Raw genomic sequence first — 69,583 nt, forward strand, 5'->3', positions numbered from 1 at the left:
AATGTCTGTGAATAACCTTCTAAAAAAATAAGGTCAAGTAGTATTAGGGATAAAGTTCAGATCCCAGAGCTAGCTATAATGCGGTGGAATAAACAAGGTGCAAAGAAGAGCAGCAGCTAAGATTACTAGCTCAACACATATGTGCTGTGAAGAGCACTGAGATTAAGCCTGAAGGAGGTGTGGACGCTTCCTGTTTTAGAAGCAGCTTTGGAGAAGAAGATAAAGGTCTGTCTCTTCCCCGGCCCAGGATAGATGATTCAAAGGATGACTGGCTTTTGGGATAAAACTTCCTAGCATGATCAGAAGCATGACAGCTCCCAAAGATCGCTGGCTATATTGCACCTCAGAAACCATATTTCATGCAACCATAAAAACTAATGCAAGTATCCCAAACATTGCGAAAGGGAACTCCAACTCATTGGGATATCCTGGTGCAGATTCAATCTCCTCAACAGCTCTATTGAAAATTAAATGCAATGGGGGCGTAGTCCTGTGGTTTGAGGACCAGCTGGCAAGATGTCAAAAGCAAAAAACCAAACATGAATGGAGATAAGAAATGCTACCTTCAAACCATGAATGGAGGGAGATAAAGGAGCTACCTTCAAGCTCAAGTGTTACCACCTGCAGTACTGACCTGAAAACACAGTAAATAGCACAATCTGAAATGTCAAGAGAGGTCACAGAAACAGCTCTGAGATCTAGAAGCACAAGCTGAAAACAAAACAGGATTCAACCAGACAGGAAATCAGGAATGGTAGGCACAGAGACAGCACCTACAGACTGCAGAAAAAACACGTCCTTTCTATCTCCACTAGCAACAGTGAAAGTAACTTGGGCAGTAACGTGTGTAACCAGCCATGGGGGAAAGGACATGGTAAAGTCCTTGCCACGCAGGATGGGGCACTCTGTCCACACAGCTGCGTTGCTCAACTCTGACTTTCAGGCAACGCACACTACACATGTTTGATGATACCATCTAAGCCGGTGTTTTCTGTCACATGGTCTTGTGCCTTTCCAGGATAAATGAAGTGTTTGAGTCAAAGGAGCAATGCTGTGCTGGCCACCCATGCACCGTCTCCTCCATACCCACCACCCGGGCAAGAGAGCGCATGGACATGCAAGGACAGTGAATGCATGACTGTAAGGGGGGGGTTCTCCTCAGCTCCTTTAAGCCAGTCATTTTATACCTGTAGGAAGCCGCGTTTGATTCAGGAAGATTCTGAGCTGGAAATAAGTACAGGTTTGAACAATATTGAACTATATGCACTTGCCCTTGCCCTTAGTTTCTTCCCATGAATGATGCTGGAGGCAGGACAGGGAGCTGCAACATCCTTTGGTCTGAGTGCAATCATTGCCCTGTGTCACGTCTGGCTGCTCTTGAACCCCACGTCTTCCTCCAACCACCCTGTCATCCTTGACATTTCTCAGGTTAAAAGGATGGTCATGCTACTGGCTAAAGAAGCGTCTAAGCAAATAAGCCTAAAAAGGAAGTTTAAAGGCAAAGCTCCCATGCAGGACAGCGTCTGTTGAAAGAAGCTGGGCTCAGCCGCACTAGCCCAAAGCCTTGCAGCAGATCTGACTGCAAGCCCCAGCATCACCATATCACCGACTGTTCCCATAGCTACACAGGAAGACAAATTTAGTTCAAGGAACCTTGTGTTGCTACATTATTTAACAAACAAACAGACGCACTCAAGAGGAAAATGCAGGCAGGGACCCAGTTTATCTGCTGCGTGGGCTGATCAGACCTATGGACTCGAGACTGCCTCCCAGAGTGAAAGGGTGCAAATCCTGAACCTCAGCACCATGCTGTTCTAGCCCAAGCCAGTCAGCTGTGTTAGTCACAAGAAGACTCCAGCACAGCCACAAAGGAGTGCCCGGGCTGCACTCTCCTGGGATACTTCTTGCACCAGGAGCTGGGCAACCACTGCCAGGGTCTCACTGCCTCCCTGCTACTCAACCCAGACTGCTAAGGAGCACAGCAAAGAGGCCACTGGGGATGTCCGCCGGCCAGGCATAACCCAGCCTGGCTGTGCCTGGAGCTATGCCCATGCTGCAGTCCCCTCTGCTTACACTGCCTCTGGGTTTCCATTGCCTGGGGAACCCCAGCCCCCAGCAATGGAGAGCAGAAGAGCCATGCCAGTCCTGCAAAACCAGAGGAGGGTGAGGAGAACACCCTGCCCCACCAGAACAATGAGCCAGAGCACAAGAAACCAGGGTTTTATTAATGATCATGTGCAAAAGGTACAGCAGCAGGAGAGAGAGGACTACTCCAGCATGAGGTTTGTATCCTCCAGTATGTTTTGCAAGATCTCATCCACCACATCCGACTCAAAGTTAATATCCTGGAGCTCCAAGTGGGGGAGAATGAAAAAGAGAAGCCAGCTCACATTCATATGCAGGTTCTTAAGTTTCTCCATAACTCTGTAGGCAAGAGGGCAAAAGCCAAGAGGACAGTCAGTGGCAAGGACCTGGATCTGATACCTCCCATCACACACCCAGCTGCTATCCCCCTTCCCACCAGGAATACTACGTACAATGGGGTTTCTTGCTCCATCCCATTCTTATCTCCATTACAGACCCAACACTGTGCAAGGGATCCAGCAACAACGTGGCACAGTGTAGGACAGACACAGTATGGACAAAGCACCTGTCTGCAGGGCATCTTTGAAGCCAGATCGATTATTTGGATTCATCTGGTGATTCCACCTCCTCACAACAGCAGGATCCTCACTTATAACGCGGTTACCTATACAGCAGGGTGAGGGATACCAGGGAAGCAGTGTCCTATGGAAGTAGCAGCCCACAATGACTCCTGCCCTTGCCCCCCACCTTAGGGATGACAGGGACTGCCAACCAGCCAACCCACAGCTCTGACTTCTTCACATCTTCTTTCTCTGGGCCCCTGCAGGAACTCTGTGCCTCCCTCAGCACCCCTAAGTGCATCTCTGTATTCTTGAGTCTCCCCATCAGTTCAGCCTTCCCCTCTGCAGACCTCACCAGCTTTGCTTTCCGCTTCTGCCACACGGCTTGGCAGTAACACATGTATTTCTTGCTGCAGGGCAAGCCTTCCGTCTTCTGAGCTCTGAGCAGCACCAGTTCCTGCTGGCATTTCAAGAACTCTGCTTTCAGGCAACACTTCTCACGCTCAGTTTTCTCCACCTGAAATGGGAGGAGGGTGCATGCACAGGAACTATATCAATTAGTGTCACGGTTTAGCCTCAGCCAGCAACTAAGCCCCACACAGCCACTCACTCACTCCCCCCAGATGGGATGGGGGAGAGAAATCAGAAGGGTAAAAGTGAGAAAACTCATGGGTTGAAATAAAGACCGTTTAGTAGGTAAAGCAAAAGCTATGAGCACAAGCAAAGCAAAATAAGGAATTCATTCAATACTTCCCATTGGCAGGCAGGCGTTTAGAGCCCACGTGGAGTTATTGGGCATCGAAGCCAGCTCAGGTCAGGTCATTGCTGCAATTGCACTGCTTCTTGTAAGGCTTGTCTTCCATTGGTTCGGGTGGTTCCTGCTGTAGTAATCCCTGTAACATGTATCTCAGATCATGGGTTACAACAATTTAAAGGTATATCCATTACAATCTCCACCCCTGGTCCCGTTGGGTCAGGTTATAGCAATTAACATTGCAATGAACCGCTTCCCTTGCCCCTGCTCTGGCTTGGACTTATCTACGGACGGTGCAGTCCCTTGTACCTGCTCCAAGTGGAGCCTTGTCTATGAGCCACCGTCTCTCCAGGGGTATACCTGCTGTGGCATAGACTTATCCACAGCCACAGTCACTTTGAGGTGCACCTGTTCCAGCATGGCCTTCTCTGTGGGCCACAATGCCGTCAGAGCTATACCTGCTCCAGCGTGGCCTTACCCACAGCCACAGTCCCTTCAGGAGTGAACCTGGCCTTGCCCATGGCTGCAGTCCCTTCAGGGGTGTACCGGCAGTGTCATGGACTTCAAGGTGTTCCAGCATGACCTCATGCACAGCCACTGATGCTTCAAGGTGTACCTGCTGCAGCATGGACTTATCCACAGCCACAGATGCTTCAAGGTGTACCTTCTCCAGTGTGGACTTATCCTTGGGCCACAATCCCTTCAGAGGTATACTTGCTGCGACATGGACATAACCACAACCACAGATGCTTCAAGGTGTACCTTCTCCAGTGTGGACTTATCCTTGGGCCACAATCCTTTCAGAGGTACACTTGCTGCGACATGGACATAACCACAACTACAGATGCTTCAAGGTGTACCTGCTCTGGTGTGGACTTACCCACGGTCACCAACACTTCGGCATGTCCTGCTCCCATGTGGACTCATCTACAGGTCACAGTCCGTTTGACTCGAGTTCACACTCGAGTTCCAGCCTGTCCAGTACAGCAGCACAGAACCAGCAGCGATGCTGTGGCCATCTGCCAGCCCAGGCACATGGCCATTGCTGTTACCAGAATGTTCCCAGGCACAGCACAGTAAGATGATAAGCAGTACAGTGAGCAACAAAAGCAAAAAGCAGCCACTAACAAGCACTAGACTCATACAGTAAGACAAGCAAGACCCATGGCAAGCACAGGAGCCTGTCAATTAATAGCTAACAGCAATAATTAACAGCTATTAATTTCATCTAGCACATTCCAGTCAAATGTGTCATTATCTTGAACCCTTCACACCCCACGTTGGGCACCAAAAAGGACTGCTGTGGTTTAACCCCGGCCAGCAACTAAGCCCCACACAGCTGCTCACTCACTCCCCCTGGTGGGATGGGGGAGAGAATCAGAAGGGTAAAACTAAGAAACTCATGGGTTGAGATAAAGACAGTTTAATAGGTAAAGCAGAAGCCACACACACACGCGAAGCAAAATAACAATTGATTCACTCCTTCCCATCTGCAGGCAGGTGCTTAGAGCCATCTCCAGGACAGCAGGGCTCCATCATGCATAACAGTTACCTGGTGTCCTGGTTTCGGCTGGGATAGAGTTAATTTTCTTCCTAGCAGCAGGCACAGTGCTGTGTTTTGGATTTAATAGGAGAAGAATGTTGATAACATGCTGATGTTTTTAGTTGTTGCTGAGTACTGCTTATGCTAGTCAAGGACTTTTTCAGCTTCCCATGCTCTGCCAGGCGCACAAGAAACTGGGAGGGGGCACAGCCAGAATAGTTGATCCAAACTGACCAAAGGGCTATTCCATACCATATGACGTCATGCTCAGTATAGAAACTGGGGGGGGTTGGCCGGGGAGCAGCAATTGCTGCTCGGGAACTGTCTGGGTATCGGTTGTCGGGTGGTGAGCAATTGCATTGTGCATCACTTGCTTTGTATATTATTATTACTATTATTATTATATTGTTATTATTATTATTTTACTTTATTTTATTTCAATTATTAAACTGTTCTTATCTCAACCCAGGAGTGTTTCTCACTCTTACTCCTCCGATTCTCTCCCCCATCCCATCAGGGTAGGGGGAGTGAGCGAGCGGCTGCGTGGTACTGAGTTGCTGGCTGGGACTAAACCACGACACCTGGGAAGGCAAACACCATCACTCCAAATGTCCCCCCACCTTCCTTCTTCTTCCCCCAGCTTTTATTGCTGAGCACGATGTCATACGGTATGGAATATCCCTTTGGTCAGCTGGGGCAGCTGTCCCAGCCGTGCCCCCTCCCAGCTTCTTGTACCCCATCAACCTACTCACTGGTGGGGCAGTGTGAGGAGCACAAAAGGCCTTGACTCTGTGTAAGCACTGCGCAGCAATTGCTCAAACATGCATGTGTTATCAAGGCTGTTTTATTCACAACACTAAAACGTAGCACCATACAAGCTACTATGAAGAAGATGAACTCTATGCCAGCCAAAACCAGCACAAGCAGCAAGATAAAAAAGAGCTTTGCCAGGCCTGAAGAAGTTAAGAGTCAGCAGATCAAGGAAGAAGCCCACTATGTTCTTTATGGAGAAGTCCCTCCTTCTCAACCTGCTTTGGCCTGCTCTCTCCAACACCCTCCAAACCAGCAGGGATTGCTACCTTGCACTGGAGCAAATCCCAGTCTGCTGAAATAGTCTTTAAAGATATTCTCCACTGGTCTTCTCACATTCTCCCACTCCATTATATACTCCTGCTCCTGCGTGTTAAGGACCTGCAATTCTCTTCCTCCTCTGTCTCCACCGCTGAGCCATGGGGCTTTCTCCACCTTTGATCTGTCAAGTCTTGCCTTCCATCCAAAACAGAAGAGCCAAATGGGAGCTTCACCACGTGCAGCAGTCTTCAAAACACTAACAGCCACAAAGAATCCCTTGTCTATGTGTTTTGTGCTCCTGTACGAATTTACACACGTACTCAAGTCTGTAGCCTGTCTTTCTGCTATTAAGTTTGGCATTTGCTTTTCCAGCTTCCCCTAGACCACACCAGTCTCTTTCTGATCTCCTGCTGAGCTACTGTGCAATGCTGAAGTCTCTGTCTTGAGGCAGTGTGATACACTGTTAGCAGGGCTGGTGCTGCTCAGAATGCCCAGCTGCTCTTTGAGCAGATGGGTGTGCAAGCTGCCACCTACATTCATATTCTCCTGATTTATATCCAGAAGTTTTTCCCTTTCTTGGTAAGGTACTGCAAAGCAATTCTGAAGGAGAGAAGTAGGAGGGCTAGGACAAGTCAGGTCTGGGGGTGAAGCTTCCACTAGGTCCTCATGCTTTTCCAATATTTCTTCTTTATTGGTCAGCTGTGCTTGCTGGGGAAAAAAAAAAAAAAGAAAAAGAAAAAAGAAAAAGAGAGGGTGAGCAGGCTGGAGTGCCCCCAGTTCACAGCACAGCTGACCTCAGACCTCAATACCTGCTGCAGCTGCAGCAAACTACCAATCCCTTGACTGTGGGGATCAATCCTTCCCCCAGCCAGCCATTTGCTGCCCCAGCACAGAGGATTGTTGCTGAGGGAAACTCATGGCATCAGCCTCTCTCTATAGCATAATGCTCCTGACACTAGCTCTCTTTTTAGGACAAGCAGCTATCATGCTCACTTCATGCAGGGGACATGTCAGTAGCAGAGCTACAAAGCCCAAAGACCCTGGCTCCCTACCTACCCAGCCCTACGGCCAGTCTCCCATCTGAGATAGCAGTATGGTTGAACTGCAGTCCCTGAAGAAAAAAAACCCACAGAAATTTGCTAAATGTCCTGTCTGAAATACATCTTCCTGACACATTTCACTAAACATGGCAGGCAGGTATGTTTCTGAATGGGCTGCCATTCCAAGATTCTTCAGCTATAAAATCATTTGGATCGTGTTTGTCCACAAAACTAACCAGATCTTGTGCCTGTCAGAGCCCTGGATACCTGACCCCTTGTAACACGATCAAAAGCCTGACTGCAGGAAGGGAAAGACCAGTCCATCTGCTAGTCTGTGTTATGGCCCAGGCCCTCAGATGGATTCCCAACAGCACTGGGCAAACAGGACAAGGAATGTGGGCACGAGGAGGAGCATAGGAAAAAGCAGAGTGTGGGGGAGTTATAGTGATGTTGGGAGGGATGAACAGGGTTGGAGGGCAAAGATGTTGATGGAGCTTGTTGGAGGTGTTGTGGAGAGCTCATGTTTGGAAAAAGTAGTTCAGCATGGCAGCAGTGAAGAGAAACAAGAGGGGCCTGGGGAAGAGCTGAGGGACGGAAAACAGGAGCAACAGGAGGTGTTTGGCCCCACCACCATGATGAGAGAAGCAGCTTTGAGAATTACTGCTCTGAGCCAGCTAGGGATGAGCAGGACTGTTCTTATCACACAATGTTTTCAAAGCTGGCGTTACCCAGCGGCCTTCTCCCTCCCCAAAATCCTGCAAGGAGGAGCAGAAGGTCAACCAGATCGATCTGTGCTCCACCAACCGGCTGCATCATGTGCAGAGGGCCACAGAGAGAGATGCCAAGGTCCTCTGCTCTGACGACAACCCAGCAAGCCCCACTGCAGGCTTTTCCCTGGGCAACCGGTGGGCATGCCCGGGGCAGGCAGAAGGGACGAGTGCGGGACGCAGCCAGGCAAGTAGTGCCACCGTGTGGGAGCAGCCCATATTGCTCGCCCATGACACGGGAGGTAAAGGTTTCAGGAGGGTGTGAGAAAGAGAAGTTGAAATAAATAAATAAATAAATAAATTCTCACCACCCCCAAAAGTTAAAGAGAATGTGATACTTGTCCAGATAAATTTCCTCAGCCAGAAACCCGCTTCCTTGCTGGAAGCCAAAAGGTACCTTGCTTCTCTTGGGTAAAGATGTCCGCTGTACAGAGCAGTCCATAGACAGAGCTGAATGCTCCAGCAGTAGAGAGGCAATCACGTCAGCTGCCATCCAGACTGACCATGGGGCTGGAGAACTGTACACGTGGAGATGAATTTAACTTACGGGGTGCGAAGGTGCTAACTCTGATACTCATAAACCAGCAGGACTTGAAAACATCAACTTGGCAAGTATTTCTGTTACTCCCTCTGTTCTACCCTGCTCCCCTTCTCTGTCTGGACACAGGAGGATGAAGGAGCATTTGAGTCCTGCACACCCCTCTCTCAAAAAGGGAGGGAAGAGAAGACTACCCAGGACAGATCTGTTAGCTCTGGCCAGGGCTCCTTCCAGCAACCTGCGTCTCATCAAGACCTTCCACATAGCCTCAGTACAGACCCCAAACAAGGGACAGAAGACAGAACATGGTGTGGGGCAGTAGCCTGCAACCTACCCCTTACCTTGCTGTTAAGGGCCTGTTTTTCTCCTGAGATCCAACTTCTCTCTGGACTGCAGTCATCTTTTTGAGAAAAGGGGGAAAGGCAGCAGTCCCATAAGCACCTTTTTCTTCAGCCTCCAACTTCACAGTGCAGGTGAAACTGCTGGTCCAAGCAGGCCAGGGCATTGATGCAGGGCACGACACCTGGGGAAGTGAACTTTAAAAAGTGTGAACGACAGCCCTCAATATGTTAGCTGCACCACAGGAAACCAAGCCTTAGCCAAGAGGAGAGAAGTACAGTAAGACAATTGAGCCATTTCCATGCAGGTTCCACCAGCCAGGTATTAAATCAAGATTCCCCCAGCAATAACCGTCCTTGGAACTCAACTAGCAGAGATCAGCTCCCAGTCCCTCTAATACCAGTTTGGCTACCAGGGACATTATTTCCATTACAGACCCAACACTGTGCAAGGGATCCAGCAACAACGTGGCACAGTGTAGGACAGACACAGTATGGACAAAGCACCTGTCTGCAGGGCATCTTTGAAGCCAGATCGATTATTTGGATTCATCTGGTGATTCCACCTCCTCACAACAGCAGGATCCTCACTTATAACGCGGTTACCTATACAGCAGGGTGAGGGATACCAGGGAAGCAGTGTCCTATGGAAGTAGCAGCCCACAATGACTCCTGCCCTTGCCCCCCACCTTAGGGATGACAGGGACTGCCAACCAGCCAACCCACAGCTCTGACTTCTTCACATCTTCTTTCTCTGGGCCCCTGCAGGAACTCTGTGCCTCCCTCAGCACCCCTAAGTGCATCTCTGTATTCTTGAGTCTCCCCATCAGTTCAGCCTTCCCCTCTGCAGACCTCACCAGCTTTGCTTTCCGCTTCTGCCACACGGCTTGGCAGTAACACATGTATTTCTTGCTGCAGGGCAAGCCTTCCGTCTTCTGAGCTCTGAGCAGCACCAGTTCCTGCTGGCATTTCAAGAACTCTGCTTTCAGGCAACACTTCTCACGCTCAGTTTTCTCCACCTGAAATGGGAGGAGGGTGCATGCACAGGAACTATATCAATCAGGAAGATAAAAAGAGCTTTGCCAGGCCTGAAGAAGTTAAGAGTCAGCAGATCAAGGAAGCAGCCCACTACATTCTTTATGGAGAAGTCACTCCTCCTCAACCCACTTTGGCCTGCTCTCTCCAACACCCTCCAAACCAGCAGGGATGCATAGCCACAAATTCACTACCTTGCACTGGAGCACATCCTACTCCGCTGAAATAGTCTTCAGTTCCACAAAGATATTCTCCACTGGTCTTCTCACATTCTCCCACTCCATTATATCTTCGTGCTCCTGTGTGTTAAGGATCTGCAATTCTCTTCCTCCTCTGTCTCTGCTGCTGAGCCATAGGGCTTTCTCCACCTTTGATCTGTCAAGTAGAATCATAGAATATCTCGAGTTGGGACACATAAGGATCATCAAGACCAACTCCCTGCTCCTCACAGGACTACCTAAAGCTAAACCACATGACTAAGAGCATTGTCCGGATGCTCCTCGACTCTGACAGGCTTGGTGCCATGACCATTTGCCTGGGGAGCCTGTTCCAGTGACCAACCACCCTCTCAGTGAAGAACCTTTTCCTAATGTCCAATTTGAACTTCCCCTGACGCAGCTTCATTCAATTTCCTCATGTTCTATCGGTGGTCACCAGAGAGAGGAGATCAGCACCTCCCGTTCCCCTGCCTGCCTTGAGGAAGTTGTAGACTGTGATGAGGTCACTCCTCAGCCTTCTCCAAGCTGAACAAACCAAGTGACCTCAGCCGCTCCTCCTAAGTCTTGCCCAGGAGGCCTTTCACCATCTTGGTCACCCTCCTCTGGAAACACTCTAACAGTTTGATGTCCTTCTTATACTGAGGCACCCAAAATTACACACAGGACTCGAGGTGGGGCCGCACCAGCACAGTGTAGAGTGGGACAATCACCTCCCTTGACCAGCTAGTGATGCTGTGTTTGATGCACCCCAGGATACAGTTGGCCCTTTTGGCTACCAGGGCACACTGTTGACTCATATTCAGCTTGCCATCAACCCAAACCCCCAGATCTCTTTCTGTGGGGCTGCTATCCCAGTTTGTATGTATAACCAGGACTACCCCATCACAGGTGCAGAATTTGGCACTTGCTCTTGTTAAACTTCATATGGTTGGTGATTGCCCAGCTCTCTAGTCTATCCAGATCTCTCTCTAAGGCCTCTCTATCCTTGAGAGAGTCCACAGCTCCTCCTTGTTTAGTATCATCAGCAAGCTTATTTAATGTACATTCCTGCATCCAGATCATTTATGAAAACATTAAAAAGCACTTGCCCTGAAGTTGAGCCCTGGGGAACCCCATTGGTGACTGGCTGCCAGCCTGATATAACCCCATTTACCATAACCCATACCAAGCCCGACCTGTCAACCAATTGCTCATGCATTGTATTATGGACTTGTCTAGCAGTGTGCTGGATATTTTGTCCAGAAGGATACTGTGAGAGACAGTATCAAAAGCTTTCCTAAAATAAAAACACACCTACTGGCTTCCCTTGGTCAACTAACAATTAAGTTTGTTAAATAGGACTTTCCCCTTGTGAACCTATGCTGGCTGTGACCAATGACTGCATTGTCTCTCAAGTGTTTTTCAGTAACTCCCAGAATAATAATTCTCCATAATTTTACCAGGCACTGAAGTGACACTGACAGGCCTGTAATTACCAGGGTGTTCCTTCTTACCCTTCTTGAAAACTAGGACAATGTTTGCCAGCTTCCAGTCTACTGGGACCTCTCCAGCCTCCCAAGACCATTGAAAAATAATGGAGAGAGGTCCTGTGATGCCATCGACCAGCTCTTCCAGTACCCTGGGATGAATCCCATTGGGCCCCACAGACTTATGCACATCCACCTGGAGCAGCAAGTCTCAAACAAGTTCAGGTTTGGCTGCAAGGTCATCATCCCCGCAGTCACTGTCTTCCAACACAGGGCTACAGGGGTCCCAGGGCCCATCAGTGGTGTTGAAGACAGAGGCAAAGAAGGCATTAGATGTCTCCGCTTTGTCTACGTCCCTATTTGTGAGATGACCAATCTCATCAAGTAACAGACCAATGTTATCTCTGATCCTCCTTTTGCCGTTAACATATTTTAAAAAGACCTTTTTGTTGTCCTTCACAGTATTGGCCAGCTTGAAATCTAATTGAGCTTTGGCCGCATGTATTTTCTCCCTACAATGGCAAACAGCATCTCTGCAGTCCTCCTGTGTCACCCATCCTTGCTTCCATTGTCCATATGCTTTCCTTTTCCACCTAAGTTCTAGAAGATCCCTGCTCACCCAAGCCAGCCTTCTGCCCCATTTGCTTGACTTCTGACACTTTGAAATTGCCTGGTTCTATGCTCTTAAGAGATGGCTCTTAAAAAGCAACCAGCATTTAGGGACCCCAATACCTTCAAAAGCAGATTCCCAGGGGACATTACTAACTGGTTGGCATATTGGGCCTTCTGTTCCCCTCAGAAGAGAGTCTCCCACAACAATAACCTGTCTTTTTTTCTTAATGGAAGTGGTTTTGATGTGGGGCACAGGCTGACTTGACCTTAGCAACACCTCCAACCTAGATGGACCATCGTCCTCATCACTGTTTGGTTCCATTTGCAGAGCCTCGCACCTATTATGCAAGGGCACCTGGGAAGGTGGGGTAGTCACAGAGGAGATGCGCCTGCTGCGTCAGGAAGGAACTTGTTGCCATTCCCCCCTATCCCTTAAGTCACCGTGCTCAGCCAGGTGGAGAGAGGATAGGGAATCCGCCGTATCATGTGTCCTGTCTGCCTGACAGGCCTGTCCCAGGGAAGGTAGGGTGCGGTTCTCTCTCGGACTCCCTGATACTCCTCAACCTAATCACCTCCTTCCGGAGCTCTGCCACTAAGCTGAGGATTTCCTCTGCAGCCATCCAGTACTGGTGTAAGAGTAGGGCACACCCTGCAGCCTGGCACCTGGGAAGCAGCATGTTCCCATCAGAGTTCTGTCTGGGAAGCTGCATCAAGTTGAAGACATAGCCTTCTGCCCGGTAGAGACCACTGCTCCCTGATCGAGCCAGCAGAGTTACAGCACCCTTCCTGCACACCCTGCCGCACCATGCCCTGGCTGATGCTCTCCAGGGGTTTCTTTTGTAGCTGTGGGGGCTTGGCCGTGGCTGCTCCTGGCACCACCCAGCTCTCATCAGCCACTCTCACACGAGCTGCCAGCTCCTGGTGGGTGTCTCCACTCCCCTCAGGTTTCCCCAGTTCAGGAAACCCCCTGGTACGCTGTGCCAGGGTGCTCCACTGTGGGTCATGCCAGCACCACAGCTGCTCGCCTCATTTCCCCTTCCATCCAAAAGGGAAGAGCCAAACAGGAGCAGTCTTGCAGCAGTCTTTGAAACACCACCTGCCACAAAGGGTCCCTCACTGCAGTGTCACAGAGCTGCCCAGAGAACCCATCCTGGGCAGCCATGTCTGAAAGACACTTCTCCTGAAAATTCAAAACATCAGAGTCTTTAATATAACGAGTTAACCTTAAAATGGGGAAAGAGGCCACACAGGACCTGTGCTGCAACCCCAGCTTTCTGCACCCTCTTCTAGCCAGGAGAGGCAGGAAGGAACACACTAGGACTAGGCAGGACAGGGTAGGATTGAGTGCAGGGACTGGAACTGCCCTGATCCCTGTTACTGTTAAGAGTTTTAAGCACATCCAAGCTGTACACAAATAAGAATCAAATTCTCATTTTATATGATACTCCAACATCTTCACATGTTGGCACCTCTCTTGGCAGGAGGGAACACAAATAAGTGTTCCAGTGAGACAGGGCTGAGAACCAGCCAAGCCCTGCAGCATCAAGGCTTTCCTTGTGCTGGCTCCTGCAGCCTTCTCCCTCCTGCCTCACTTGCTGTTCCACGCTCTCCCCAGATGATGATAACAATCTCCTCTTCCCTTCTCCATCCAGCTCCCTAGACCAACAAAATGGAAGAAAAAGAGCAAGTTTCTCCTTGCTGTCTTACCAAGGGGTAAAACATTCTTTCACCTGGAGAACAACAGGACAACAAGAGAAAAGCAGCAGACATCTCCTGTATGCAGGACACCCAGCGCCTGCCTCTCTTTCCCCCATCCTTGCTCCAGGTAGCTGAGCTGCAAACTGGAACTGGATATACTCAGCCCTTCTGGCGTTTCTGTCTGTACCTGGTCTCTTCTCATCACTCTATTCCTGCTCCTCGGGTGCCAAACAGCTTCTGCAACAAGAGCAGTCAACCATGCCTGAATGTGTGAAAGAACAGTTTGACTCCCCTCTCCCACCAAAAATCTTCATGGTTTGGACACCTATGCAATGTCTCTAATCCTTTAGGATTTCATATAAAAGAAGATCAAGAATACAGCTGAAGAATCAAACACTGTGCTTAAAGGCTACAGGAAAAAGAGCCACTTGAATCCCAAAATAACATAGATGAAATGAAGTACAAACTATGAGACAGAGTTCATTCAGCACACCACATATTATGCCAGTCATTTATGCTTCAGTTTTGAGTTGACAGAGGAATGCATCGTAACCCATGTGAGCAGCATAGCTCATGAAAACCAGCTGCTTCAAAGGAAAGGAACTGTCCCAGTCATGAGTTACGTGGAAACAGTCTATAGGAAAAGTTCCCTCTATGCACCACTATGTATTTGCAGTGATGTCCTGAAGCACAAGATAAAAATCCTGCATATACAGGCTTAAAACAGAAATGAAACTGTTACTTTTCTGGCAGCCACAAGTACTGCACAGGTGTTTTTGGTGAACTGTCCAACACATTCTTACGTCTCTGTCCTAAGATGATACTGCTAACTTAGAAATTATCTGTACACCTAGGCAATCCTAATTACTCCTTCTACAGTACCTTACATGCTTGCTCTGGTCTGCCACCACCTTGCTGATTGCTCAGTTGAACCAGGTCAGTCTGAAGGTGCTCACAAATCCCACAGTCCATTTGTCTGGCTTGACAAAGAACTGTCTCCCATCTGTAATCTGTGTTGCTTCCTCTTCCAGATAACTGACTTTTAATGTATCAAAGAGCTTTAAATGGAGGCAGTCCTGTATCAGCTTCCTCCTCTGTTGAAAAGTGGCTTTATTATCTAGTTTCTAGGCTATGAAAACTTACTCCTCGACCCCCAGAGCCAACTGATTTCCTTAATAATTTATCATGAAGGCTCTCTTATCTATCTTTGTGCAATGCCAAACTTGAACAGATAACAGCAATTCAGCCGTATAAACTGGTTGCACCCTGGAATTTATTGATCAGATAAAAGGACTTTCCTTCAGTAACATCCAGATGGTTGGACTCAGTCCCAACTCTACCAGTTCTTTCTGCTTAGCATTTGAGGTTTTTTTATTCTCCAACAGGTCAGGAGATCTCAGCAAGAAATTGTATTTTGTTATTAGCAGTTTTGCCATTTGACTGTAATTCAATCAGCACATTTAACTAAAACCCATCCAGTCCTTCAGAAGCACTGTAATTTAAATGGCCAGATTCCTCTAGATCAACAGCTGTTCTTTTAAAGACATTGAGGAAAAAGGGGGTCAGGCAGTGATCAAAGCAAGCGTGTACTAAAACATGTTCCTTTTTTGACATCGCCTGTTTTAATGAAGATCTGTATTCACAGGTATGTGGAAGGGAAGCAGGAAGTCAAGCATTTGTATTTCAAGGATGTGAGATGGCATGGAAAAAAATCATCCAGGACTCAATTCATGAGTCTCCTACCTGTATTTGGGGAGGGTATGTGTCCTGGTTTCAGCTGGGACAGAGTTAATTTTCTTCCTAGTAGCTGGCACAGTGCTCTGTCTTGGATTTAGTATGAGAATAATGCTGATAACACACTGATGTTTTTAGTTGTTGCTAAGTACTGCTTATGCTAGTCAAGGACTTTTTCAGCTTCCCACGCTCTGCCAGGTGCACAAGAAACTGGGAGGGGGCACAGCCAGAATAGTTGATCCAAACTGACCAAAGGGCTATTCCATACCATATGACATCATGCTCAGTATATAAACTGGGGGGGGTTGGCTGGGGGGGAGTGATTCCTGCTCAGGAACTGGTTGGGTATCAGTCGGCAGGTGGTGAGCAATTGCATTGTGCATCACTTGCTTTGTATATTACTATTATTATATTGTTATTATTTTATTTCAATTATTAAACTGTTCTTACCTCAACCCAGGAGTTTTCTCACTCTAATTCGTCCAATTCTCTCCCCCATCCCACCGGGGCAGGGGGAACAAGTGAGCGGCTGCATGGTGCTTAGTTGCTGGCTGGGGTTAAACCATGACAGCATGGAGATGACAAAACCTACTTTCTGTTAATAATGTACGGTCAACCTGGTCAGGGAGCTTCCTCCACTTCAGGCACTCTTCACATTTACCCACATCTGATGTGGTCTCTCTCTGCAAAAACCAATGCTCAGTCTGAGTATTTCAAGTGTGGAGTAAACACCAGGAAAGGCTGTTCAGAACAAGTGCTGCCACCTGACCCCAAAGCAATCCCAGCCCATTTGGCACAGAACATGGAATGGTCCAGGGCAGCCACCATGACTCTGTTCTCCCGGGGACACGCTGCCCATGGTGTGGCATCCCTCCCAGTAACCACCGGGCCAAACTCCACAGGTTCAAATCTCAATGCCCTATAGGAAGGGTGTCGTCCAGTCACCCCTCAGCAGCCTCTGCTCCTCCTGGTGGCACATTCCCACCCCACCCTGGCCAAGGGAAACCCCCAGGCCTTTAACGCTGGCAAAGATCGGAGCAGTGGCAAACTGGTTCCTACGCTGTCATGCAAGCTGCATCCACATTTCCCAAGTTCATCTGTACCATCTTCACCTTCTAATAGCTGTTGAGTTTCTGTCCCAGCACAGCAATTGTCCATCTGGAAGGAAGAACTCCATAAGAAGCTGGGCAACTCCCACTGGCACAACAGGCAGCGCAAGGAACAACCAGGGCAAACACAAACCCCTTCCCCAAGAACCTTACTTATGCTTGTGATTGCAGGTTTTAGGTTGGCACCTTAGCAGCCCTTCTGTATCACCCACCCCACAGCTGCAAAAAATGGGCCAATATCACCATAAAAAAATTCAGGCTACAGGTCCCTTTCCTGAAGTGCAGCCTTTCCCAAAGTGTGGAGTACTGCACCCCTAGGAAAGCTACTGCCTGGAGGGAGGATGTTGCCTGTTTCTGCTGCACCCTTTAACTGGATGCTCCATGTGAGCACGTGACTTTTTCTTTTGGCTTTATAGGTGTGTTCCCTGTTTGGACAGCTCTGCTAAAGTGTACATGAACACAGGCCCCATTTTATTTCAGAGGAGTCTCCTAAGGGCTGGAGTCTTGTGAGGGAATGAGCATAGGAACACAGAGACCGTCCTTTCCACAGCCCAAGGCTATATGTTTGCACCAGACATTTAGGATAAAATTCTCTATGCTCTCTAGGGGCACTAGGGAAGGAAAAAATGGGCCAATCTGGGGCTACTTCACAATAAACAGACCTAAGAACATGTGCAGTGCTCAGAACAAAGGCTGTATCACAGCAAAACCCTCTCCAAACAGCAGCCTTGGGCACAGGTCTCTCTTACTGGTACTCTTTGCCTTCTTCAAAGTCCTCTGTCATGTGCTCGATTCAGGAAGTTGCATTCAATTACACCAATCACACCTACACCTCCTCCCTGCACCAGGAGCCAGAAATGAAGGGAAAGAGCTGCTTTAGCCAATTCTGCTCAGAACAAAAAAAAAGTAGTTCTTTGGGGAGCACTGACACCCCAAAGCCCTGATACAAAGGTTGATGGTAACACCATGGCCTGTGCATTGCACACCAACAGCACATGTGAGGTACAAACACCTGACAAACCTCCCTGCAAAGGTATTTTGGGCATATAATACTGAAGCTTTTTCTTCCAGAAAGCAGAGCACAGGCTGGCTTAACTAACAGACCAGAATTATCTATGGCATACCTCCAAGGTATGAGATACTGCTGCAAGATAACACCTAGAAGCAAATGTTTCAGCAACCACTTCCTAGCAGAGTCCAGGCTATCCTGCCAGAGCAGATCCACTTCTGGAAATCATCCTTTAGGAGAGGCAGGCTGCCCGCCCTCTGGTAGCACCTCCAGCCACAGCAGTATTAAACAGCAGCTGGACATCTCTAGTTACCTAAAACCCGGACAGGCACCCACTGTGCAGATGCACACACTGATCTGATCCTAGGGACACACCAGGTCTCCTTGTTCAACTTTGGACACGGTGCAATGTAGAAGTAAGGATCTAAGACAAGGCTGCTTTTTGCAAAGCCCCATTCTCCCCTCTCCCAGATAAAAAGGGGTAAAAGACGAGTCCGGCTACACACCTGCCTTTGACAACCCACCTTCTCATAGGATCTGATGAGCCAGTTGTTGTGATATGTCACGATCCCATAGTGGCTTTTGTTCTTGCAGGTGAATCCAAAGGTGATCCTCAACCTTTTGCTCTGAGGGAAAATGTGTCAAGGAAGAAATAAACAACAAGCTCCAGAGGAGGAGCAGGGTGGATGCCCGAGTTCCACAGGAAGGAGTGAAACATTCCAGAGAGGCCACAGCATCAAGCAGCCTGCGCTGCGTTCCTCAGCACAACACCTTCCCTCTTCAGCAGGGAAAAAGTGCTCAGCCTTGGCCTGCTAACAACAACCCCATGCACACAGCCAATAATCACAGATAAGAACACACATAACTGACTGGAGGGGAGCTGGAAACAGCAGTACTGAGCGGAGCCAGTCTGTCACTGCCAAGTCAAGATATGCCTTGGTTATAGCTTTAATAAAAACTCTGATATGCATTTACATTACCCTGATAATAGAACAGGCAAGGTCTGGCCAAAGAAAACTGCCTTGGAGTAGATCACAAATGAGACAACTAATGACTAATAATTTTACTTGTGATTAAAAGATAAATAACCAATGTTTACAAAACCAAATCAAGCACATCCAGTCAGGGCTAAAGAAGTCTTAACAACTAACAATGACACTAAGGTCCATCAAAGAAGAGCGAGCTCTCCTTCAGTAGACTCCAGTTTCACAAAATCAGTTCTAGACAGACCGCTATTAGATGGGGAACTGTGGGTTTAGGATTAAAATACTCCATTAACTACTTCTTGTCTAAATACATTTCAATTTGCTTACTTCTTAGAGTCAGAGCTCATGTGTTTGCAATGTACGTAGTCATCATGTGCTTTCCAATACAATGCTACTTTAGCTGTACACAACAGGTGCTAAACTCCAAATCTCAAGGCTCTGTTATTTTATGTGCACCGGCTATGCAAGGCCAAAGCACCTTGGAAAGCAAGTGGAAACCCACTACTGCTTGGGCACTACCACTGCAGGTTTCTAACCTGCTGCATGTCTGCAAATCATCTCAAAACACAGTGGCTGTACAATCCCTGGAGAAAGCATTAGCACACAGATGTGAACTACTGTGAAGCTACAAAAGCAGGAAAGCAGCTTTGCTGGTTCTCCAATTCCTGACTAAGTCCGTAGGTATAGAATTTAAGTAACGCCTTTCCATCTTTGGTCAATCTTTTCATACTAATATAAGCACAGAAATTCATGACACAAAATGACCTTTAAAGCATATAGGAGGAGGGGGGATAAAAGATGCTTAGGTGTAGCTTAAAACAGCTTAAGCAAAGCTCTTTGTGGAAGAGATTTGAAGGGCAGATTGTTCTTTGCACTTGACTTTACTTGGGATACTGGTTTCTGTTCTGTGGACACTGCTCTCCAAAAGCACCTATCAGCAGGTAAGCCAAAAAAGTCATCTTATTCCCAAAGAGCTGGGGTGGCCTAGGAGTGGGTGTTGGGAATGAGAATCAACATGCTCCAAGAACTCAAATGACCAACTTCTAGTCAGCCGGGAAAAGTCAGCAACCAGCTGCTGACAAACAGGACAGAGGGGAAGAAAAGCTTTTCTGGTCTCATAATACATTTTGATAAAGTGTTTTTTCCACTCAATTGAATAACACTGTCATTTAAAATACATTTCAGCAGATATTTTCCCAAGCAAAACTGACCAGTCAGCAAAAGCCTCAAGCCCTTCTCCACCTCATTCTCCCTGACACAGCACATCAGCCTTGGGCTATGGCAGGGACCTGCTCACACACAGGGTGAGCCATGAGCCCTATCACCGACTGGTCCAGCAGCAGCAGCTTTGAGGGCTCCCTTCTGAGCTTCACATCAGGATTTGGCTTCTCAAAGGTGACCAGAAGACAGGAAGGAAAAGATAATTCAGCCTCTCTAGTCATTTAAATCCTGCGTTTCTTTATGCATCAGACCAGATGGGCCTGAGCCCAGCTGTGAGGTTGGTCTGGAACCCCCCAGTGTGCTGAGGCTGCTGTGGGAGCAGAGTGCCAAGACGTGGCAGGGAGGATACAATGAATCTTGGCTTGTAAAAATCATATTCAACGTTGGCCAGGCTCTTGGCAAATAGCTGAGTGTTCACCTTCTTCTGTTACAGGACAATCTGCATGCGAGTCTTCAGGTACAAGATATTGCAGTTTGCCTGGAAGAGGAGACAGCGCAACAGAACAGGCAGGAGAATTCTAGTCACATGTAGTCTTTTCCAGGTGAATCCAAAATCTTGTTTGGATTTAATATTTTTCATCCCCTGTGAGTCATGCACAGAACAAAGCTGGGGAAGGGCCATCCTGCTCCTTTTCAGCTCTTGTCAACTTACTCTATTTTCAGGCCAGGAAACTCTGGAAACCATCTCCTGAGGGTGCAGAACCTTTCTGCTGGGGATCTCGCCATCATCTGCAAGGAACTTTGCTATCTGAATACCATGCTCGTCCATATCAAAATCCAGCTCCAGCTTCCTGTCTTTATTTCTGAAAAACACCAAACACAAAAATACAGACAGTCTCCTCTAATCATCAACACCCCAGTCTGCTCTTCCATATCAGGATCCCAAGGGAACTTCCTGAGAAGCACATAAAGCAGCGTATTTCACATGCTCCATGGATCTCATTAGTCAGTCATTTAATTACAGGTATTTCTGTGCAGAACACTTCAGAACAGTCTTGATAATACAGAAATATGGAAGTTCCATTGCACAGATGGGAAAAGGAAGTAAGTGTATTAATTAGTTTCCTCTGAAAAAAAGAACATGCCTGTGACAGACAGAACTAGACCCATCTCTCCTAACTCCCAGTGAGCAGCCCAAGCACTCAATCATACACAGGGAGGAGGGAGAAATCCCTGCATTTTTTCCTCCAGTGGTGAGGCTGGATGACAGCGAGCTTAGACCACCCAGGCCAGGTGCTGTGCTGAAGCTGTCTCTGCTTTTAGGTCTTCCCCATCCTCAGGGCACCGCTGCCTCACCGCACGCCCCAGCCCCATACCTGCATATGTTCCAGATGAGGATGCGTGTGCCCTTTTTGCCTGGAATGGCATCAAACTGTGCCAACAGCTCCTTCTTGGTGTTGAAGAGGGTATGCTCCAGGATGGCGTCCAGGCTAGGCAAAGAGTCTTCAGTAACAATTATTTTCTCTAGAAGCCACAGAGCCAAGGAGAACAGGGTTGCCCAGTCCCACCTACCTCCCTTTTGCCACAGGAGCACAAAAAAATCTAGCTGCAAAGACCCAGCCGCAGGCTTGACACTCCAGAGAAGTGTGACACAGGACAGACTACAGGAGGATGGTCTCAGAGAGAGACTGAGCCAGGACAGACATAACAGTAGGATGCTTTGAAGAAAAATACTTAAGAGTATCAAGCCGAGTCGGGGGCAGCAATGTCATGCCAGCTGATAATATACAAGCAGTGCCAGAGAGCTGTATATTCTCAGCTCCCTTTGGCATGAAGGAAACACAGGCTGGAAGTAGGCCAGCATGCCCAGGTGGCACCAAAGGCCATTACAGGTGTAGAAAAGCAGCAGAGAGCATAGCTCCTGGGCCGGGGATGCGTACATGGGTCTGCATGGCAGGGGGTAAGAGACAGAAACAGGTAGCCCATAGGTCAGTGGCATGACTGCAAAGGCTTTCCAGGAGCCAGGTTAGCAGCAGATGCCCCCAAGCAGACACACAGCAAGTTCTAGCCCAAGGAAAAAGGGAATAATGCTACATGGCAGCATGTTAACAGCAAGGCCTGCTGCAGGGATTCTCCAGGTGCAGCACTGATTACAGTTATTCTCACCCTCTCCAGACATTGTGCTGTGTGCGTGTGGCCAAGGGACAGCGGCAGGCAGCCTGTGCCCTCAGCATCGTGGCAGTGCCACTGGTCCCCCATGTCACTTTGGAGGAGGGTAGCAGCTCGGTCACTCAGCCAAGAGATAACACCATTTTGCTGGTTGAATGACACCCGTGGGATAATCACTGTCTCAGCATGGACATGGTCCATGTAGGTCTGGGAAAGCAGCCCTGTGCTGAGAGCCCCTCCAGTCTGGTGAAGATGATGGCATCCTTCCCCAGCTGCGTAGAGCCAGACTTGAAGCCATACAATCCAATGGACATGTGGTCTCTCTTCACATTCTTCTCTGTGAAACCAAAGCTGAAAGCAAGCAAAGCAGAAAGGAGCTGGAAATGGGGCTGCCTCACTCCAGGCACATTACTGCTCGTAACTTTGCAAAAAGGAGCTTAGCTCCTGTTCAACAGGAAAGACTCGGGATGGCTGCATTGCTGGTAAAGAAGCCAAATCCTGCCAGTCCTATACTGCCTTCACCACTGAAGAACCACATAAATGGTCAGGAAGAGTTACTCACAAGAAGGATTTCTTTAGCACCTAGGGAAGGACTCCAAACCCTAATTTACCCTAAGCACCTCCACAACATTTTTGACATTACAGACAGGGAACTCAAGAAGTAGAGGAGCAAGGCAATCTGTTTCCAGCACTGCATACCCAGGCCAACAGCTGGCCAGGGAAACCCCATGTGCCTGTTCTTCATAATTCTGCACCAAGCCCCACCTCTCACTGTCCCCTCTGGACAGTTTGTACCAGCAAGGGGATGGCCCTCCACCACCGCACACAATGACAGGGCAAGGAAGGGGACAGGGCCTCTGGTTTTTATTTCCTGAACCCCACTCACTTTTCTGAAGTGCTGTGGTTATGTGTCTTCTGCATTTAAAGAAACAATTTTCTCTGCTTTGCTCCCCCACATTTTGCTTGTATCAAATGAAATGGTCAGACAGAAACAAAACCAAGCCCCAGCCCCTTCACCCCTGTAGATAAGCTATAACAAAAGAGAAAGGGCAGGAGTTTCACACTGAAAGACTCCTTCCTCCAGCCTTAAAAAGCTCTAGTCCAAGAGGCAACCAAAGGAGCATCAAGAAGGCAGAGCCGCTTTGGCAAAACCACCCCTCATCCTGGCAAAGGCCTTTCTGTGTGTGTTTGGGCTCAAAATGCCCTGGTAAAGTTACACCCTCTCTGTAAGGCTTGCATCACTGTTCAAGTAAAAGCTTAAAACCTATTTTCATTGAAGTTAGTTATGTAATTACAAGACAAGCCCCACTGAACTGAAATTCTTTATCACACGATATCACGCTTTAAATCTCTTGCCATTAGCCTGCCTCACTCTCTCTCATCACTATAGAAAAATATTTCACATAGAAAGATTAACATGATATAAACGCGTCCTCTAAAGCCACGACTCATTTCAGCATCCACAGAGTAAGACAGACAAGAGGGGAAACTCCTCCGTAACATGAGTCTACAGAAAAGGACTCTTGGTTTGACTTCAGCACATATGTTCAGTTTTATGTGGACCTTCTCTATGTCCCAGCACAAAAGCACCTCCTCTGCTTATTACACAGTTTGCACACCAAGGAGCCAAATGGCTTACGTTAGGGTGGTTAATGATATGCAAAAAGTTTGCTATGGGTCCCTAGACCAGCCATTACACATTGAGGCAGACCGTGTACATGTATAGGAACAGTTATTTTGCACCTCTGTACACTGAGAAGGGAAGGAAAAAGCAGGGAGAGAGGTGTATAAGTTAACACCGGATGCTTACAATAGGAAGCCAAAGGCCAGTGGCAACGCTCACAGGAGAGAGGAGAATCCAGTCCAGCTGCTGGATGTGCGAGGGCTCATAGCTCATTACCTGAGCATGCAGTCGAGTTTGCGAGGAGTCATTCCTGCCCAGTTATCTGTAAAAGTTAGACAAAGGTGACCCTTGAGCTCCACAACATCAATGCAGAAAAGCTTAGCTGTCATGCTGCGATGCAAAGCATTATCTACAGATAGAAGAAACCCGGGCAGTAAAAAACAGCGGTATTTCACCCTTGTTCCCTCCCAAACCCTCTTTGCCCTCAGGTCAGCTGCAAGGAGCAAGAGCAGTTTCCCAAACCTCCTCTCTTCCAAACAGGAGGTTGCGTCCAGGAAGGGAGGTGGCACACTGGCTAAACCTCCTGGAGGCAGGGAATGTCCTTCCCAGCAGTGAGGTGGGGTGGGCGTGCTGGAGGCAGGCGGCACAAAGCACATGGGGACACACCGCTGCGTGGGGACACACCACTATGTGGGGACACGCCGCTGCACCGGCTGGACGCCGATGAGCGGGGCCCGCTGCTGCCAGGGCTGAGGGAGTTGCGGGTGAGCTGTGCGAATCCACCCAGCAATCACCGCAGCAACTACTAAAATCTCCGTGATCTTCACATCCTCTCAGTGCATCATGCACGTTATGGAGAGGCTGTTTATTACATCTGAGCAGGGTTTTTTTTTTTTTAAAACACACCACAGCTTGCGCTGACACCTCAGCCATCCCGGGGTCAGGGCTGAAGCCCAGGCACAGGCCGCACGCGGGCTGTCGGGGCACACCGAGCCCTGTGCAGGGCCAAGGCCCACGGGGCCCTGCCTGGGGCCCTTCTCCCCACGGCGCCTGGTGCTCACCGAGCAGCTCGGCCACGGCACCGAAGGGCCACGCATAGGTGGTGCTGCAGCTCTGCAGGTAGCGGGGGCTTATCCATGGGGACAGAGACAGAGGCGGTCGGTGCCGGCAGGACCAAGCCTGCACACACAGCGCGGAGCAGGGCCGCAGCCACCACGCCGGCTCCCCCGCCCACCGCCTGCCTCAGCACGGCAGCCCCTGCGGCGCGGCAGCAGCTCCCACGGGGAGTTACGGCACGATGACACGGAGGCGGCCAGTGCCGTAGAAGATGGCGCTACCCTGCGCCGAGCCAGCAGCACCGGGAAAAACGCGTGGGGAGGCCCCAGCCGCTCCCCTCAGGGGGCGAAGGTGCCAGAAACCAGAGGCCGGCAGCGGTCCCAGCACTCAGGCCGGGCTGGCGGGGTTGCGCCAGCAAGCCGCAGGCCGGGCAGGTGACGGGGGGCAGGGCACAGACCTCCAGGGGTGCGTGGGTCCAGACAGGCCTGGGCCTGGGTGACTTTCCCGGGGACAGGGTTGAAAGCAGCCCCAGCGGCCTACCCCTGCCATGGCCCCGCTCTCCCACCAGGACGGGGCAGGCAGAGCATGGTCTGTTCACAGCTGTGGGGCACTGGGGCCCGGAACCACCCCACAGCTCCTCTGGAGCTTGGACAGGGCAAAAACAACCAGCACCAGGGCGAAGCTGGTGCTCAGCAACACCCCAGCCCCTTTTCCCTTTCAATTTTTCAGTTTGCTCTGAACCAGAATCCCTTCCTGTAGATCCGGTGCAGCCTTGACCAGATCAGTATGTCTATGTGTTGTTGCAAGTGCATTTACCAGAAGGACAGTTGTGACGGGAGTCATGCAGCCTGGAGGAGGAGATGGCAGCAGGGAGAAAAACAGTGGCTCTTGGGAACATTCTTCTTCTCCGCCTGGCTGCATTTAGGTATGCAGAGGAAGCCTGCAACTCTGCTCTGCTGGGAAAGCCTGGGTTCCCTCAGCCACCATCACCAAGAGCTTGGATGTTGCTCTCAGGAGCACTGGGATACTGTGGGAAGCATATGACATTAGCTTGCCTTGTTCACAAAAAGCACTAAAACAGGTCAGCAGATAAACCATGGCATCTGCCACATGATACCCCACCAGAGCAACCATCCTCCATGCCACAGGGCTTTATGGGGATCAATAGTGAGGAGCCAAGACATATTTGCAATCATAAAGCACCTGTGTAATTAGACACCTGTGCAGCCAAAGCATCTGGAAGAAAAGAGGCCACCTTTTTTCTTGTCCTAAAGCAATGTATTTGCTGCCACCAGAGATGGGGCAGCAGCCCACCAGTCCCCGCCTCAGTCAGGTAACTCCAGCTCCCAGCACAGAGGCCAGGACTGAACTCCACTGACACAGTCCTGCATCAGCAGAGTACAGCACACTTGGCTCTAGAATACTTGCACAAGACAAAGGCGAATAAACACACACCAAGGAAATACCGTAATAAATACATTTATTTACATGGCTTCCTCCCTCCCTCCTTGCCACAAAGGGCTGAGAAGGCAGACACACACATAGAACAAGAGGAAAAAGCCAGTACACCACAACAGTGTAAAGACAGTGCCCATCTTTCTCAAGGAAGACCCTAGTCCCCGGCTCTCTCCCTTCCCCACTTCGGGATTTATAGACCTGCACGTTAACTCCCAACAGCCCTTCACGGTCCCAGTCATGACCAAGGAGTTCCCATGGCCCACGCGAATCCACAGGCTTCATGGTTTTCCATCCCTTACTTGGCAGGTGGGTTCTCTCCAGCAGAGGAGCCAGGGATGGTAGAGTCAGCCTCTGGCGAATGCCCCTTGCTTTTCCCAAATTCAATCACCAGTGGCTTCCCCTGCAGATTGTACCCATTCACCAACCGCATGGCATCCTGGGCCAGCTGAGTATCTGCAACAAGAGAGCAAAATGGGTGCAAGTTACATGGCAAGTTCTGGCACAGACACGCGTGGTGTTCACACAGATGTTCCTGTCTCACGGAGCCTCAGCCTGCACTGCAACTCAGCGCAGCGCTGGGAGCCTCCAGCCAGGGTGATGTGCTGAATACAAATACGGCATTTAACAGACTGCATCCCTTCTGTTTTGATGAATCCTTTTCCAGTCCAGAGAAAATACTATTAAGTGATAGGAAGAAGAGGGAGTGAACTCCCCTCCTTCTTCCTGGAGAGCAGGCTTGGTGCCAGCCCTGCAGGAAGATATGACACCTTTGTGGGTCAGGGAAGAATGGAGAGGCATGAGGCAGCGACTCACCAGGGAAGGTGATGAAAGCCTGACCCCTCATCCGGCCGCTCAGGAGGCGGAACTGGATCGGTGGGCTGTCCTCCTTCTGGAACCGAGCAAACAAGGACACTAGGTCCTTCATCGTCACTCGAGGGCCCAGGTTCTTCAAATACAGCACCTGCTCCAGAGAGACAGAGGGTCAGCCGGCCTGTGCCATGCAAACAGACACCTTTCAACCTGGTCCCAAGTCTGTACACCTCAAAGGTATGAATTAGTTCAGCCCCTCTGCCATCCCAGAGTCCTTCTCCCACACACATGCTAACGGTGGAGTTTGGAAGACGGGTGTATGGAGAAAGGCAGCTCTGGACTCCAGGCATCATCATACTTGCCTGTGCCAAGTACTGGTAGCTCCAGTAGCTCGAGTTATTTATAAAACGCAACAAGCTCCAGCTACCAGTTAAGCAGAGTTTGACAAAGTCACAGCTGGTCTCAGTCAGGCCCAAACAGGGAGCGGGCATCTTGACTAGTGACCTGCCAGAGCCAGGAAGTACAGCTCTTTGCCAGACCGGGTGACTTCTCAATAGATCCAAAGGTCCCTCCCTTGGCCGGGAGGATCAACCAAACACCCTCCAGGCAACAGCCAGTCAACAGCAAGGAGGAGCCTTTGCCTGCTGAAGCAGCTTCAGGGCATGCTAGTGAGGAAGAATAAATCCTGGTTCATCTCAACATACCTTGCTGGGATCCCCAGGATGGTAGGACGAGAACCTGGGTATATTCCGGAGTTCTTTCTCTGAGAGACGGTTCTTGCAGATCTCCTCTTCCGGGACAAACTCTACCGGCTCTTTGATAATCACATGCCTTGGAGGGGACTGGTGGGGCCTTGTTGAAGGAAGACTGGGACTTCTTGCCCGTTCTGCCTGCTCTTCCTGGTCTAGAAGCGATGACTCCTCAGCCACAGGCTCCTGCGGGGCCAGGGAAGGGCACAAGCATGGGTCACTCTTGGTAGGCTGGACTTCTTCAGGCCACTTCTTGCTCAGCAGCTCTTGGTAAACACTCTCCAGATGAACCATGGGGTCCTTTTCATCTGTTACCCTCTTCTGAGTGTCATCTAATCCACAACGGAGAAACACGGTAATGTGACTACCACCAAGAACCTGGAAAACGCATAGACTGCAGGAAGAGACACAGACAGGAGAAACCCTGTTCCGACCCAGCCTCCATGCATCTGCCAACCAGGCCCTGCGGGTTATTTAAAACAAGAGTAGCCCCAGGAGCCAGCAAGTGCTGGTGTCGCAGCTCAGGATGAACCTGCAGAGAGCAGCAGCTCCACCAGTGCTTTGTACAGAGCTCATTTCTTCCAGAGATGTCCTCACTAGCTTATCTGCAGCCACATTTCAGCACACTCTAGGTGACAGCTTCCTCCTCCTGCATGCATGGCCAGGATGTGCCACACTGTCTTTCTACACCGCCACATGAAATATAAACTTTTTGCTTCTAGGAACATCAGATTAAGCTCCTGAGTTTAAAGAAGGTCCATGGCATAGCCTGACCAATGATCTCTCTTTTACTCTATTTAATGGAAATGAGGACAGAAGTGAGAGGGGCATCCCCCAGCCTATAGGCTTTAACCCTGCTGCCGCTTGGTTTTGCTAAATGCCACAACACTGACACCAAAGGAGGAAGCAGGGGCCAGAGGACGCTGGGTCAGCTGGACATTATAGCTTGAACAGCATCAACACTGATCAAAGTGGTGTTTTAGGAGATAGGAGTTGGAGTTTAGAAGTTCCTCATCTTCTATTTAATACTGTCTTACATACAAAAATCAGTCTAGGCTGGAGCTTCATGCCTGCATGTTCTCCAGCTAAGGCAGATGGGAGCAGTTTTTGCCATCTCTGGACAACGCTTGACCCTCCATCCAGAAAAGTCACATTAAGCCACAGGCTCAGGGACAACACTGCTGGGGTGACAAGTGCTGTCATCCCATGGACACAGTACTGGGAATCAGCAACTGGGCTCCATTTCCACTTCAGCTAATGGGAGAGGCCTTTAACAAGTCACTCCTACTCTTTCCTGCTCTGTGCCTTTGCTTTCCTCCACCCCTTGTTAGACTGCAATTAAATCAGAGAAGGGACAATCTCTAGCCCCATAGAAGCACCTCATGTCACTCGGTGCAGCCCGCTGGGGACCTCTGGGCTCTACCAAAGCTTTTCTACTATGTGCTTTTCCACATACTGAGCTGGGCTCTGCAGTACATGCAGCACGTCAACAAGATCCATGCTCTCCAAACAGAGATGGACTTTACAAGCCTCTATATTAAACCCTTCAGAGAGCCCACTCTCTATCTGCTCATGTAAGAGAGGAAAATATCTCCTCCCACACAGTGCCAAAAAAGAACCATGTCTTCATGGTTCTGGACAGAAGGCCACACAGAAATCTGCTGGACTCCCACACATCCCGGCTCTCCATGCTGGAGCAAAGGCAGAACAGCGCTGAGCCCACAAACCTTGGTGGTAGAGCGCCCGGAGGAAGGAGTGGCGGTCTGTTCCCTGAAAGAGGGCATTTTCAATCTCCATCTCCCGCCGGCTCAGCTGCTTGCTGCCAGCAAACCTCTGAGGCAGAGCAAGTATGCGCTGACGCTCTTCCATCTTCTCCTGGATGGCATGGAGTCGGTCCTGTGTGGCCTCTGGGGCGGCTCCCAGCCCAAAGCCCTGGAAGACAGGCACAGCTTTGCTCAGATACAGCACGTGCCTCCTTTTCAGAGACTCGGCCAGCAGTCAAACTTCACATCCTCCAGTCCTGGAGTGGGTACAACTAGGAACCACCCCCAAAAGAGCAGGTCACCAAGAGGTCCCATTACTGCAAAGGTAGGACAGATATACAACCACTCAGCAAGCCTCAGTTCTTGAGAGAAGTGGAGAAACAGCCCCTTTCTCCTGACCTTTCTGTGCTGCTTTCCTTCCCCTGGCTTCACTGTCTGACGGCGCCTGCGTCCCTCTGTCCCAGCAGTCCCTGCCTCTGCCAGCTATAGCCATTTTCTAAGGCCACCTGCAGTAACTGCACAAATCCCCTTCGGCATTTCTTTTGCCAGGCCTATAGCATCCCTGAGCTCAAGTTTCCACCAAGATTTTGGTCTATGACCCTGGTATCATTGAGAGAAGCCTATTTGCCAAAAAGCAGACCCCAAGCTGCCATTTGGCACCCGAGGGTAGGTTTACGCTGAGGACTAAACCCCTGACTAGCTTCACATGAGCCAGCTCCCAGAAACCACCCAGCTACTGCAGCACAGACCTCATAGCTGACCTGGCTACAAGCAAGTATTCCTGTATAAATAAACCTCACTGCACAGGGCCAGGGCAATGCTAAGATTCACCAGACTCATGTTGCCAAAGCAGAAACGTACCCCAACTTCTGGAGGGGCATTTCTGTCCCCCCATTCACCTCTATCAGAATCCAGAGAACACACTTTTATCGTGCTCTAGGTGGATTTTCTTTTCTCAAATTCAGTTTGAGAATTACTGTGGCAGATCCTTCTGCCTCAAGGCAAGAAACCAGGCTTTCTCCCTGCACTGAGCACAATGTAACAAAGACTTTCCCATGGGTACCTCTCCCTTCCCACCTGACTGCATGGGCCCACATCTACACAGCTTCCATTCACCATTTCACAGCTTCCCTGGGGCACAAAAGGCTGTTTATATAGAAAAACAATTCTGGGAAATCATTTGTAGTACTTTGTTTTCAAAAAAGCTGCAACTTAGCAGCTGAAAATAACAGAAGCCTGCACTCAGTACTTTGCCGAGAGCTCCACGGGCAATGTGCAGTCCTCTCTGCCTCAGCTGATTCCTCCTTGGTGGAATCTTTCACTCGGGGCCTCCATATACAAAGTTGCACGTTGCTACCTGACTTGGGCTTTGTCTCTAAATATTCTTCTTCTCTCATGAGCTGTAGAATATGTACCTAATGTCACTGGTTCTTTCTGTCAGAGTACTGTTTTCCATGCTAATCTTTGTATCTAAACATCCCAGAACTGATTTCATACCAAATACAACAGATGGTACTGTTGACGTTAATTTTCATTCTTAAATTAACACCACCCCTCTCTAACCCAAGCTTTAATGCAGGCCACAGCAGGGCTGGGTTTGCATTTAAACACCAAAGCAAGTAATGACTTCAGCTGAAGAGAGGCAAACCCATGATTACCACAGACAGCTTCCTCCTGCACACAGCTATTGCTCAGCAAGAGGAGGAGGGACAGAGGGAAGCCAAGGGTCAGTCCAAGTCCTGTTTTGCACCTTCTGGTTTACCAAATTAAGAGCAGGACACTCCAGTGCACCTAACACAGGACAACCCTGAAAGCCACTTTTCTCTGGAATGTGAAAGAAAAGGGTAAAGGTAGGGGAAGGGGAGAAACCTGCTTTGGCACTGCTCTGCTGCAAACTGCACCTAAAGAGGAGCACGTCATTGCAATCACACACTCTCTGCACTGCTATTTTTACATGGCTGTTTCAAGTCCCTTGAAGCACCTCCAAGCTCCTGAGGAGAACATACAAAACCCTCCCTACAGACAGCTATCCCAAACCAGCCATGGGATCCACGGATGTGTCAGAATACAAAAAGGAGGAGGTTGAGGCACCTTGAAATGTTTCCTCCTTTTTCTCCTCCAGCCTTTAAGTCATTCTTACACAGGTATAAACAGGTGAAATGATTTACTTGAGACCATCAAGGCAGAGGCAGGAATATAGTCAGGTCCTGCTGTGTTCCAAAGGACCAACTCTTCTCTCCACCATAGCTTTTAGCACAGACCATTCCACCAAAGAAAACAGGCCAGAAGAAATGTGGGATCATGCTGGCCTAAAGGCAAGAGATACATGGAGCAGCAGAGAGGTTACAAAGGAACTGAATTTTCTACCAGGGTGCCACAGGCCATGGGGTTAGAACAACTTGATCACATTCACATCAAAGCAGAGCACGCTTACCTTCCCTGTTGAAGCCTGGTTCTTCCAGAGCAGGATCTCCGAGTCAGAGAGCCCCAGTTCCCGGAGAGAGGCAATCTCTTTGTTGCTCTCCTGCAGGGCCTGGAACTGCGACAAGGTCAAAGCCCCTGCAGCCTCTTCCCCAAAAGGCTTGTAATAAGCTGCAGGGGCAAAGCATCTCCGCTTGGACTTGCACCTGTAACACAAAGCAACAGAACAGTAGAGACAACTTAGCACTGAGGAACTGGGAGAATAGGAAGGAGCTGGCCTCTCCCCCCAACCATGCTTGGTCCTGCTGTGCCTAGGCACAGATGACATGTTTCCAAAACAAAACTGAGCCACGCTCTTCCAAACCTTTCCAAGCGCACAAGATCCCACAGGGCAGGATGCTGCCCCAACATGGGCAGGAGGCACCTCACGACACTGTAACACCAAGCTCCCTGCAGGTGCAAACACAGGCCAGCCTGGTGGGGACAACCTCACCAGCCTAGAAACTCAACCCTGTGCCTGGCCCAGGCAAATCATTTATTTTCACCTAACGTGTGAAAGTAAGTTACCACCAGCATTTGCTCCAAGAGTAAAGGGGTGCTTATCTCCTGCTGGGGTGTCCGGGCAGGAGACCCAGCAAAGGAGGAAGAGTTTATGCAGCTGTTTTGGCAGACAACAGCCTGAACCAAACATCTCCCCAGGGAGGAGGCCCCAGTCATACTGCTGCTACCCCCTAACATGGCCAGACTTTGCCCACCGGTCCCTCTGGCAGCCCCCCCCAGGGCCAGATCAGGACTTACTGCTCAATGGAGACAGTGGTATCAAGCTGGTGGTGAAGGAGGCTCTTCAGCTGCCTCTCTCCTTCCGTCTCCAAGTCTTCCAGAAGGAGTTCATCACTGGACAGACTGCTGTTGACTCTGGCGCACACAAGCATAGCATGGAGGTGGTCAGTAAGGCAACAGGGAAAACACTGCTCAAAACACACCACCACTACAGCCTCTCTACCTCCTGGACTGTTTTAACAGGATTTAAAGCACAACAAGGAACCAAAACTACTTGACCAAAGCTCCTACTAATTTTAACTAGAAAAGCCAACAGATTTAGGACTACTTTGAGAACATTAAAAATACCCCAGGGAGATTTTAAAAAAAAAAAAAAAAAAATCACATACAATCTTATTTTTATTGCTAGAAAGTTGTTTTGTATCAATGCCTAAACAGACGTTGCTAGTTTCAAATGACGAAAGAAAGAAAGAAAGAAAATTGTGAGGGAGAAGAGAAACAGTGAATTCGAGCAGCACTCTAAGGAGAGCTCCCTTTTCCCTTCCTGGGGTCACCTGCTTCCATGCAGACAGACAGACAGACACCGCCTCCACCGTCACCCCGCATTTTCGCGTGGCAGCGGGGGCCCTGCCGACCCCTCTTCTGGAGACGGCGCTTCCATGCCCTGGGCTTCGGCTGAGCCGCTGGGCGCCCCAGAACCAGGCCCCTGGCACCAGCTCGGCCCAGCCTTCCCGTGGGCGGGAGGGGAAGCCCACGCCTGTCCCGGGAAGCCGTTTTGGGCCGACTCTGGCCCGGGCACCGGTGAGGGGTGGGCACTCGGCCCAGTTTCAGGCGACAGCTTTTGCTGCCGCTTTGGGGACCGCGGCCGCTCCAGGAGAGTTCGACGCCCCCGGCGACCGCCCAAGAGCGGCTGTCCAAGGCGTCGCCGCCTCCACAGGAACGTCGTGCCCGGTGAGGCGCCAGGTGAACCCCTGGGCCGTGCTGTCGCCGGGCGGCAAGGCCGACAGGAGCTCCACGCTGGCTGTTTTGAACCATGAGGAAAGCTCGCCCGGCGCCGCCGCAGCCCCCGGCCCGCCCCGCTCCGCCCCGCTCACCTCCGCATGGCCGCCGCCCTCCCCGCCGCCGCCGCCGCTCCCAGCAGCGCCCGCGAGCGCCGCCCGCCGCGCAGGGGCCGCTGGGAGGCGCGGGGCGGGGGGCCCCGCCGGGCGGCACCGGGGCTGGCCTGGCGCCGCCATCTTCCGGGGCACCGCCAGCCGCAGAGTTAAAATGCAGTCACTGCGGGCAGTCGTTGAGGCAGTCAAATGGCTCCGCTCCCAGATGAAAACCCATAGGGAAGCGCCTGGAGCCCTCTACAAGGGTTTCCCGCACGCCCCTGACAGCAACAGTCTCATCTCTAGCATCGATGGGACTCCCCTCCCTCGCCTTTAAAGACAACCAAATCTGCACACAGGGAAAAAAAAAAAAGTTAACGAGAAACGCACGAGTTTTAACTCCCAGTGAAGTCGGTAAATTACTCCAGTAAGCAGGCCCTTCCCTTCCTTCCAGCAGACCATACACAACACAAGGCAGATGGGGGGCAGGCAGAGGAAGGTGAATATTAAGGAAAGGCCATTACACACCATTTGCTCCCCTTCAGCATTTTGCAGGAGAGAAGCATAAAGTGCAAAGGAGAATCCAGTGTGAGGGCAAGTTCTGCTAAATACGTGATCGTTCACTTCCCTCCGTTAGTAAAGATACATTGGAATGTGCGTTACAATCACACTTTATCAAAAAGCAGCGATAAGACTCTGTCTCTTAAAAAGTCTTTGCAGCAGACTTGGTGACCACGTTCCTTCCCCCACCCTTGCGACTGAACAAGCTACGCTACCCCAAATCACCACACAAGTACCATTTTTCTACTGGCACATCTAATAATTTTTAATTGCGTAGAAATTCCGCTTACAGGTACCAGCACAAAAGCAGTTCATTGCCAAAAGTACAGAAAACAAGGCCCACTTTCACAAGTGGAAGCATACCTAATTCAAACACAAACTCCAGCTAACAATACGAGCAATTTGAGTCTCTCGGACTGCTGCAGCTCCTTCTGAGGACAGCTCTTCCTCAAACCATCTCCGTAAGGACCTGAATAAGAGCTTATGAAGCCCCGGTTGAATATATTCAAGTTACACTGAAGTACTGGAGAGCTCAGCCGTGGAGTCACATCCTGCTTAAATTCCCTCCAGGGCAGCATTTAGTGTATCTCACCAGTCTGCATGCAGTTATACAGAACAGAGACCACGAGCACAGACTTTCAACACAAACTTCATGCAGTCTCTCAGACCGGGGTGGGTGACTTCCAGTCAGACGCTGCAAAGACTGCCTTTGGAACAGACAACAAATTTTATTGCAAGGAAAGAAACCCAGATCATAACCTGGGACCTATGTCCCCAACAACCTCTGTCTTCTCTGGGCATTTTACATTAATCCTTTAAACTTTCAGTCTTTCAGTCAAACGTGATCCGAAAACTGCGCTCTTGCTCCTTGCGGCGGCTCTCGCAAACCTTTGTCACCTCTTCTACCTTCCTCTGCAGCACGGCTGTGGGAGAAACAAGCGATTAATCTTACAGTCACCCTAAAACACAACCCCGCACAGCTTAGCCTGCAGAAGGAGAAAGAAAAACATTTTCATGTTGACAGTCACTCAGACTTGACAGTGCACAACCAAGGAGGAAAACCCAACACAAAGCACTGCTAACCCTCCAAGGCAAAGGAGATTGTCTAAGAAGTATTCTGAGGCATTCAGGGACTGGCAGGCAGAATCGGAAGCGTCCTGGGACGCGCCGTTGACGCTGTTTGCCGTGCCAGCTTGTTGCATTTCAGGGCACTTCATCGCAGAGCAGAGCAAACCCTCCCTGAACAGGAACTGCAAGATGGTCTGCAGCTTGAGGAAAAGCAACTGCTCGGATTCTATAAACCAGTTTCCCCTACCCACCGCCTGCTAAACTTGCTTTGAATTACGCAGTTTACAGGCAAACCACACAATCTGTTACAAGTACATACGTATTTTCTTGCAGGGTATCACACAGCCATAACACGCTTTTAACTGTAAATACAGAAAAGACAGTGCAATCGCACAGAAGAGCTGCCGAGCACTTGCATCAACTTTAAATGCAGCAGGCGTTGCAATATACAAAAAAAATCCTGGCACAAGCTAAAGCAATTTCTAATATCGTTCCATGAAAGCTTATCAGGAGCTATTCAACAGGGCTACGGCTTCATGTCAGCCTGCGGCTTGCAGATAGATGTTCCAGGTTAGGTTTTATTCCGTACAGCGCGCCAAACCCAGAATCTTCCAGTGACATATTAAGCAACACATTTCACTTTGTCACTTTTCAAAAATCCACCATGCAAAAATGATTATGGCATAAAATGGCAGTCTGCTTCACTGTCTCACAGACCGCTCCCGCTCAGCTCGGAATTCAGTTGTAACTATGAAACAGGAGGCTTCCTGGTTCTCTCAGGAAGAGGCAGGAGGTCAGAACAAGGCTCACGCCTTTCACCTCTGGAAGCAGCACCACCCTGCGTCCATGTCCAGCAAGTCCATCTAATTGTGGCAGCGTAGGTTAACAGTAATTTGAACAAAGTGCCACAGTTGCACGTCATTCTTTAACAAGTCAGACCAGTTAATAGCCACTGTCTATGAGTATGCCTACAAAAGATCACCGGCTGTTATGAAACAGTCCTGGAGGACAAAACTGACAACATAACAAAATTGAGAATTCAAGCACAGAAGGGACACTGTAATTGAAGGCAAACAGAAGAAGATTCCTCAGGGATCTTCAAGAATTCATTTATGTTCAAGGAATACTTGCACACATGCTACATGCTTTCTATTTAATTTCCCAAAAAGCTGAAAGACAACTCTCACCTGAGTTCTGCTCAATCCACTGCAATGAATCCATGTGCGCATTCAAAATCTTACAGATCTGCTGAAGCTGAGTAGAAAGAGAAGGTGTAAGTTATTTCTTACACAACATAAAAAAGAAGAGCAGGAAAAGACAGCCTGCCTGTCCCTGCCTTTGGAACATAATGCAATCAAATTTCTCATATGTACAGCTCCATTAACTTAGCAGCCACTTTCCCAGGGAAGTCTGTGCAGCAACTGTGTTGCTTTGCTTCTCTTTACCATCAAGAAAACAGACTGGTTCACAGTATATCCCCGTGGCTTAGGCTTATTCCAGTTCACACCTAGGAACCACCACAATATTAATCACCTTAGGCTCGAGGTGGCAAAAGTAAAAAGGAATGGGGAAAAAAACTGAGTCTGCAATACTGAAGGGAAATTTTTACTGAAAAGCAGCTTCTCAGAAAAGCCACAAGGAGCATCAAGATCAATTTAACACATATCAGAAAGAGCTGGTAATTCACATTTGTTTTCACAAGGATACAAAAGTAGTATAAGGAAAATGAATCAGCAGCTACAGAGGGCATTCTGAACAAAATTTAGATTTGCTATAAGAAAGATGCAAGCAGTGGAGCAGATAGCCAGATCAACGACAAGAAACACCTCTGAAACAAATTGTAATCTAGGCAAAAATTAGACAACAAGCAAATAACCAGAGCTCATAACAGAACGAGATACCTTGAAAACCACTAACAGAACTGCAGAGTTAAGTACATGAGGCAGGCTGGCTTGTGCTGTGTTATACTGCAACTTTTACCAGAAGAGAACCAACACAATGACAGAACAAAATACCCTTCCAAGGTTGAAACTACAAGCAGCACAGTATCCACAAGGGGACAAATGAAGAGTTAGAACTGTTTAAATAGCCTTCATCTCTTTACCAACGTTAAAAAAAAAAAAAAAGCTTGAATTTACCGGGTCACTCGTGTCTGCTGGGCCTCCTGATGTATTCAAGTGCTCAATGATGTCCTTCAGATCTTGTGCCATATGCTTCAACTGAGCATCTATGTTTTCAGCCAGTTTATAGCTGCAAAACACATGGGAACCAAGGTCAGAATACTTAAAGGGAACTTCAGAAGACCTGCTCCCAGTCACACCAACGGCGGGCAATCAGAATTAGCTTCCACACCTTCCACCAAGGCTGGCAGATCCACGGGAACACCACCATGAGAGGCATTCTATCACACCGATGAAGCAGCTCCTAACCTCTTTCTCTCTTGACAGATACATGGAGACAGACAAGCAATAGTGTGGAGGGCTTTCTGGAAAGTTTTGTCAGAAATGAAGGAACCACCCAGTCCAGATTCTTCAAGATTTCTCTCTCTTGAACCAGACAAACACTTCTTTTAATTACCCTGCTACGATTCAACACTTAAGGCTTAACAAGGATGCTTGGGCCACACAGGGCCCAAGTGCATTTTGCTCTCATCACTTCTATCACTAAAGAATCACTAATTTTCAGAGACTATGGCAAAATTAGTAACCTTTCCCCAGACAGCTGATCAGACCAACATCCAAAGAGCTTTTCATGCTGATGCAAGGGCTTCCAGCCGCAATTCCCCTCTTTCTAATGCATAAAATCTAGGTTACCATGCATACACCAGGATTACATATTTGACAAAGGCTACTGATAGTTCAATTATCAGCTCTACTTCTTGCTCACTGATCATCACCACATTAGTCCGCTCATCACATGTTCAAAGCACATTTTTGTCTTACGTCCTTTCCCGTTCTTCATCTGCATGCTGCAAGTAGATAGTCCCGCTCTGTTCCTTCACAGACTCCTCCAGAGGGGTCAACAAGTCTTCAAGCTCTTTCTGCTGTGACAGAATGAAGTCCAGTTCCTGATCCAGCCTGGAAAGAGAAAGTGTTAGCTACTCTGCTTTGACGTTATATACATTCTAGATCTGCCATACCACAATGCAAGAAGATGCAAAAAAGAAACAAAATCATCTCAAGTGTTCATAGTTTCGTACCTCTTCTGATCAAGCTTCACTTTCTCTACTTCTCTGTGTAATGAAGTAATCTGGAAATAGAATACACTTAATTAAAATACGAAGACTCAAAAGGCAACTCATAAAAGAAGAGTGGTGGAATTGAGAACGCCAGCACCATACAAATGTCTACTAGAAACAAGAAACGGTTACGTAAAGGTTTACAGACCAAAAATTCAATAACGGAGGTTTGGCTGCATGTCAACTTACCTTCTCTCCATTCTCTATCAGCATCCGATCCCAGGCATTAACTTGCGTAGCTTGATGGAGAAAGTGTTTCTCTTGGTCTTCCAGTTCCAGGCTCCACTTGTTTATCAAACTCTCCAGCTGGGCATAAGTCATCACTGGAGGCGCGCTGAGAGGAAGCACGAGACAGCACAGAACACAAGATTCAAAACCAAAATATAAACATGACAACACTCATTTCCCCTTCCTCCACCAGATACCAGCATTAATACTGACTCTTGCCCCAATCAGGAAATAGTCAGTTATAACAAAATACTCACCTGGTTGTTGCTGTTGTGGTTATGGCAGCTGCAGAAGTCCCAGCTCCAATGGCACCAGTCGTAGTTAAAGGCTTAAGATTCAAAGGAAACCCAGAAGCAGAAGTAGTGCCTGAAAGAAGACATTTGAGTCAAGCAACTGAAGAGGACACATCTGCTATACATTCACCAGCCCTGGAAGAGTTCAAAACACAGGTAGATGTGGCACTATGGGACATGGTTTAGTGGTGTCCTGGTTTCGGCTGGGACAGAGTTCGTTTTATTCCTAGTAGCAGGCATAGTGCTGTGTTTTCGATTTAGTAGGAGAAGAATGTTGATAACACACTGATGTTTTAGTTGTTGCTAAGTACTGCTTATGCTAGTCAAGGACTTTTCAGCTTCCCATGCTCTGCCAGGTGCACAAGAAACTGGGAGGGGGCACAGCCAGAATAGTTGATCCAAACCGACCAAAGGGCTATTCCATACCATATGACGTCATGCTCAGTATAGAAACTGCTGGAGGTTGGCCAGGGAGCAGCGATCGCTGTATGCGTCGGCGGGTGGTGAGCAATTGCATTGTGCATCCCTTGCTTTGTATATTGTTATTATTATTATTATCGTCATCATCATTACTATTTTACTTTATTTCAATTATTCAACTGTTCTTATCTCAACCCAGGAGTGTTTCTCACTCCTACTCCTCCAATTCTCTCCTCCATCCCATCGGGGTAGGGGGAGTGAGCGAGCAGCTGCGTGGTGCTGAGTTGCTGGCTGGGGCTAAACCACCAGTGGACATGGTGGCGTTGGGTTGATGATTGGACTGATGATCTTGGAGGCCCTTTCCAATCTTAATGATTCCTAGTTTTTACTTTCATTATAAATAATCCAGCCACCAAGCCAGGAAACATGAAATTGCTACTCTACCCTTAATTGGTTTAGTGGTGGACTTGGTAATGTTAGGTTAATGGTTGGACTGGATGATCTTAAAGGTCTTTTCCAACCTAAACGGTTCTATGATTCTATGCTATCCAACAAAAGGAGAAGCAAGTCCAATATACACTTCTAAGCGCAGTGCTGTATGAGCTCAAATAGGTCCCTTTGAAGGGACAAAAAGCAAATCCCATGTCTGTCAAGAAGGGAACAAACACATCTTGGCACAAAAGTAGTGGACTGTAAATGCACGACTCCTAGTTCTAGTAAAACGAAGAATTGGCAGCCTGCAGTATTTCTTTGAATAACGCCTGCACTTAACCTGGGCATTACTCAAAGAAACACAGCATTAGCCCACACAGCCCTCACAATCTCCTCCTGTTTCTAATACTAGACATAGTAACTACCAGCACACCCAGCTCCCCTCCTGCATCTTTGCAGGAGATGAGATTCCTGTGTGTTCACAAAGCTAAAAGCATCTATCAAATGGTACTGTCAGACACTCACGCGGCCCTTCTAGGCACCGAGCTCAAATTCTTCACAGTCACTCCAGAAACAAGCTTTAGAAAGGCCCTGAAAGCTGAGTAGCACCCGTGTTATCACACTGAAAACTGACCGGTAACCGCATCCAGAAAACTACGCTCGGTCCTCAATCTGAACACTGTGCAGCAGCAAATTCCGCTGCAGGCGTTCACGTGAGGGTTGCCACTTAAATACAGCGCTTATCTCTGCATTTTTGGGAAGAAACGTTAATGAAATCCAATACTTTGAAACTCGTAATATGGAAGAAACAGATCAATGGGGCAGAACTGGAACAGAAAACATCTCTCCCTAACACTCCCCACAAGCCTTTGGCCTCTCCCTTCCCCCATCGGCACATCTCTCCCTCACCTCTTAGAGCAATTCTGCACCTACACAGGCAGGCTAGAGAAGGAGCAGCTCAGCTACTTACTTCACTTGCTCCAGGCTAGAACATCAAAGCCTACGGGCCTTCCTTCACCCAAAGCCCCTGTGCTGTGGACAGCCTCTCAGAAGTCATAAGTAACTGTGCATTTGGGGAGATGGGAAAGGAGGCTCAGAGAGAGAAATACTGTGTTATTTTCAGTTACTGGAGGGCATCAGCAATCAGAATTGCTCTGCTGCTACACCAGCGTGGCTCTTTGCAGAGCACTGAAGAGAGCCCTGAAATCAGGCTTCCTTCTCTTCAGCTACTTTCAGCATCCAGTTCTTACTAGTGGCAGTGCTTGTTGCGGCGGCTGTTGTTCCAGGAACTTTTAGTGAAAACCCAAGCGGTCCGAGAGTGGCTGTCCCAGTGGAAGGGGCACCAACTGTAAACAGAAGACAACATAAAGAGATTGCGTAACCCATTAAACACAGTGCCCCTTTGAAAAGCTCCACCCTGCCTGCCTACCCATCTCCATCTGGTCTTTATTTGTAATATACCAGGACCACTGTTTAGGTGAAGCACCATCCAGACACAACATGAAAAAAGGCAGGCTGAAGCTATAAAATAGCCAGAATGCCCTGCAATTCTTCCAGGAAACTTTATCAACCCAGGCACCAAGCTACTGTCACTTCTCTTTACCTGCTTTGAGTTATCTAACATTTAACTGCTATCAAACGCTAAAATAAGCAAAGGGTACTGGACGCTGGCAGGCTGGAAATGCAACCTCTGCAGCAGTCTCCTTGCTAAAGCAATACAGTTGCACATACTACAGGAAACACGCTGGCCACATCTCAGTTGCCCAGAAACAACCCACCTGTTGTCATCTAAGAACAAGGTTTCAGACATCCCGGTAAACAGAGAATGCCCATTAGCTTAATCTTAGCATTTAAGAATGCTTTTCAGGTCAGCTCTGGAACTAGAGTAGCACTGCAAGCATCGCACACCTACTAAAAACACAAGTTGTTAGGCTGGTATATATGGCCTCTACCAATCACAGCTGATGAGTTACAAGTAATCGGTATGGCTTTAACATAAAACTTGTGAAGGTCCTTGGGAGCGGCTGCCTACATTTTCAGAGGTAGGTGTAAGACAGCATTATGTATGGAATAGTTGTATTAACGCTGGTAAATATTGACATTTCCTGTAGCTACTCTCCATAATCAATGGAAAAATGAAGCATTAACATCTCGCTGCAGGTTGAGAAAGAAAGCTGTTAGGACTGTCTTCAGACCTGGACTACTGCCTTAAAGCTATCAGAAAACAGACACCACTCCTGCCATAAAAGTGATTTCACAAGAGGACACTTGCCAGTTATTACCAGAGGAACTTGCAACAAACATGTGAACACTTGTCTTTAGCACACTCCATCTCCACTGTCAAAGGCCACTGTTCTTAAAGAAGCATCAGCGCCTAAACGCAGGAGTCAAAGGCACACGTAACCAGACGCCCTAACGCAAGAGTCAAAGGCACACGTAACCAGACTCGAGGCACTGGCGTCTGGAAGACAGCGGCTAAAACAGCACTGGAAAGCTCAGTTGTGGCGATACTACCCAGACAGGGAAACAAAAAATTCACATACAGCTAAAACTGCCCCGTGCTGCCTGCCCACTCTGAATCTAAAGCACCCTTTGGTTTGAACAAAACCCTCCATGCCTCACCAATGAAGGCAGTTTGCCAGAAGTCACAAAGACAGACGGGTGGCAGACAGCGAGAAGAGCTGGCCTTTCCAATTCTCCCATATTACCCCAGCATCTGCACCTCTGCTACTGACGGGTAGTACCAACCATGCTGCTCGTTTATTCCCGCAATGGACAAAAGCTGTATATTGTGACTTACGCGAGAGGCCCGTGGTGGTAGACGACGCCGGTGCTGAAGAACTCGCTACAGATGCAAACAACGTAGGCCCCGTTGAACTGAGAATGGAGGTTGTGGTGGTAGAGGCAGTTGTAGCAGCTGTGGACGTTACTACAAACAGAAGAAGCACAGATCTTCTACAGTCACGCTGAGAACGCGATACAAATTTGCCTGTCTACGCCGGTCTTTTTAAGGATGTCAGAAATTTAAACTATTTTTCCTCTTATTCTACCTCAACTCTCTCTCTTTTCCAATGTACCCTTTAAACCTGCAGCTCCCTTCCACTACGCTCCAGCAAGAAGTACACAACAGAATTTGGCACGGGGGACGTAATACAAAACACAGGATACTAACTTCAGTGGCTGTACGAACTGTCACAGATTACTGATGCCACTGCAAATTCACAGTGACAAACGCTTCTAGCCCATTTCCAGACTCCAGTTCAGAAAACTGTTCCCAGAAGGAAGAGCAGATTCACAGAGTCTTGAGTAATTATTTCCTACAATCACATCCTACCTCCGAGTTTGCTTCCAAAGGACAGAGCGGGTCCCTGGCTGGTGCTAGTGGTCAGCGTTGCCGTGGGTGCACTAGTGGCTGCCGTTGAAGTCAATGACCCAAAGTTTAGACCTGGAACAAGTGGCATAAGGAAAAGCAAAAGACAAACCTTTTACTACAGAGACACTGTACTTTCTGCTGATCACAGCCATAGTCGAGTTACAAGCAATAGGAGTACAAGAACACACATTAATAGTCAATGTCACAAATACTCTGGGTTACCCAGGAAATGAACTAGGGCTAACAAGCTCATTACGTAAAATACTGTCAGGAACGATCCTAGCACAGATGAGCACCACCCTCATCCCAGAGCTCATGACCTTCCCTCCGAGGCCCGCACCGTCACCAACAAGTAAATCAAAAGCTGCAAAATGAACTTTTGCCACACTCCGCATGACCGGGCAGCTTCCTGCCGTCAAGGAGGTGAACAGTGGCTTGGCGCCGTGGGCATATCCTGCAGCAGCCCCTCCCCACCGCTCCGAGCCCTCTCTCTCTGCACCAGCAAACCTGCCAAAAACATTTTAAAAGTGTTTCAAACACAGCTGGCGCTTCCGCACACACTGGCAAAATTATTTCAGCCGTGCTCTCCAAACCAAAAGGCTAAACGGCAATTGTTACTCATAGAATCATGGAATCATTTAGGTTGGAAAAGACCTTTAAGATCATCCAGTCCAACCATTAACCTAACATTACCAAGTTCACACTAAACCAACTAAGGGTGGAGTTCATCACTGAAGACCCTGGATAAGCAGATCAGAAAAAACACCGATGCCAGCCACCCGCTTCATTTCAGACCGGCAGAAGCAGGAGGCTGCGGAACCTCCACACCATCCCCTCTTGTCCTCCCTGCTGACAGGCTTCCTGACTACAGCTGCCATTTCAAGCCCAGGCGCTCACCTGCGGACTGCCCCCCGAGGCTGAAGGGGGTTGTGGACTGCGTTGCAGCTCCTGCGGTGGCAGCAGTGGTGGCAGCAGCTGCGGCTGCTGTTCCAAAGGTCAGCCCTGCGGGCGCTGCTTGCGGAGCTGCGGTGCCAATGTTGAAGCTGGCTGTTCCGGCCTGAGTTGTGGTACCACTGGAAAAAGTAAACCCTCCGGTTGTCCCCGACTGAGCGGTGGTGGCGGCGGTGGTCGCGGTCGCGGTAGTGCCAGCAGATCCAAACACAAAGCCAGAAGGGGCTGCTGCTTGACTTGAGGGCACGCTGGTTGGTACAGAGCTACCAAATCCAAAGGCCCCTGCGATGCCAGTAGCTTGAGTTGCAGTGCTGCCTCCAAAGTTTAATTTTGGTGCGTTTGCCCTAGAGAAGACAAGAAAAGAAGCCAATCTATTTTGACACGTACATCCAGTCAAGCACGGAGCCGGCTTTCTTACAGACCTTTTGCTGGCAGCAGAAAACACCTCTCAAAAGGACGTGAACTTGACCAGCTTTATGCTTCGATTTTCACAAGGACTGTACTGCAACTCCTGTCACCTGCAACCCTCTGTTAAGTCCCATCGTACTGACTCCCCCTTCATAACCCCCACCCATCCAGGCACCTGAAGACCTTCATGGCAGCGTCAGTGAAGTTGCTCATTCTCCCACCTCCTGAGCACCCGTTTCACTTCCTCTACAGAAGACTATTTTTTTCAACTAACTTTTACCGCTAGCCCCCTTTTACCACTGCTTCTGTCCGGCAGGCTTCGACAACAGCAGTTCTGAACAATCACCCCAAAGCTTACAGCCTTTCCCAAGGACACAACGGTCCCCCTCGGCTGAAGAAACTTTCCGAGCGCTCCCATTCGGATCAGAAACGACAAGACGTTTTACGCCCGCACGCAACGTTTTACCGTTTCTTCATGCGAGCGTCTATACGCCAATTACAGACGGACGCGTGGAACACCTTATTCTTAACACCCATCCGAAAAAGGCGGCCCTGACAAAGAACAGGTCTCACTGAACGCTCTTCCGAACGCGCTACGGCGCCGTGGGAATTCTAAGGCACAAGAGCAACAGGCTCGCTCCCTCGAGAATCACTCGCCAAGCGCTCCCAACGCGACGAGCAGGGAGGGCATCGTCCACCCGTGCTCCCCACGGGCCAGGGCCGCTCGACAAAGCCGACGCCCCCACCCCGACCCCGGCACCGGCCGACCCCCGCGCCTCTCACCCCAGCGGGAACACGTTCGCTGCCGGAGCCGCCGTGGCCGCGGCCGTGGCCGGCGTCCCGAAGCTGAAGCTGGCGGGCTGCGCGGCAGCGCCCGGCGTGCTGAAGGAGAAGAGCCCGGCGGGCTGGCTGCTGGCAGCCGTCTGGGCCGCGCTCCCGAAGCTGAAGCCCCCGGAGGCGGCAGGCGTGGAGAAGGAGAAGCCGCTCGTGGCCGTTGTGGCGGCCGTCTTCGGCGTGCCGAACGTGAAGCCGCCTCCCGCCGCGCCCGACCCGAGGTTGAACTGGTTCATGGCGGCTGCGGCCCGCGGCAAGAGGCACCGCCGCCGTCAGCGGGCCCGGGCGGCTCCGGCCCCGCTCCCGCAGCCCCGCACAGCCCCCACAGTACCCAGAGCCCCGCTCAGGCCCCACAGCCCCGCTCAGCCCCCGCACCGGCCCCGGCACCGGCACCGGCCCCGCCACCCCCCGCGGCCGGCCCAGCCGCGCGCCACCCGCAGCCCACGCCGCCAGCAAGCGCCACGCGCGCAGGGATGACGCACGGTACGGCCGCTCCGCGCCGCGCCGCTCCGCCCCGCCCCTCTCCCCCGCCTCCCAACCGCCGGCCCGGCCTTCCCGCCCCCCGCAGCCATTGGCCAGTCCCGCCGCCGATCGCGGGCGGCCCCCTCGCATTGGCTCGCGGGGCTACCAGCGGCGGCGAGGGGCGGGGCCGCCCCCGTTGCCGCGGCGACCGCGGACGCGGCCGGTGGCGGCGGGAGGCTGCGGGCCGCAGGGCGGGCCCGAGCGGCTGCCGGCTGCCGCTGGAGACCCGGCCGCCCCGGGGCGGGCCGCGCCGGGTGCGTCCCTGGGAGGGTGGGCTGCCCCGCTGCCCGCACCGCGGGGCCGCGAGCCGCTGTGCTGCCTGAAGAGGGGGCCGCGCTGAGGGCGGCCTTCCCTGACGTTACGGAGCAACGCACGAGTTTTAACTCCCAGTGAAGTCGGTAAATTACTCCAGTAAGCGGGCCCTTCCCTTCCTTCCAGCAGACCATACACAACACAAGGCAGATGGGGGGCAGGCAGAGGAAGGTGAATATTAAGGAAAGGCCATTACACACCATTTGCTCCCCTTCAGAATTTTGCAGGAGAGAAGCATAAAGTGCAAAGGAGAATCCAGTGTGAGGGCAAGTTCTGCTAAATACGTGATCGTTCACTTCCCTCCGTTAGTAAAGATACATTGGAATGTGCGTTACAATCACACTTTATCAAAAAGCAGCGATAAGACTCTGTCTCTTAAAAAGTCTTTGCAGCAGACTTGGTGACCACGTTCCTTCCCCCACCCTTGCGACTGAACAAGCTACGCTACCCCAAATCACCACACAAGTACCATTTTTCTACTGGCACATCTAATAATTTTTAATTGCGTAGAAATTCCGCTTACAGGTACCAGCACAAAAGCAGTTCATTGCCAAAAGTACAGAAAACAAGGCCCACTTTCACAAGTGGAAGCATACCTAATTCAAACACAAACTCCAGCTAACAATATGAGCAATTTGAGTCTCTCGGACTGCCGCAGCTCCTTCTGAGGACAGCTCTTCCTCAAACCATCTCCATAAGGACCTGAATAAGAGCTTATGAAGCCCCGGTTGAATATATTCAAGTTACACTGAAGTACTGGAGAGCTCAGCCGTGGAGTCACATCCTGCTTAAATTCCCTCCAGGGCAGCATTTAGTGTATCTCACCAGTCTGCATGCAGTTATACAGAACAGAGACCACGAGCACAGACTTTCAACACAAACTTCATGCAGTCTCTCAGACCGGGGTGGGTGACTTCCAGTCAGACGCTGCAAAGACTGCCTTTGGAACAGACAACAAATTTTATTGCAAGGAAAGAAACCCAGATCATAACCTGGGACCTATGTCCCCAACAACCTCTGTCTTCTCTGGGCATTTTACATTAATCCTTTAAACTTTCAGTCTTTCAGTCAAACGTGATCCGAAAACTGCGCTCTTGCTCCTTGCGGCGGCTCTCGCAAACCTTTGTCACCTCTTCTACCTTCCTCTGCAGCACGGCTGTGGGAGAAACAAGCGATTAATCTTACAGTCACCCTAAAACACAACCCCGCACAGCTTAGCCTGCAGAAGGAGAAAGAAAAACATTTTCATGTTGACAGTCACTCAGACTTGACAGTGCACAACCAAGGAGGAAAACCCAACACAAAGCACTGCTAACCCTCCAAGGCAAAGGAGATTGTCTAAGAAGTATTCTGAGGCATTCAGGGACTGGCAGGCAGAATCGGAAGCGTCCTGGGACGCGCCGTTGACGCTGTTTGCCGTGCCAGCTTGTTGCATTTCAGGGCACTTCATCGCAGAGCAGAGCAAACCCTCCCTGAACAGGAACTGCAAGATGGTCTGCAGCTTGAGGAAAAGCAACTGCTCGGATTCTATAAACCAGTTTCCCCTACCCACCGCCTGCTAAACTTGCTTTGAATTACGCAGTTTACAGGCAAACCACACAATCTGTTACAAGTACATACGTATTTTCTTGCAGGGTATCACACAGCCATAACACGCCTTTAACTGTAAATACAGAAAAGACAGTGCAATCGCACAGAAGAGCTGCCGAGCACTTGCATCAACTTTAAATGCAGCAGGCGTTGCAATATACAAAAAAAATCCTGGCACAAGCTAAAGCAATTTCTAATATTGTTCCATGAAAGCTTATTTAGGAGCTATTCAACAGGGCTACGGCTTCATGTCAGCCTGCGGCTTGCAGATAGATGTTCCAGGTTAGGTTTTATTCCGTACAGCGCGCCAAACCCAGAATCTTCCAGTAACATATTAAGCAACACATTTCACTTTGTCACTTTTCAAAAATCCACCATGCAAAAATGATTATGGCATAAAATGGCAGTCTGCTTCACTGTCTCACAGACCGCTCCCGCTCAGCTCGGAATTCAGTTGTAACTACGAAACAGGAGGCTTCCTGGTTCTCTCAGGAAGAGGCAGGAGGTCAGAACAAGGCTCATGCCTTTCACCTCTGGAAGCAGCACCACCCTGCGTCCATGTCCAGCAAGTCCATCTAATTGTGGCAGTGTAGGTTAACAGTAATTTGAACAAAGTGCCACAGTTGCACGTCATTCTTTAACAAGTCAGACCAGTTAATAGCCACTGTCTATGAGTATGCCTACAAAAGATCACCGGCTGTTGTGAAGCAGTCCTGGAGGTGTTCCACAGGAAACAAAATTGACAACATCGCCTACAGCACAAATGTCCTAGTTCTGTTTTGTGTGGGGTTTTAAATTATTTTTTTCATACAAAAAGAATGTTAAGGAATGTGTCCTTCCCAGGCTTACTCAATTTACTAATGGCACAGGCTATGTGAAGGCTCACTTCAAAATTGCACCATTTTTCCACCATACCTCTTCAGTGCACACAGTAGCAGGAATTGTTCTCCTTGCTAAGAACCCCACAGAAACAGAGATACGCATTAACCTTTTTTAAAAACTGCAGTTTCTTAGGCTTCTTTCTTGTTTGAAGGCAAGCTGAAGCTGAACTGTTTCTTTAGATGCAGATTTCCCAGCAAAGAGAATGAATTGTTATTAACTGATAAGACAACTTCTTCGTTACTGAATGACAGAGGAAAAAATGGGTCTCCTTTCTAGGAAGATTTAAAGGAAACAGGTTGCTATTTTCACACACACTCTGTAAAGTTAGAATTCTGATGCCACAGGAGCTGCACCAGATTTCCCAATAAAGGCATGTTTGGAATGTGGAAGTTAGCATATCTGTTCTGGTAGAAAAAAACCAAATTAAATCCTGACCTAAGTCAATAATACTATTTAAACATTGATAGTAGTATGCCTGCTTTCACCCAAGAAGTACCCGAGGTGTGAGCTCTTTCACAGCAACTGCAAGCCAGACAGTGCAATTTGGTGCTGTTGAGAGGAGCACTGCTGTATTCTGCCATGCCCCCGCGCGGCTGCTAACATCAGTTAAAATCAAAACCGTGTAAAATTCTTGAATCCCTCACAAGGAGGCACTCCCTGTGAGAAAAGTTCCTTTTTTCTGTTTCTTTTTAGTACGGCACCATGGTATACTAGTTAAGGGCGAATCTAAGACAAGAAACAACAGTAACTACACTATCAAGTTATTGAGTGCATCATTTGCTCTGCAGTACATCTCAAGTTATTGCTGTTGTGAAATTTCCACACTATTACTCCAGAGTTATCGCACTTGCAGAATAAATGCATGCTGCTCAGTCTTACCTGGGTTTGGCTTTCCAGTTAAGGGGGGATGATGATAATTATACAGATTATACAGATGCACACATCCCCTCACCAATTTTCCTATTCCAAAGGGAAACCCCACAACGTTTTAGAAATTGAAATATTTAACCTTAGTTTGACAGAACAAAGCATAAGGTTTTCAAGTCCAGTGCCTTGCACTGATGCATTTCAAACAATCCTTTCTTTGTAAAACATGAGCAGTTGCTAGGAATTACTTCTCTGTGGCCTTTAATGCACATCAGAACTAAAGCACAGAAGCGACACTGTAATTGAAGGCAAACAGAAGAAGATTCCTCAGGGATGTTCAAGGAACCTTTGCACACATGCTACATGCTTTCTATTTACATTCCCAAAAAGCTGAAAGACAACTCTCACCTGAGTTCTGGTCGATCCACTGCAATGAATCCATGTGCGCATTCAAAATCTTACAGATCTGCTGAAGCTGAGTAGAAAGAGAAGGTGTAAGTTATTTCTTACACAACATAAAAAAGAAGAGCAGGAAAAGACAGCCTGCCTGTCCCTGCCTTTGGAACATAATGCAATCAAATTTCTCATATGTACAGCTCCATTAACTTAGCAGCCACTTTCCCAGGGAAGTCTGTGCAGCAACTGTGTTGCTTTGCTTCTCTTTACCATCAAGAAAACAGACTGGTTCACAGTATATCCCCGTGGCTTAGGCTTATTCCAGTTCACACCTAGGAACCACCACAATATTAATCACCTTAGGCTCGAGGTGGCAAAAGTAAAAAGGAATGGGGAAAAAAACTGAGTCTGCAATACTGAAGGGAAATTTTTACTGAAAAGCAGCTTCTCAGAAAAGCCACAAGGAGCATCAAGATCAATTTAACACATATCAGAAAGAGCTGGTAATTCACATTTGTTTTCACAAGGATACAAAAGTAGTATAAGGAAAATGAATCAGCAGCTACAGAGGGCATTCTGAACAAAATTTAGATTTGCTACAAGAAAGATGCAAGCAGTGGAGCAGATAGCCAGATCAACGACAAGAAACACCTCTGAAACAAGTTGTAATCTAGGCAAAAATTAGACAACAAGCAAATAACCAGAGCTCATAACAGAACGAGATACCTTGAAAACCACTAACAGAACTGCAGAGTTAAGTACATGAGGCAGGCTGGCTTGTGCTGTGTTATACTGCAACTTTTACCAGAAGAGAACCAACACAATGACAGAACAAAATACCCTTCCAAGGTTGAAACTACAAGCAGCACAGTATCCACAAGGGGACAAATGAAGAGTTAGAACTGTTTAAATAGCCTTCATCTCTTTACCAACGTTAAAAAAAAAAAAAGCTTGGATTTACCGGATCACTCGTGTCTGCTGGGCCTCTTGACATATTCAAGTGCTCGGTGATGTCCTTCAGATCTTGTGCCATACGCTTCAACTGAGCATCTATGTTTTCAGCCAGTTTATAGCTGCAAAACACATGGGAACCAAGGTCAGAATACTTAAAGGGAACTTCAGAAGACCTGCTCCCAGTCACACCAACAGCGGGCAATCAGAATTAGCTTCCACACCTTCCACCAAGGCTGGCAGATCCACGGGAACACCACCATGAGAGGCATTCTATCACACCGATGAAGCAGCTCCTAACCTCTTTCTCTCTTGACAGATACATGGAGACAGACAAGCAATAGTGTGGAGGGCTTTCTGGAAAGTTTTGTCAGAAATGAAGGAACCACCCAGTCCAGATTCTTCAAGATTTCTCTCTCTTGAACCAGACAAACACTTCTTTTAATTACCCTGCTACGATTCAACACTTAAGGCTTAACAAGGATGCTTGGGCCACACAGGGCCCAAGTGCATTTTGCTCTCATCACTTCTATCACTAAAGAATCACTAATTTTCAGAGACTATGGCAAAATTAGTAACCTTTCCCCAGACAGCTGATCAGACCAACATCCAAAGAGCTTTTCATGCTGATGCAAGGGCTTCCAGCCACAATTCCCCTCTTTCTAATGCATAAAATCTAGGTTGCCATGCATACACCAGGATTACATATTTGACAAAGGCTACTGATAGTTCAATTATCAGCTCTACTTCTTGCTCACTGATCATCACCACATTAGTCCACTCATCACATGTTCAAAGCACATTTTTGTCTTACGTCCTTTCCCGTTCTTCATCTGCATGCTGCAAGTAGATAGTCCCGCTCTGTTCCTTCACAGACTCCTCCAGAGGGGTCAACAAGTCTTCAAGCTCTTTCTGCTGTGACAGAATGAAGTCCAGTTCCTGATCCAGCCTGGAAAGAGAAAGTGTTAGCTACTCTGCTTTGACGTTATATACATTCTAGATCTGCCATACCACAATGCAAGAAGATGCAAAAAAGAAACAAAATCATCTCAAGTGTTCATAGTTTCGTACCTCTTCTGATCAAGCTTCACTTTCTCTACTTCTCTGTGTAATGAAGTAATCTGGAAATAGAAGACACTTAATTATACTACGAAGACTCAAAAGTCAACTCATAAAAGAAGAGTGGTGGAATTGAGAATGCCAGCACCATACGAATGTCTACTGGAAACAAGAAACAGTTACATAAAGATTTACAGACCAAAAATTGAATAACGGAGGTTTTTCTCCAAAAGCTCCACCCCAGGATAACTTGTTACCATAGTGTAAACTCACAGAACAGATTTCCAAGCTTCAATGCCTAAAGACCACACAGCGAGTATTTCACAAGCATCCGGATACAACTCACATCTATCTTCTTAAAAGTATGAAGTCATACTAGATGCCTTGATGCATCTGTAACACTTAAGACCTTTAAGGATCTAAGCAAGCAAAATCAGGTTACACTGCATGTCACCTTACCTTCTCTCCATTCTCTATCAGCGTCCGATCCCAGGCATTAACTTGCGTAGCTTGATGGAGAAAGTGTTTCTCTTGGTCTTCCAGTTCCAGGCTCCACTTGTTTATCAAACTCTCCAGCTGGGCATAAGTCATCACTGGAGGCGCGCTGAGAGGAAGCACGAGACAGCACAGAACACAAGATTCAAAACCAAAATATAAACATGACAACACTCATTTCCCCTTCCTCCACCAGATACCAGCATTAATACTGACTCTTGCCCCAATCAGGAAACAGTCAGTTATAACAAAATACTCACCTGGCTGTTGCTGTTGTGGTTATGGCAGCTGCAGAAGTCCCAGCTCCAATGGCACCAGTCGTAGTTAAAGGCTTAAGATTCAAAGGAAACCCAGAAGCAGAAGTAGTGCCTGAAAGAAGACATTTGAGTCAAGCAACTGAAGAGGACACATCTGCTATACATTCACCAGCCCTGGAAGAGTTCAAAACACAGGTAGATGTGGCACTATGGGACATGGTTTAGTGGTGTCCTGGTTTCGGCTGGGACAGAGTTCGTTTTATTCCTAGTAGCAGGCATAGTGCTGTGTTTTCGATTTAGTAGGAGAAGAATGTTGATAACACACTGATGTTTTAGTTGTTGCTAAGTACTGCTTATGCTAGTCAAGGACTTTTCAGCTTCCCATGCTCTGCCAGGTGCACAAGAAACTGGGAGGGGGCACAGCCAGAATAGTTGATCCAAACCGACCAAAGGGCTATTCCATACCATATGACGTCATGCTCAGTATAGAAACTGCTGGAGGTTGGCCAGGGAGCAGCGATCGCTGTATGCGTCGGCGGGTGGTGAGCAATTGCATTGTGCATCCCTTGCTTTGTATATTGTTATTATTATTATTATCGTCATCATCATTACTATTTTACTTTATTTCAATTATTCAACTGTTCTTATCTCAACCCAGGAGTGTTTCTCACTCCTACTCCTCCAATTCTCTCCTCCATCCCATCGGGGTAGGGGGAGTGAGCGAGCAGCTGCGTGGTGCTGAGTTGCTGGCTGGGGCTAAACCACCAGTGGACATGGTGGCGTTGGGTTGATGATTGGACTGATGATCTTGGAGGCCCTTTCCAATCTTAATGATTCCTAGTTTTTACTTTCATTATAAATAATCCAGCCACCAAGCCAGGAAACATGAAATTGCTACTCTACCCTTAATTGGTTTAGTGGTGGACTTGGTAATGTTAGGTTAATGGTTGGACTGGATGATCTTAAAGGTCTTTTCCAACCTAAACGGTTCTATGATTCTATGCTATCCAACAAAAGGAGAAGCAAGTCCAATATACACTTCTAAGCGCAGTGCTGTATGAGCTCAAATAGGTCCCTTTGAAGGGACAAAAAGCAAATCCCATGTCTGTCAAGAAGGGAACAAACACATCTTGGCACAAAAGTAGTGGACTGTAAATGCACGACTCCTAGTTCTAGTAAAACGAAGAATTGGCAGCCTGCAGTATTTCTTTGAATAACGCCTGCACTTAACCTGGGCATTACTCAAAGAAACACAGCATTAGCCCACACAGCCCTCACAATCTCCTCCTGTTTCTAATACTAGACATAGTAACTACCAGCACACCCAGCTCCCCTCCTGCATCTTTGCAGGAGATGAGATTCCTGTGTGTTCACAAAGCTAAAAGCATCTATCAAATGGTACTGTCAGACACTCACGCGGCCCTTCTAGGCACCGAGCTCAAATTCTTCACAGTCACTCCAGAAACAAGCTTTAGAAAGGCCCTGAAAGCTGAGTAGCACCCATGTTATCACACTGAAAACTGACCGGTAACCGCATCCAGAAAACTACGCTCAGTCCTCAATCTGAACACTGTGCAGCAGCAAATTCCGCTGCAGGCGTTCACGTGAGGGTTGCCACTTAAATACAGCGCTTATCTCTGCATTTTTGGGAAGAAACGTTAATGAAATCCAATACTTTGAAACTCGTAATATGGAAGAAACAGATCAATGGGGCAGAACTGGAACAGAAAACATCTCTCCCTAACACTCCCCACAAGCCTTTGGCCTCTCCCTTCCCCCATCGGCACATCTCTCCCTCACCTCTTAGAGCAATTCTGCACCTACACAGGCAGGCTAGAGAAGGAGCAGCTCAGCTACTTACTTCACTTGCTCCAGGCTAGAACATCAAAGCCTACGGGCCTTCCTTCACCCAAAGCCCCTGTGCTGTGGACAGCCTCTCAGAAGTCATAAGTAACTGTGCATTTGGGGAGATGGGAAAGGAGGCTCAGAGAGAGAAATACTGTGTTATTTTCAGTTACTGGAGGGCATCAGCAATCAGAATTGCTCTGCTGCTACACCAGCGTGGCTCTTTGCAGAGCACTGAAGAGAGCCCTGAAATCAGGCTTCCTTCTCTTCAGCTACTTTCAGCATCCAGTTCTTACTAGTGGCAGTGCTTGTTGCGGCGGCTGTTGTTCCAGGAACTTTTAGTGAAAACCCAAGCGGTCCGAGAGTGGCTGTCCCAGTGGAAGGGGCACCAACTGTAAACAGAAGACAACATAAAGAGATTGCGTAACCCATTAAACACAGTGCCCCTTTGAAAAGCTCCACCCTGCCTGCCTACCCATCTCCATCTGGTCTTTATTTGTAATATACCAGGACCACTGTTTAGGTGAAGCACCATCCAGACACAACATGAAAAAAGGCAGGCTGAAGCTATAAAATAGCCAGAATGCCCTGCAATTCTTCCAGGAAACTTTATCAACCCAGGCACCAAGCTACTGTCACTTCTCTTTACCTGCTTTGAGTTATCTAACATTTAACTGCTATCAAACGCTAAAATAAGCAAAGGGTACTGGACGCTGGCAGGCTAAACGCAGGAGTCAAAGGCACACGTAACCAGACGCCCTAACGCAAGAGTCAAAGGCACACGTAACCAGACTCGAGGCACTGGCGTCTGGAAGACAGCGGCTAAAACAGCACTGGAAAGCTCAGTTGTGGCGATACTACCCAGACAGGGAAACAAAAAATTCACATACAGCTAAAACTGCCCCGTGCTGCCTGCCCACTCTGAATCTAAAGCACCCTTTGGTTTGAACAAAACCCTCCATGCCTCACCAATGAAGGCAGTTTGCCAGAAGTCACAAAGACAGACGGGTGGCAGACAGCGAGAAGAGCTGGCCTTTCCAATTCTCCCATATTACCCCAGCATCTGCACCTCTGCTACTGACGGGTAGTACCAACCATGCTGCTCGTTTATTCCCGCAATGGACAAAAGCTGTATATTGTGACTTACGCGAGAGGCCCGTGGTGGTAGACGACGCCGGTGCTGAAGAACTCGCTACAGATGCAAACAACGTAGGCCCCGTTGAACTGAGAATGGAGGTTGTGGTGGTAGAGGCAGTTGTAGCAGCTGTGGACGTTACTACAAACAGAAGAAGCACAGATCTTCTACAGTCACGCTGAGAACGCGATACAAATTTGCCTGTCTACGCCGGTCTTTTTAAGGATGTCAGAAATTTAAACTATTTTTCCTCTTATTCTACCTCAACTCTCTCTCTTTTCCAATGTACCCTTTAAACCTGCAGCTCCCTTCCACTACGCTCCAGCAAGAAGTACACAACAGAATTTGGCACGGGGGACGTAATACAAAACACAGGATACTAACTTCAGTGGCTGTACGAACTGTCACAGATTACTGATGCCACTGCAAATTCACAGTGACAAACGCTTCTAGCCCATTTCCAGACTCCAGTTCAGAAAACTGTTCCCAGAAGGAAGAGCAGATTCACAGAGTCTTGAGTAATTATTTCCTACAATCACATCCTACCTCCGAGTTTGCTTCCAAAGGACAGAGCGGGTCCCTGGCTGGTGCTAGTGGTCAGCGTTGCCGTGGGTGCACTAGTGGCTGCCGTTGAAGTCAATGACCCAAAGTTTAGACCTGGAACAAGTGGCATAAGGAAAAGCAAAAGACAAACCTTTTACTACAGAGACACTGTACTTTCTGCTGATCACAGCCATAGTCGAGTTACAAGCAATAGGAGTACAAGAACACACATTAATAGTCAATGTCACAAATACTCTGGGTTACCCAGGAAATGAACTAGGGCTAACAAGCTCATTACGTAAAATACTGTCAGGAACGATCCTAGCACAGATGAGCACCACCCTCATCCCAGAGCTCATGACCTTCCCTCCGAGGCCCGCACCGTCACCAACAAGTAAATCAAAAGCTGCAAAATGAACTTTTGCCACACTCCGCATGACCGGGCAGCTTCCTGCCGTCAAGGAGGTGAACAGTGGCTTGGCGCCGTGGGCGTATCCTGCAGCAGCCCCTCCCCACCGCTCCGAGCCCTCTCTCTCTGCACCAGCAAACCTGCCAAAAACATTTTAAAAGTGTTTCAAACACAGCTGGCGCTTCCGCACACACTGGCAAAATTATTTCAGCCGTGCTCTCCAAACCAAAAGGCTAAACGGCAATTGTTACTCATAGAATCATGGAATCATTTAGGTTGGAAAAGACCTTTAAGATCATCCAGTCCAACCATTAACCTAACATTACCACGTTCACACTAAACCAACTAAGGGTGGAGTTCATCACTGAAGACCCTGGATAAGCAGATCAGAAAAAACACCGATGCCAGCCACCCGCTTCATTTCAGACCGGCAGAAGCAGGAGGCTGCGGAACCTCCACACCATCCCCTCTTGTCCTCCCTGCTGACAGGCTTCCTGACTACAGCTGCCATTTCAAGCCCAGGCGCTCACCTGCGGACTGCCCCCCGAGGCTGAAGGGGGTTGTGGACTGCGTTGCAGCTCCTGCGGTGGCAGCAGTGGTGGCAGCAGCTGCGGCTGCTGTTCCAAAGGTCAGCCCTGCGGGCGCTGCTTGCGGAGCTGCGGTGCCAATGTTGAAGCTGGCTGTTCCGGCCTGAGTTGTGGTACCACTGGAAAAAGTAAACCCTCCGGTTGTCCCCGACTGAGCGGTGGTGGCGGCGGTGGTCGCGGTCGCGGTCGTGCCAGCAGATCCAAACACAAAGCCAGAAGGGGCTGCTGCTTGACTTGAGGGCACGCTGGTTGGTACAGAGCTACCAAATCCAAAGGCCCCTGCGATGCCAGTAGCTTGAGTTGCAGTGCTGCCTCCAAAGTTTAATTTTGGTGCGTTTGCCCTAGAGAAGACAAGAAAAGAAGCCAATCTATTTTGACACGTACATCCAGTCAAGCACGGAGCCGGCTTTCTTACAGACCTTTTGCTGGCAGCAGAAAACACCTCTCAAAAGGACGTGAACTTGACCAGCTTTATGCTTCGATTTTCACAAGGACTGTACTGCAACTCCTGTCACCTGCAACCCTCTGTTAAGTCCCATCGTACTGACTCCCCCTTCATAACCCCCACCCATCCAGGCACCTGAAGACCTTCATGGCAGCGTCAGTGAAGTTGCTCATTCTCCCACCTCCTGAGCACCCGTTTCACTTCCTCTACAGAAGACTATTTTTTTCAACTAACTTTTACCGCTAGCCCCCTTTTACCACTGCTTCTGTCCGGCAGGCTTCGACAACAGCAGTTCTGAACAATCACCCCAAAGCTTACAGCCTTTCCCAAGGACACAACGGTCCCCCTCGGCTGAAGAAACTTTCCGAGCGCTCCCATTCGGATCAGAAACGACAAGACGTTTTACGCCCGCACGCAACGTTTTACCGTTTCTTCATGCGAGCGTCTATACGCCAATTACAGACGGACGCGTGGAACACCTTATTCTTAACACCCATCCGAAAAAGGCGGCCCTGACAAAGAACAGGTCTCACTGAACGCTCTTCCGAACGCGCTACGGCGCCGTGGGAATTCTAAGGCACAAGAGCAACAGGCTCGCTCCCTCGAGAATCACTCGCCAAGCGCTCCCAACGCGACGAGCAGGGAGGGCATCGTCCACCCGTGCTCCCCACGGGCCAGGGCCGCTCGACAAAGCCGACGCCCCCACCCCGACCCCGGCACCGGCCGACCCCCGCGCCTCTCACCCCAGCGGGAACACGTTCGCTGCCGGAGCCGCCGTGGCCGCGGCCGTGGCCGGCGTCCCGAAGCTGAAGCTGGCGGGCTGCGCGGCAGCGCCCGGCGTGCTGAAGGAGAAGAGCCCGGCGGGCTGGCTGCTGGCAGCCGTCTGGGCCGCGCTCCCGAAGCTGAAGCCCCCGGAGGCGGCAGGCGTGGAGAAGGAGAAGCCGCTCGTGGCCGTTGTGGCGGCCGTCTTCGGCGTGCCGAACGTGAAGCCGCCTCCCGCCGCGCCCGACCCGAGGTTGAACTGGTTCATGGCGGCTGCGGCCCGCGGCAAGAGGCACCGCCGCCGTCAGCGGGCCCGGGCGGCTCCGGCCCCGCTCCCGCAGCCCCGCACAGCCCCCACAGTACCCAGAGCCCCGCTCAGGCCCCACAGCCCCGCTCAGGCCCCACAGCCCCGCTCAGCCCCCGCACCGGCCCCGGCACCGGCACCGGCCCCGCCACCCCCCGCGGCCGGCCCAGCCGCGCGCCACCCGCAGCCCACGCCGCCAGCAAGCGCCACGCGCGCAGGGATGACGCACGGTACGGCCGCTCCGCGCCGCGCCGCTCCGCCCCGCCCCTCTCCCCCGCCTCCCAACCGCCGGCCCGGCCTTCCCGCCCCCCGCAGCCATTGGCCAGTCCCGCCGCCGATCGCGGGCGGCCCCCTCGCATTGGCTCGCGGGGCTACCAGCGGCGGCGAGGGGCGGGGCCGCCCCCGTTGCCGCGGCGACCGCGGACGCGGCCGGTGGCGGCGGGAGGCTGCGGGCCGCAGGGCGGGCCCGAGCGGCTGCCGGCTGCCGCTGGAGACCCGGCCGCCCCGGGGCGGGCCGCGCCGGGTGCGTCCCTGGGAGGGTGGGCTGCCCCGCTGCCCGCACCGCGGGGCCGCGAGCCGCTGTGCTGCCTGAAGAGGGGGCCGCGCTGAGGGCGGCCTTCCCTGACGCTGTGTTTCCGTTCGCCCTCAGCCTGGGCTGTCCTAGACCTGCCTGGAGCAAGGCGGGTGGGCAGACAACGTCTGTGAAGACCTCGGCCTGCCCCCTCGATGCGAGGCCTGAGCCATCGTGTCCTGCTACCCTCGCCCTGGCTCCGGTAGCTACAACTCCACGTTGATGTGGGGTCTACCAGAGCTAATAGTCACTGTACGGCTTGAGGTCTGACTGCAACTAGTGCCTGTGGAGGAAAAGAATATAATCTGAGTACAGATAGGAAAAGTTGATTATGTTCCATTATATGTTTTGACATCACACATGTAAGAGGTTGGCTAAACTTTATCTGTCCAGAACACACAGCAGGAAAATTGTGCTTTACAGACAGTAAAGAACACATTTTCTTCTTTTTTCATCTGTCAGTTGTTTTTTCTGTATAGGTGAGCAGTGAGTATTGATATGGACAGTGTTTCCTCAGGCTCTTCTCTACAGTTCCTTGCTAAACTCCTTCGTGATGGTCAAGAAGATGATGATGATGATGAAGATGTGGTGAGTCTTTTATAAGAAATGCTGCTTCATTTACATGTTGTACCCCAGCCTAACCTTGTTAACTGAGCAGAAGCAAATCTCTCTTTTCCTAGAGTAAAAAGAGAATGAAAACCTTAGAAGGTTTTGGACTCACTGAAACAACTAGAAGATACTTTTAGGGTAACAAGCTCTTGAGGGAGAGAATAAGGAAGATGCCCCAGGAAAACAAGGACAGATTGTGACCACAAAACGGGAGGGAGATTTAATTTTGCAGCCTGAAGAAAATGAAAACATGTAGTTGGAAGAGCTTTAGATACTTTAGACTTCCCCCTACTTTTCCCTGAAGTCTGCCAGAGATGAACGCAATTACAGCTAAATGCTTCATATGAAGGAAGAAAAGTTGCTGCTCAACTTCTGAGTAAAGACTAAAATATCCAGAGGCGACTGAGTGTACTAATTCTGTGTGTCAGGCATTAAAGAACTGTAGAGATAATTGATCATTGAAGTACAATAGATCTGTTGGTGATTGTAGAACAGGGAAGGGTTGAGTAATCATTCTAAGGTGAATGATCTGAATGATTAATGAGAGAAATATCTGTCCATTCTTCTGTATCAATTAATCTCAGGAGTAGAAGAAAATCACAGCTTTTGGAAAATGTACATTGTTCCTGCAACATGCAACTGCTGCTTTTATCTAGGCATGCCTGTGTGCTGGGGAGAAATATCCCAGGAGGACCACAGGTGCCAACAATCACAATGTAGAAGGCCTCTATGAAGGCTCAAAACTTTGCCAAGTCTCTTAGGATTTTGAATAAGTCATGTTATGACATGGATAACAAAAATGGCAAATGCTTCAGTGTTCCTCCAAATCACTCCTCAACAAAGAGCCAGCTGGCTGAGGCAGCAGTTGTGCACTAGTAGTGGCAATGGTAGTAATATTGGGGATAAAAAGGGTGCATATCCCTTGAAATTTCCTTTCAGTAGGTGGTAGATGTGGTCCTTCGCGTGTCCTCTAACTACCCTTCAGCTGTTTAATGCCTGCCTTTTAAAACTAACATTATTGCTGTACATCTTTGAAGTAAACATCCTGATTTTAAAAGAATTTGTTTACATCTTATTAATAAAATGAATGACACTTCAGAGGCAGAAATGGAAAATTGCCGCAAGGGATGTCAATTAAGTCTGAGTCAATCTGGGTAAATTGAAATCTTTATTTTGATTTAATTTAATGTTCTGTGCATATGAGGCACTTTTATCAAACCAAGGAATCTTCGTATATAGAGAAATGCCTCACATTGGCCTATTAGCACTAAATTGATTCATAATTAGAGGAAAATGTTGTTGCCTCATATGATCTCTGCTGTCAAAAGGAATCCAAATGCTGTGATGGGGTTTTCACACAGCACCCTTGGTTTCCTGCAATATTTTCATGGCAGGCAAAGCATGGAAATTTTGCCAAAATGCCATGGAAACTAACACTCAAAAAGCATATCTGTCTGTAATACTGTGCTTCTGGGAGTCCTGCTTAAACCCAGTCTGTCAGGGTCACTTTTTGCTGGGTGAGAGTGAAGAGGAGAATGTTCAGTGGTTTGGTCATGAAACTGTGGGATAATATTTTTTGGATTCTAGCAGGGATTTGTTTAACCTGAGATAACATTTTATATTTATTGACATTATCGTTGTTACTGAACTGGGCTCTATGGAAATTGACTGAAGTTCCATTTCCCTTTTTTGCAGCCACGCTGTTCTATTAGCGCCATGACTCCTGGTAGTATTGGACCAGTAAAGAAAGAGACCACTGGTAAGGAGGAGTGTTTGTATGTTTTAGCATTCAGTCCCATGTTAGCAGACTATAACAGCTGTAGTAAGTTACCACTGATGGGATTTGAAGCAAATAAGAGAGTGGTCACTGACCTTTGAGATGGAAATAGCATTACATTTTTACAATTCTTTTCCTGAAAGCTGAACTGCAAAATATACAAAGAGAAGCAGAAAGGGTAACTCCAGAGCACAGCAGCCTCAAGTGGCGATGATAAACAGAGTACAGAGCACAGCCTGGTCATGGACTGAGGGGGAATCATAACTGAGCAGCAAAAAGCTCTGTATAAGTACTCTCATGGAATTGTTAATGCTCACTTAGCACAAACAAGCAAGATGGACTTCTAAGTACTCACCTGAAAGGCTCTTCATGGAGTAAACTGCATGGAACTGAGCCTATGCCTATGAGGAGGAAGAGCTGTGAAGTGTACTGTGAAACACAGTCATACCATATTCCCCCAAAAAGTTTCACAACTCTATTTAGACCACACATGGGAAGAAATAGAAGCTTTGTTCAGTTCTGCCCTCAACAGACTGAGAGACAGTTTTCAGGTTTTCTCCTTCATGCACCTAGTTCTTTGCCTGTAAAGCCCAGACAATTACATGCTTTAACTGACTCCAGGAGTTCTGGCATCATATAGAAAGGCAGACTCAGACAATGAGAACAAATACCTTGAGGGTTCCTAAATTTGTGTCAACACCTTGGATTGTACTCAGGAAAGAAAGGAAGACAAGTTTTGTCTTGGCAAAGTTAATGTAAAGTTCTTCCTGGAGCTAATGCTGTCACATTATTGGGCAGCTTAGTTGTGAGCCGTAAGAAAGGTCAACAAGGGCCAGGATGAGTGTAGCAGGAAAGGAACTGTGGCAAATATAACAAAAAGAGTATTTTTGCTTGGGATTCCAACAATAACCAGAGGTTCTACTATAAAAACCTTCAAGTTGCCCATTTACCAGCTTACTAGAAAATATATTTTTCCATGTAGAACAGGCATAAACCATAGTATTCTGCTTGTGAACTTTCATGTGTCTTCAGTACCTTATCTGGGCTGTGCTCAATCATAGAATCATAGAATGCTTTGGGTTGGAAGGGACATTTAGAGGTCATCTAGCCCAACCTCCCTGCAGTGAGCAGGGATATCTTTAACTAGATCAGCTTAATCAGAGCCCCATCCAACCTGACCTTCAATGTTTCTAGGGATGGGGCCTCCACTACCTCTCTGGGCAACCTGTTCCAGTGCTTCACCACCCTCATTATAAAAAATTTCTTCCTTATATCCCCTCTGAATCTATTTTTCTTTAGTTTAAAACCATTACTCTTTGTCCTGTCACAACAGGCCTTGCTAAAAAGATTGTTCCCATCTTTCCTATAGGCCCACTTTAAGTACTGGAAGGCCACAATGAGGTCTCCCCACAGGCTTCTCTTCTTGAGGCTGAACAACCCCAACTCTCTCAGCCTGTCCTCGTAGGAGAGGGGCTCCAGCCCTCGGATCATTTTTGTGGCCCTCCTCTGGACCCACTCCAACAGGTCCATGTCCTTCTTGTGCTGAGGGCTCCAGAGCTGGACGCTGTGCTCCAGATGAGGTCTCACCAGAGCAGAGTAGAGGGGCAGAATCACTTCCCTCGACCTGCTGGCCACGCTGCTTTTGATGCAGCCCAGGATACGGTTGGCTTTCTGGGCTGCAAGTGCACATTGCTGGCTCATGTCCAGCTTTTCATCCAGCAGTACCCCCAAGCCCTTCTCCGCAGGGCTGCTCTCAATCCCTTCATCCCGCAGCCTGTACTGATATCGGGGGTTGCCCCATCCCAGGTGCAGGACCTTGCACTTGGCCTTGTTGAACCTCATGAGGTTCACACAGGCCCACCTCTCCAGCTTGTCCAGGTCCCTTTGGATGACATCTCGTCCTTCTGGCGTGTCAACTGCACCACTCAGCTTGGTGTCATCTGAAAACTTGCTGAGGGTGCACTCAATCCCCCTGTTTATGTCACTGATGAAGATGTTAAACAGCACGGGTCCCAGTATGGACCCCTGAGGGACACCACTTGTCACCAGTCTCCATCGGGACATTGAGCTGTTGACCACTACTTTCTGGATGCGACCATCCAGCCACTTCCTTATCCACCAACAGTCCACCCATCAAATCCGTATCTCCCCAATTTAGAGAGAAGGATGTTGTGGGGGACCGTGTCAAAGGCTTTACAGAAGTCCAGATAGATGACATCCGTTGCTTTTCCCTTGTCCACTGATGCTGTCACTCCTTCATAGAAAGCCACTAGGTTGGTCAGGCAGGACTTGCCCTTGGTGAAGGCGTGCTGGCTGTCTCAAATCATCTCCCTTGTCCTCCATGTGCTTTAGCATAGCTTCTAGGAGGACCTGTTCCATGATCTTCCCAGGCACAGAGGTGAGGCTGACAGGTCGGTAGTTCCCAGGGTCCTCCTTTCTACCCTTTTTAAAAATGGGTGCAATGCTTCCCTTCTTCCAGTCACCAGGGACTTCACCTGACTTCCCATAATTAATGGGAAGAACTGGATTTCTATGTGAGGAGGAGGTCCTTTTATAAATGACTCTGCTCACTTAAAAATCTCATGCCAGGGGTCTTGGGGAAGATTAATATTTCATAATTCTATAATTTACCCCTTTTGAATTGCTAGATATTTTATGCCTGAAAGGAGGATTTCCTTGGCATAGAGATTGGGGAAAGAAAGAGAAAACATCCTCCCTCTGCAAATCCTCATTCATAAGATACTGGGGTGAAGGAGACTGTAATCATTAACTAGAATGCTTTTAATACAAAGATTTTTCTGAAGCCTAGAAAAATCTTAAGTTTTCAGCAAACCTAGAGGAACAGAGACATTCCTAAATATGACAGTGTGATTTTTCTCGTCACTTACAGGTACTTTTCAAGTGAAATCTGAAAACAGGAAAACTATTTGGAATACAGAGGAGGTCCCAGAAGGATCTGAATTTGATGATACCTGGGACCCTAGAGAACAGCCAGAGTAAGTGCGCTGAGACTATCTGTGTGGGCTTTACATAGCATTAAGAAAATATGAGTTAAACAGCATCTACTGCACTTGAGTGAAACAGCCATCTGAAAAGCTTGTGTCATGGAAGGAGAAAGGAAGGATAGTGGTGTTGCATCCAAAGCAACACATGAGGAGTGATTTTAACCTCTCCCTTGGAAACTTTCTGATCTCATAACAGAAATGTAGAGTTGTTTTTTCCCATCATAAGATTACTTGCAGTGTCAGATACTTGTATAAAGTGAGATTAGGAGGGGAAGTAGGCCAGCAAAACAATCTACTAGCTTTCAAATATGCCATTTGTGTGAAATACCTGTCTTTTCCACTGCAACTGAGATGCATTCATTTTTCATACTCATAAATTCATAAAGTACTCCAACTTATTTTTGCATTTCAAAGAATTAAGCTCTTTAGAGACTAACAGTATTACGGGAAGGCTGTATGCAGGCAGTTATGAACTTTTAAATCTTGTCATTCAATCTTAGTCTGTCAAGGGACAGCTTAAAACCAGAGTCTTTTCCCTTGCTCATAGAAAAAACAACAACAAAAATGTTCTTGAGATACAATCAGGCATGTTAGCTGTAGTTTGTAGAGGTCAGAAAGCCTTCGGGGTCAATCCACAAAGCAGCCTTTGTGTTTCTAATAATTGTGTTCCGATGCCATATCCTGGAGCGCTAAATGCTGGAGCAGATGGACTGAGGCTCAGGAAGCTGCCTATCGTACGCTAGTTTGTAGTCCAGAATCCTCATTTTTCTCTGCATGTAAGTCATGCCATTAGGTGTTCAATTTCCTGATCTAAACACGGGACTGAGACGCACCTGAACTTAGACTCAGCATTTCTGAAAAGGATTTGACATTCACCTATAGCCTCACACACAGTTATTCTTGAAACCGTCACCTGTGAGGCATAGAATATGCTCTCTTTGTATTGTGGGCACAATGGAAGCTTTTTTCATGCTATTTTTTGACCCTTCCCCTCCATGCTGGGTAAAATGTAGCGCTTCTCTAGCCTTAAGCAATTATGACCTGTGTTGCACAGATGAAAAGAAAGTATGAGTGTTTGTAACAGTTCATCAAATTGAATCAAAGAAAATGGCCCAAAAGGAAAACAGATGGCTAGAGGTGCATCTAGAGCTATTAGACAGATTTCTCAGACTTAGGAATTATTACGTATGCATATGAACACTGGAGATGTGAAAAAGACTTTCCATACACTCTTTCCAACAGGTTAGAGAAGTGACTCACTCCACTTATTTTGCTCAATTTAGTAGGAGTAATGTATGTTCTAAGTACAATCTTTAGTTTGTATTTCCTCATTCATTAAGTATCAAGAGCAAGGCAGTACCTAATTCTACATTTTGTAGATGTGGAGGGGTAGAAAATAAATGTTGGCCAAATACAAAAGAATTAAAATTTGACAAAAGAATGTTATGCTCAGGCTGCAAGAATGAGTTGAATGACAGAACAGAACACTTGTAATTGTGACAGCATCCTTTTCAAATCAGTTTCCTAAGAGTTCGTGGTGTTTGACTAGTTGATAAGTATCATATTCACTTAGGATGCATTTCCTGCAAAGGCTGGTTAGTGAAGTAGAGGCAGCAAAGTGAATGCCTTGGAAGGTGGAATGAATGATCTTCCCCTGTCTTTTAGCTACCTCAGTCATGGCTCTGAACAGAAACCCAGTGCAGATGGGTTGAAGACTTGAAGGGAGACTGAAAAGGAGGAGAGACAATGCAATAAGGATATTTACGGTCCTCTGAGAAATACAGTCTCCTTTAGCCTCCTTCCCCTTCTCCAGTATTATTAGGCAACTACTCCTCTTTCTCAGGTATCAGATTTTATTCAAACAGTGTGTGGGAACGGAGGATGTCTTCTTTGGGATGAGCAGGAAAGACCCCTCCACAGCCTGCTGTGAAGATATGGTGGTGAGCTGAGTCTGTATCCCCCAACCCTTCTTTGTGTTCTTTCTCTGCCCTTTTCAATCTTGCCGCTTTCTTGAGGGACAGAATGTAAACACCAAGCTGTATTGCTGCCTTTGGCCAGATTGGTAGGATTTTCTTGTAGTTCTTCAAGCATTTGTAGATGATATTTACACTTGCTAACCTGAGGAACTCATGTGTATCTCCTCAAGGACCTAGCGTACTCAAGATAATCTGTGCCAAATGCATATGCTACATACAGACTTGAGGGAAATAAAAAGTAGCTCTAAGATGAAGTTTCATCTTGGACATAATTTTGGAGGGGAGAGGGCCTGGGAAGGAGATACTTTTTATCTGCCTGCATTTATTACAAGGTATGTGAATTAGCAGAATGCTACAATACTGACAGTCTTTAAAGTTACAGGTATCAGTTCCTGTCCCATTATTGTATGATTGAAGACCTCCCTGCTTTCTGAACTTCAGGACAGGTAGAACTGCTGTGTAATTTTTCTAGTAGAAGTAAGCTGTCCTTGGAATACACAAAACCAGGGGGTTTTGCTGGATGTAGAATACCTGTCAAGTACATTATCAGCTCAGGATTTTGAAGAAAATAGGATATCAATACACATAACTAAGCTATTGAAAGCAATGACTATCACTGTCATATTTTCTCTGATACAAATGACCTACTCAGAATGTTGCTCTTTGACACTCGCATCAAAATACACATGCAGATGAGATCTTTTATGGCTTGTAGGGCTACATATCTAATCACAGCTTTACCACTGCCCATCATTTCAGATTAAAATCAAGCTGCCAGAGACAAAGTACTCGGACATCACATTAGATATCCAGGACAAGGTTCTTGACCTTCGAACTCCCAAAAAGTAAGTGAAACACAATTGATAGAAGTGCAGTTGATATCTTGTTTGAAAGGAGGTTTAACCAAGCCTTTCCACACAGCATTCAGTTGAACCAAAGCTAAAGATGAAGATCGGATTATTAATTGCACATGAGAAATAGATACAGACAAAAACAACCATAATCCATCTGTAGGTGTATAGTGTGCTCGCTTTGAATCTGTGATACTGTTCTAGCACAAATAGCTTTAAGAAAGATTTTGGCTACTTAAACAGCAAGGCTTCAAAGGCCCAGAATGTCTGGCAAAAAACTGCCCGTGGTCTTGAAGGACTTCTTGGGATTTTGATTTCTAAATACTAATTTGTACAAATATATAACTGAAGATGGTCAAAAACTTGCAGATAGATTTTCAGAAGCTGAAATCCAAATTGTGGACATATCAAGGCATGGATGCAGAGGTGGAAATGTTACAGGGTTTCCCTAAAGAGATTTCCTTTGAGTTCTTTTTTTATAGGGCTATTTCAAACCTACAAAGATAATCAACTGACTGGTATACTCTCAGACTTCTCAGTCTTCCTCCATATTTCCCTCAGTGTGCAATTGCCTTGCCTGAGGTTTCCAGATAATTCCCATGTCTGTTTTGCTTTAAGTCCTTCTTCACAATAGGGTGCTTTCATAAGAAAGCTTAATCCTCTCTGAGCTGACTTGCTGCATTGAATGGGATGTGGGAAGATCCATATGTGATTAGCTTCCTGCAAATGAATTCAAGGTACAGGCCTTGGATTAAGGCCCAAAAAAGTTCTGTCCCTACTGGACTAACTATAGGAAAGCCACCTTTCTCACAGACAAAACCAGGCTGAGTTGGTTACCCCCTGCTTGGATTTAACCCAAAGATGCAACAGGAGTGGAAGAATGTTTGGAAGTGCTAGCTCTGAAACTGGAAAATCAGGAGGAATAATTGTTCAGCTAATGACTTGCAGAACCTATAGGTAGTAAAAGAGGTAGCTTAATGCAATACTGCAGATGTTGGAAAACCTCAGCATCCTTTTTCTTTTGCAATTCTATCTTTTTGGTGACTCGGATCTGCCGTTATCTTCTTAGTATCCAGCTGTCTCTAGTCACAAGCCTAGCAAATAAAAAGTTTGCCATAAATCTAATGGTTGCTTGGGTATAGCCTGAGCCAGTGCTGCTTTCACAAATATAAGTGCAAGTCTTCTCAGTATGAAAGAAACAAACAAGATTTCAAGTTCTACACACTGAAAAAGACTGTACTCTGACAGATGTGTAGGAGAGCTCAAAGGAACTGTTTCCAACCCCGTAGACATGGGTCTGATTCTAAGCCAAGCCAATTTTAGGGACTTCTTCAAATTACAGCAAATGGCTGCCTTCAGTAGGTGTGGTGCAAAGGTGTTTTAACTGTACCCCTTTCAGCCATGGCTCCTACAAGACAGATGAAAAGGTCTGAAAAAGAATCACATGACTTAAATCCCAGTTTAAAGTAACCCACATCTATGCTACCATGTTGTCTTGTTGGGCTTTATAGAGTTTGGCTGGGCAGATCTCTTAGTTCTAAAGTGTCCTTGATTCTGTTTGCACTGGCAATAGAGTGGAGGTCCAAGACTGGCCCATCATTCTTATTGTCAATATATAAGCCTGGGATAAGAGGGGAAAGAGTCCAAACTCTGCATGAGTGAGTAAGTAAATTTGAGCTATTGTCAATGAGAAGAGTTGAATGGGTCCAGTCTGAGACATCCTTGTGAGGAGATCAACTGGAAGGCTTGTCAGCCATTCCAGGAAAAGCTGTATGTCTAACATAGCGAGGGACTGTGGAATAATTCCTGAATCCAAGATCCAGCCTTTCTTTGTGTATTAAGTGCCTGAGCCACAGGTAGGGGATCACTGAATTAATCTTCAATGTAGGTTAAAATCCCAGCAACTTCATAACTGTAAGTCCATTCTCATACCTGAACTGTGCTTTGCAGTGTAGACATATCCTTTGTGAAACTGGACTGGC

At 48.3% G+C, this 69,583-nt stretch overlaps 5 protein-coding genes across 5 annotated transcripts in view; 1 reads left to right on the forward strand and 4 right to left on the reverse strand.

The window, feature by feature from the left end:
• Positions 1-2,267: 2,267 nt before the first annotated feature.
• MORC4 (MORC family CW-type zinc finger 4) lies at positions 2,268-25,122 on the reverse strand. The gene is given in 18 exon segments (XM_075720782.1): positions 2,268-2,424; positions 2,870-3,162; positions 4,114-4,214; positions 7,070-7,124; positions 7,782-7,860; positions 8,700-8,758; positions 9,554-9,715; positions 11,633-11,927; positions 12,691-12,781; positions 16,052-16,142; positions 18,102-18,203; positions 20,437-20,587; positions 21,101-21,248; positions 22,034-22,135; positions 22,138-22,244; positions 23,794-23,926; positions 24,579-24,696; positions 25,114-25,122. Coding segments are annotated over 18 exon segments (2,253 nt in total).
• Positions 25,123-26,036: 914 nt separating this feature from the next.
• Positions 26,037-32,717, reverse strand: RBM41 (RNA binding motif protein 41). The gene is made up of 6 exons (XM_009489716.2): positions 32,573-32,717; positions 31,788-31,980; positions 29,318-29,522; positions 27,546-27,922; positions 26,845-26,992; positions 26,037-26,484 (listed from the first exon to the last, which is right to left on the reverse strand). Exons 1-6 carry the CDS (start codon positions 32,704-32,706, stop codon positions 26,327-26,329), a joined length of 1,215 nt encoding a protein of 404 aa, XP_009487991.2. The 5' UTR covers positions 32,707-32,717; the 3' UTR covers positions 26,037-26,326.
• Positions 32,718-34,910: 2,193 nt separating this feature from the next.
• On the reverse strand, positions 34,911-45,687 carry LOC142594858 (nuclear pore glycoprotein p62-like). The gene is made up of 12 exons (XM_075720851.1): positions 45,401-45,687; positions 44,156-44,553; positions 43,220-43,330; positions 42,686-42,814; positions 41,136-41,231; positions 38,998-39,106; positions 38,702-38,846; positions 38,474-38,523; positions 38,217-38,351; positions 37,413-37,524; positions 36,462-36,528; positions 34,911-35,129 (listed from the first exon to the last, which is right to left on the reverse strand). Exons 1-12 carry the CDS (start codon positions 45,685-45,687, stop codon positions 35,038-35,040), a joined length of 1,731 nt encoding a protein of 576 aa, XP_075576966.1. The 3' UTR covers positions 34,911-35,037.
• A 1,535-nt stretch (positions 45,688-47,222) lies between these two features.
• LOC142594810 (uncharacterized) lies at positions 47,223-58,776 on the reverse strand. The gene is made up of 12 exons (XM_075720429.1): positions 58,490-58,776; positions 57,245-57,642; positions 56,309-56,419; positions 55,775-55,903; positions 54,924-55,019; positions 52,786-52,894; positions 52,490-52,634; positions 52,043-52,092; positions 51,786-51,920; positions 50,982-51,093; positions 50,033-50,099; positions 47,223-47,441 (listed from the first exon to the last, which is right to left on the reverse strand). Exons 1-12 carry the CDS (start codon positions 58,774-58,776, stop codon positions 47,350-47,352), a joined length of 1,731 nt encoding a protein of 576 aa, XP_075576544.1. The 3' UTR covers positions 47,223-47,349.
• Positions 58,777-59,878: 1,102 nt separating this feature from the next.
• The window catches only part of DNAAF6 (dynein axonemal assembly factor 6), a 10,265-nt gene continuing 560 nt past the window's right edge, over positions 59,879-69,583 (forward strand). The window contains exons 1-5 of the mRNA XM_075720811.1: positions 59,879-59,971; positions 61,688-61,751; positions 64,660-64,765; positions 66,618-66,714; positions 67,510-67,595. Of these exons, the coding sequence (XP_075576926.1) occupies positions 59,882-59,971; positions 61,688-61,751; positions 64,660-64,765; positions 66,618-66,714; positions 67,510-67,595 (443 nt within the window). The 5' untranslated portion in view covers positions 59,879-59,881. The remainder of the gene's footprint in view (positions 59,972-61,687; positions 61,752-64,659; positions 64,766-66,617; positions 66,715-67,509; positions 67,596-69,583) is intronic.

This window comes from Pelecanus crispus, chromosome 13 (genome assembly GCF_030463565.1).
Source record: "Pelecanus crispus isolate bPelCri1 chromosome 13, bPelCri1.pri, whole genome shotgun sequence".
NCBI lineage: Eukaryota > Metazoa > Chordata > Aves > Pelecaniformes > Pelecanidae > Pelecanus > Pelecanus crispus.

What these genes read in the sequence shown, in the direction of transcription:
- RBM41 (XM_009489716.2), bottom strand. Translation starts at nt 32,706, where the DNA reads ATGCTTGTGTGCGCCAGAGTCAACAGCAGTCTGTCCAGTGATGAACTC. An exon ending in ACCACTGTCTCCATTGAGCA is followed by an intron (nt 31,981 to 32,572) that starts GTAAGTCCTGAT and finishes TTTGTGTTACAG; the next exon opens with GTGCAAGTCCAAGCGGAGAT. An exon ending in ACCAGGCTTCAACAGGGAAG is followed by an intron (nt 29,523 to 31,787) that starts GTAAGCGTGCTC and finishes CCTGTCTTCCAG; the next exon opens with GGCTTTGGGCTGGGAGCCGC.
- LOC142594858 (XM_075720851.1), bottom strand. Translation starts at nt 45,687, where the DNA reads ATGAACCAGTTCAACCTCGGGTCGGGCGCGGCGGGAGGCGGCTTCACG. An exon ending in GATGAAGAACGGGAAAGGAC is followed by an intron (nt 37,525 to 38,216) that starts GTAAGACAAAAA and finishes TGTGTTTTGCAG; the next exon opens with CTATAAACTGGCTGAAAACA. An exon ending in CAGCAGACACGAGTGACCCG is followed by an intron (nt 36,529 to 37,412) that starts GTAAATTCAAGC and finishes CTTTCTACTCAG; the next exon opens with CTTCAGCAGATCTGTAAGAT.
- LOC142594810 (XM_075720429.1), bottom strand. Translation starts at nt 58,776, where the DNA reads ATGAACCAGTTCAACCTCGGGTCGGGCGCGGCGGGAGGCGGCTTCACG. An exon ending in TACCACCACGGGCCTCTCGC is followed by an intron (nt 55,020 to 55,774) that starts GTAAGTCACAAT and finishes TTCTGTTTACAG; the next exon opens with TTGGTGCCCCTTCCACTGGG. An exon ending in GTGAAGCTTGATCAGAAGAG is followed by an intron (nt 51,921 to 52,042) that starts GTACGAAACTAT and finishes TTCTCTTTCCAG; the next exon opens with GCTGGATCAGGAACTGGACT.